The sequence below is a fragment of the Scyliorhinus torazame genome, chromosome 13 (assembly GCF_047496885.1).
Source record: "Scyliorhinus torazame isolate Kashiwa2021f chromosome 13, sScyTor2.1, whole genome shotgun sequence".
Lineage (NCBI taxonomy): Eukaryota > Metazoa > Chordata > Chondrichthyes > Carcharhiniformes > Scyliorhinidae > Scyliorhinus > Scyliorhinus torazame.
The window spans coordinates 189,983,322-190,055,410 of NC_092719.1; positions in this window are offsets into that span (position 1 = coordinate 189,983,322).

Sequence of the window (72,089 nt, forward strand, 5' to 3'; positions counted from 1 at the left end):
CTTTCGGCCAAACCGAGCTGAGGTTTCTGGGGGACCACATATCCCGGTCAGGGGTCCGTCCGGATACAGACAAGGTGAGCGCCATTACCGCCATGTCGCAGCCGGCAGACAAGAAAGCAGTGCTACGCTTCCTAGGCATGGTCAACTTCCTGGGGAAGTTCATTCCCAAACTTGCCTCCCACACGACGGCTCTTCGCCACCTAGTCAAGAAGTCCACAAGTTCCAGTCGCTGCCCGCACACCAGAAGGAATGGGAGGAGCTCAAAATTAAGCTCACCACAGCCCCGGTATTGGCGTTTTTCGACACATCTCGTGACACTAAAATGTTGACTGATGCCAGCCAGTCCGGCATTGGGGCGGTACTCCTACAGCGGGCTGACACTGCGTCATGGGCCCCGGTCGCCTATGCCTCGAGGGCCATGACCCCCACAGAACAGCGCTACGTGCAGATCGAAAAGGAGTGCCTGGGTTTGCTAACCGGAATAGACAAGTTGTATGACTACGTGTATGGTCTCCCCCAGTTTACCGTTGAGACTGACCATCGCCCCCTGGTCAGCATCATACATAAGGACCTGAACGAGATGCCTCCAGCGCATCCTACTCAAACTCAGGAGGTATGATTTCCAACTGATCTACACCCCGGGAAAGGACCTTGTCATTGCAGATGCCCTATCTAGAGCAGTGAGCACACCGCCCAACTCGGAGGGGTTCGTCTGTCAGGTCGAAGCCAGGTGGCCTTCACATCGGCAAATCTGCCAGCCGATGACTCCAGTCTGGCCCGTATTCGCCGGGAGACTGCGGCTGACCCCCTTCTACAACATGTGATGTGCCACATGACGGGAGGGTGGCTCAAAGGACAGTGTCCGCAGTTCTACAATGTCCGGGACGACTTGGCCGTCATTGATGGTGTCCTCCTAATGCTGGACCGGATTGTGATTCCACACAGCATGCACAAGCTGGTCCTCCACCAACTACATGAAGGCCATCTGGGGGTTGAGAAGTGCAGGCGGAGGGCCCGAGAGGCGGTATACTGGCCGGGCATCAGCGACGACATTGCCAATATGGTGCTCAACTGCCCCACCTGCCAAAGGTTTCAGCCAGCACAACCTCCTGAGACGCTTCAGCCCCATGAGCTGGTGATGTCCCCCTGGGCGAAGGTGGGTGTGGACCTTTTTCACGCGCTCGGCAGGGACTATGTAATCATCATAGATTACTTTTCAAGTATCCAGAAGTCATACGCCTGCACGATTTGACATCGTCCGCTGTCATAAGGGCCTGCAAAGACACCTTCGCTCGCCACGGCATTCCGATCACTGTCATGTCGGACAATGGGCCCTGTTTTGCCAGCCAGGAATGGTCTTCCTTTGCTGCTTTGTATGGCTTCACACATGTGACGTCCAGCCCTCTGCATCCCCAGTCCAATGGAAAGGCGGAGAAGGGCGTTCACATCGTCAAGCGGCTCCTCTGCAAGGCTGCTGCTGCCGGATCGGACTTCTGATTAGCCCTGCTAGCCTGGGGACGACGTCTGCATCCACCTACCAGAAGGTGGCTGCTCAGCACCTGCCGAAGTTCTCCGACGCGTGGCTCCCCGCTCGTTCCTGGTTCGCATGCCTGGTGGCTCCATTCGCAGGTGCAATCGCCGGGCTCTTCGCCTGCTTCCACGCTCGCTACGGGAACTTACACCGGTGCCACGCCCTCCTGTTGTTCCTGATGTCGACTTCGTGGAGCTTCCTGCCACCATGCCCATTCTGTTGTCGCCCGTGGCCAGGCCCATTCCTCAGCCGGTGAATCCTGACCCACCCTTGAGGCGGTCAACCCGAATTCATCGCCCACCTACTAGGCTGGACTTATGAGCCTGTTTGAACATTGAACTCACTGATGTATCATACCACTGTGTTAATATGTTTCTCTTTTTCCTTGTCGTTACAGGAGTTCGTTTTGACGTTTAACATTTCCACGTGTTTTGTTTATGGTACAACCTTGTTGCTATGTCACACCCGACATCGCCCCATGTATATAGTTTAGCCTCATGTACATGCTGTAGATATTGCACACACACACATTCAGCTGCACTCAGTACACAACTCTATTTATAACCACATAGGCACATGTTCTTGTAAAAAAGGGGGGATGTCATGATATTCAGGTAAACATCATGGTGCAAACGTACATACATACTGATGGACAGATCAACGGACCAATCAGTACACAACAACACCACAGCCAATCACAGACAAGAGCATACACACTATAAAACGGGGAACACGACACTTCCCACTGATTCCAGCAGGAGACAGCTCAGGGCCCAGAGCTCACAGCAAGCCACTCAGACATCCACCATGTGCTGAGTGCCACTCTAAGATAGTGTTCGGGGTAGGTCCACAGATTCAAGGGTAATGAACGAACCACAGTAACCAGTTTACCATTGTAAATATTGTTAGTAATAAAACTGAGTTGTACCATCCGCAACCGTGTTGGTTCGTCTGTGTAGCAGAGCATCCAACACGACACCAAGCTTTGGTGTCGTGTTGCTGAAAATATGCTGAAAATTGGTCCTTATCAAATCAGTGGATGGGATTTCCAACCCCTGGAGGCAGGGCCAGCCTGCCATTGGTTAGCGACAGGAACTTCCAGTCCTGCTGATGTCTACGAGGCTTTGCATGCCCGTGCCCTTCGCCACCGGGGAACCTGCCACAGAATGTCACCACTGCCTGGAACAGTTGGAAAGTTTCGGCAAGTGTCTTGCTCCAGGGCTCACCCCAGCTGGAAGGCAGAAAGCCCTGTGGTCTTCGTGGTGATGCCTAACCAGTAGTATTGGAGTTCAACCAATGCAACATCAGGCAGATCTTTGGGCAGGGCACCAGTCATCTACGAGATTATGACGATAGTAACACTACAGGATTTGATGGCGCTGATAGTTAATACCATGAATATTTATGGCAGGAGTGGATACGCATATCGATTTTGCATTAATCCAAAACTGCTTCTTTGAAACACTGTTTAAAAGTTAAAGTTGCCATCGTCCCAGATGACCATAGGCTGATGATGATTTAACCTGAGGATCACTACACCTCAGGCAAGGTTGAGAAGGCAGAGCTGTCATGAATAACCTCAGCCGGTATGGGAATGGAACCTGCGCTGCTGGCCTTGCTCTGCATCGCAAGCTAGCTATCTAGCCAAGTGATCTAAACCAGCCCAAACTTCGAATTTACGACAAAAAGTCTAAACACCGGCAGCTGAATGTGGCTTGCTGAGACTCACAAGTTAGCAGTAGGGAATCTCTAACTTGCCTGTTGCTATCCCAATGTGTTTTCCACAACAAATTGGATTAGTTTCATGATACATTAGCCCTTGTGACAGATATCTTGAAGAAAGCGCCATTACAATGTCACTGAAAAATACCTTAAAACATCTTTTCAATATCAGGCTGACAAATGGCTGCAGCTTTATAAAAGGAATTCATCACAAAAAATATTTACCTTGGAGATCAACATACCTTAACGTAAGATGCTTATTACACAATTATGAGATTTATCTTAAGACAGAGGAAATACCCAGCTCTAACTGGGATGGGCATGAAAGCTTTATCGTGATGATACTTTGTCAAAGATGGATAACGAGAGCTTTGGGGAATAAACACAGTGGTAGGTAAGAAATAAATTCCTTGCTGAATACTTGTAAAATCATGTTATAGTAAACATTACAGCTGAACTGTTGAGCTTTATAATCCATCTCTGTGCGTTGGAGGGGACTTTGCATTCTTACCTTTCTCGGAAAACATGTGCATTCACAGCCAACAGCCTCAGCAACAGATCCAATGTCATGTTGGTTTCGGGGTTCGAGAACCAACCCTGGCATTAGCCTAAAACAGGCGTTAAGTTCCTTGAATATACTAATAACTTTTGAACCCCTTTTCCAAATCGGTCAAAAACAAAGGTGAAGTTCCAACTAGTTATTCCAGTTGCATATTGGCTTTACCAAGGGCCCCCAAAGATCCAGTGTGTTTCAACTTTCAACTTATTAATAACACAGCTTAAGGAGGAACCAGGAGAGGCAGGATCACACCCCTAAACACTTAGCTCTCCACATACCTGAGGGCCATCGCCAGTGCTACACCAACCTGAAACGCACCTCTACTTTGCCTAGAGGAGTGTGGTCGACATCCTCAACTCTTTGGACCTAATAAAATGAAGTGTGATTGGGGCCTGTTATCAATGGAGTCTTGAATCGAACTGTTCTGATGCAGTGACTGATCCTTGCTTTTTGTTCATGCTGAACTAGAGACACAACTTCCACCACATTCTTCAAAACTGTTCAATTTGACCATGGGTGATACATGACTGTCAACCCAGGAAATTTGTTGAAGCTGTTCTCTCAATTCCTTTAAATTTAGCCCTTTTAAAATGATTCATTGACTTGTGGGTCCTTGCTATTCCTGAATCCCATATCTAATCAAACTTGGTCATTCCGTGGCCACTGTTCCTCAAGTGTACTACAACGTCTATGAATTGTATGTTAACTGGGTCGCCTACCCTTTAACCATTACTAAATCATGGATCATTTATCCATCGTGCATTACGTTTATTAACCTGTATTCCTAGATGACTACTATTCAATCTTATGGCCAACTAATGGGAGTGTTGGAAAAGACCTTCAGCAACGCTGTCCAATTATTTTTATCCTAAATTCTTCATCATGAATATGGAACCATAGAATCCCTACAGTGCAAAAGGAGGTCATTCGGCCCATCAAGTCTGCACCAACCCCCTGAAAGAGCACCCTGCCTAGGCCCATTTCCCCGCCCTATCCCCGTAACTCCATCTAACCTTTGGACACTTAAGAGCAACTGACCATGGCCAATCTACCTAACCTGCACATCTTTGGACTGTGGGAGGAAACCAGAACTCCTGGAGGAAACTCCACAAGGTGGGAATCAAACCCGGGTCCCTACGCTGTGAGGCAGCAGTGCCAACCTCGGTGCCATCGTGCCGCCCCCCCTATCTCGGCAATCCACCCAGTGCCATCTCAATTATGCATCTTATCCTTTCCATTACATTATTTAGATTTTGTTCATCGTATCTCCTACCTTTTTTAAAATACTCCTTATCGATGCTTCCAACTATCTATCCCCTGCTCCTCTCATGTCAATCATGATTGTTCAAAATTATATCAATGACAAAAAAATGTTATGTTTTGAAGAAGTGGCAACATTTTCTGAAGTATTGTACATTGATAACAACTCTTCACTGATTCAACGATTTTGGGTGGAATTTTCCACTCCCGCCAGTGGCTGGAATTATGGCGGGTGGCAGCACAAATTTTGGCGTGATGCCAAAAGTCCATTTCCTGCCAGCGGGAAATTAGTTTGGAATTGTGTTCTCCTTCTCCAGATTTTGATAGCGGTTTGAAGGAGGGTTAACTTTCCTGATGATCTATGTTGGAAACCACATTTGTATTCCTGTCCCTCTCCTGAATGCTCATTATAAGGCCAACTTGCTGGAATGATGTTCTGACCCAGGCTCAGGCCCAGAAAGTCAGAGTACATGTGGCCTCGAGAAGGGAAGGAGCCAGTTTGGCAAAGGGCATGGGAAGACATTAAAGGGTTCAGGGGAGAGGACACGAGTATCTACGTACACAATGACAGGTTTCAGGATAATGGGAAGGCCGGATAGTGATAGGAGGAATGGCAATTAGTAGGCAGAGACCATGGAGGAGGTTGATAGGACCTTGGTTGGGTGATAAGGGAAGGTTGGAAGTTTCTGGTGATCTGTTCTCACAAATCTAATGAGCGCTATATTCTCCCTCAGTGATCAATGACACAATTGGAAAAACAAGTTTGAAAAATACATTATGGGAGGGGTCTCAAGGTGCATGAGAGGAGCTGTGCACAACTATTTTGGACAATTGATGGGGCACCTTGTCTTGCTGAAACCATGGAGAATATGGCTCAGCTGAGCACTGGACTCAAGATTCTCAAGCACAGTGAATGAGCTTGGTTACTTTTCCAATGGTGAACACTCAGGCAACAATCCATTAGATCCAGCTGCTGCGGGCATATGGTCTTCATTGACATCTGACCCTCACAGGGACAGGTCAGAATGGATGCAGGCTACAAGAATCAATTGATATGTCTGTTATGCAGAGGCAGAATGGTCTCTACAAACCTCCATTTTTCCAGCAGTCATTTCATTCAAGGCACCGTGCTTGCAGTCAGGATAGAAGTGCAAGGATGGGTATCCATCATTGTTGTAATGGCCATTGGAGGACAGTGAAAGACAAAGTGTCTAGCAATGTGGTAGCCCATATTTACCACATTTGCCATGAGAAACCCTTGGTCGTCCAATCAGGTTGCTCTCTGCATTGAACTCTTTTGGCAGCAAATTTTTCCAAAGTCCCACTGGGATCTTTGCAGAATTTCACTATCGGTGACACACAAATGCATAAGGGAGGTTATCGATGCTCTTTTCAATAAAACTCACCATCATGTGAAGTTATGCATGGATAAAGCAAGCTGGGCTGCCACAGCTGTGGGATTCGCGGTGCTCTTAGGCTTCCTGCAAGTGCAGGACACCGTCGACCACAGACATGTGGACTTGAGAGCTCTCTAGCAATAGCCTCTGAAGCTCATAAATTAAAAAAAGGATTTCACCCTCTTAATGCCCAGCTTATCTGTGATCACAGAAAACAAATCATGCATGTTTGTGCTAGGTACTCACGACTCTTCATTTTGAGACACTCGTAGGGGCCACAGATTTTTGAGGACCCTCAGTGCAGAGAAGGTTGTTTCCTATATGATGCCCCGAAAGATGTGGCTAATGCCAGCCATTCATCATCCACAGAATGCATCTGTGGAAAGATACAATGCTACACATTCAGTCACAAGGTCTTTAATAGAGCAGACTATTGACCTGTTAACGATGTGTTTCTGATGTTTGGACTACTCAGACGGGGCTCTCCAATGCTCACCACAGAAGGTGTCCTGTATCATCATTGTTTGCTGTGCCCTGCACAACCCGTCGCTTCAAAGAGGAACATTGTCAGAGGAACATATGGAGGAGCTACACATCTCCTCGAATGAGGAGGGCATCAAAGGGGATGATTTTGCAGATAGCAAGGATTCAGATGAGCCACGCGAGGATGCCATTCCGGGGCACAATGTGGACGATATGTCCGTGACAACGTCATTGCTACAAAATGCTAGGAGGAATAAGGAAAAGACAAGCTGATACGAGCACAGTTCTCCTTGTGCTACGATGCATGGGAGACCAGAAAACCTTCATTGTCATCTTCAAGACCTCATCAGTCTGAAAATGATAATGGAGGAAGCATAATTCATCTTGAACCCTAGGAATGGGAGGGCCCTTGAAACCTGCAGGAGGCAAGGGAGCATGTGGCCACAATGTCAGGAGATAAGGGCTCCAATAGTGCACATGCTTTAGCAACTGCATAGAGTGCATCCTTTTCAACCGTGGAGGGCAAATGTCAGTGGCCATGGCAGACCTCAAGAGGCAGAAAACAGAAATGGTGTTGCGCACATCAATGCACTCAAGACAGGCATCGCAAAGAGGAAAAACATCCCTCAGTGGTTGTCACTTGAACATTTAAAGATGGAGCCACATCCGGACAGTAACATCTCTCCAAACACCAGCTCTCATGTATGATAATGAACCTCAGGATACCATCGGACATCAGGACACAATGATTCATAACACAATAACATTGACACAAAGCTGTGAGTAATTTTAGCATTCGCCTCACAGAGGCTCATTCAGGAGAACCATCGTGTGGCTATTGTATTATTCTGTGATTCTGTAAATGCTGGCTGAAAATCAGAGCTACTGTCCCATATGTTAGTGTGTGACATTACTGTAGTCTCTCACCCCTATACCGCCTGATACAATGGGTTTATATGAAAAGAAGATTCACTTACCTAAACGGAATGGATCACATCATTTGTCTTTTCCCTGTGATACAGGGCAGTCTTTCTTTGTGGCTTACAGGCGCTGACCTTTCTGGTGATCTGTTCTCAGGATGGCATGGTCAGCTTGGTGGACCTCCTGATCCCGTCCCTCAGAAAGAGGATGTCCTGCCTTTCCTGAGAGGTCTGAAAGAGAATTCCCCAGGGAAGCTTCGCTGAACTATGGAGCCGAAGGTTTATTCGTTTTGGCCACCATGTCAATTTACACCTTTAGCCCAGCCGTCCTTCAGGGTTGAATGTTTGTCTAGGTGCCGTTTAAACATGGTGCCAGCATCTTTGGCCACATGAAGTAACGGCGGGGGAGGGGGGTGGGGGGGGATGGACAAATCCCTTCCTGATCCAGCAAGGGATTAACCGAGCTTCTCACTGATGCATAATTAAAGAGCTGGAAAGTAGAAGATTGGGTAGAAAGATCCACAGCATCACCCATCACGTCAACATTCCAGCTTACCACTGCACTTAGTCTCTCGAACGGAAAATCCCACCCTTTGTCTCTTCAGTGTTTGCCAGCTTTCAAAGTCTTCCATTACTCCAGATTTCCCTGAAAACACAATTAGGGAAGCTGTATGAGAGGGAATTCAAATGATCTTAATTAGACAGTTAATAAACTGCATGAAAAAAATTAGGCAATTGAAGTTGTATAAAATACAAATTGCTTCTGAAAACAGAAAAATTAACAATTGTTTTCTGTGCTTTCATCTTGGTAATCATGTTAAGTAAAAAGGCACTCATGAATACCTAACTTGTCTGAGGTGCACACTTGAAGATGTTTCTATTCACCAATGTTCTTTATGTTGTAACATACACAGGCAAGAGGAACAGGGAATCACTTTAACATTGAGGAGAACAGATGAGATCTGACTGACTGTTCATTCTACATTTCACCTGCTCCAGCTTCACTTCAAAGTTAGTGAACAGGACAATGAGTGACCAAGGTGTATAACTGGTGGCTGATCCAAAACCACCTGTTTTACAGTCACCAAATTTTAAAATGACTCCTGTTTGTGTTTAAAAAGGGGGAATTAAAATTATCCCGACAAAACTTTGTACCAAGGTCTTGATTGAACTGTAGTAAGTGCTCAAGTGCTGAGTGCAGGGTGACTAAAATCATCAAATGTTCCAACAATAGCGAATGACACTGACTGTATCTTTGCTGTCGAGATTAATTCTGGTTCAGTTGTTGGATCACAATCTGGGTCGTGATGTGTAAAGTTCAAATGGGAATAGTTGTTACTGAGGCTCCAGAACATGTGTGAAATGACTCCATATGGCTCAGAAATCATTCTCATCCGAGCCAAGAAGCACATTGTATACTCATCAAAATGCTGCTGCTGCTTCTTACCATTCTCCTTATCGGGACAGATATTGCTCGAAAAGACTTGTTAAAAAAAAAACATTGCACCTACCTTTAACTTCTTCGCAGTGTAATGTAAGCCTACTTATGAAACTAATAAAGATTATTATTATATTATTATTAAGGAGATTGGGCGAGATTGTTCAAAAATGAAAGCAAGAAAGACCTGCATTTATGTCTCACCTTCCACAACATCCCCTCGTTCTTGACAGCCATCAAAATACTTTTGCATTATATTCCCTGTTGCAATGTAGCAACCAATTTGCACACAGTAAGCTTCCATTACCAGCATTATGATAATGACTGGATAATCTGTTACAGTGATGTTGGTTAAAGGATAAATATTGGCAAAAGATGCCAGGGGTAACTCTCGCAGTCTCACTCTTCTTTGACTAGTGCTGTGGTATTTTTATTATCCACCTGGGAAAGGAGACAGTGGGTGCGGTTTTTTGGATAAATTCGCTGCGGGCACAAATCCCGTTATGGTCACAAAGTCTCGCTAGAGGGCCACAACGGGATTCCTGCCGGGGAGAAGTCGGTCTGAGATCTTCCCCAATCCCCGCCGGTGACGTGCCCAGAACCTGGGGTGGGATTCTCCCCTACCCGGCGCCGAGGAGTGGTGTGAGCCACTCCGGCACGGGCCGCCCAAAGGTGCGGAATCCTCCTCACCTTCAGGGGCTAGGCCGGCGGCGGAGTGGTTTGTGCCCCGCTGGCTGGCGCGGAAGGGGCTTGGCGCCACGCCAACCGGCACCGAAGGACCTCCTGACGTCATCCCAGCGCATGTGCGGGGGGAAATCTTCTCCGCATCAGCCATGACGGAGGACCACAGCAGCCGACGCAAAGGAATAGAGTGCCCCCACGGCACAGACCACAGGTGTCCCCGATCACGGGCCAGGCCACCGGGGGGTCACCTCCCGGGGCCAGATCTCCCCGCGAGCCCCTAGGACGCCAGAGGCCTCCCGCACTGCCAGGTCCCGCCGGTAAGGACCTACTCTAATTTACGCCGGTGGGACCGGCAAAAAACAGGCCGCCACTCGGTCCATGGCGGGCCGTAGAATCGCCGGCACGGCACGACTCCGGCCCCCGCCAAAGCCCGGTGCCGGAGAATTCAGCAGCCGGCGGGGGCGGGATTCACGCCGCCCCCCCGGCGAATCTCCGACCCAGCTGGGGGTCGGAGAATGCCGCCCCTGATTTCCATGAATTTGTGTAGATTTTAATATCAGGAGCTGGCTTTACACCCTACGTTCCAGCCACGCGTAATGTTCCCCCCCGGCAGCATGATATCATGCCTGCACGATTCAGTACTTTTCAAAAAGGAGAAGCAATCGTGATGACCATGCCAGGGGTGCGGATGTGCCCTGGGGGCCCCAGGGTTAAGGCCAAGGCTGGGCATTTCCCCCGACACACCGACCCTCATTGGCGTTAGATTCCGGTAGCGGTCTCGCCAGGTTGGCAGTCGGGAACACCCGACAATTCCCGCTCGCTACTGCACTTAGACACTTTTCCGTTCGATCGCGCCCTTAACCTTTGGTTCCAGATGTGACAGAGCTACCATTGCACCACAACTGGCAAAAATGAATCGATGAAGGCCAGTAAGATGCATAATAGTGAAAAATTTTAAAAGTCGAAAAGAGGACAAATTAAAATAGAAAAGGAGAGTACCAACTGGCATTTTTGTTAACGGAGATGGTGAGAACAGAGACCACAGAAACAGGCGCCAGGTCAGCCTGGACCTGAGTATTATCTATGGATCAGTAAGTTTTAGGTAATAGGAAAAAATCTTTAGTTGCTGCTGCCCTTAGAGTTGTGAGCCCGCTCTACTCAGTTTTATTCCTCATTTCTCCAGCTCCCATTTCATTTTCAGCTTTTTAAGTGTTTTATTCTGTACCCTCACCCCAAGCCACACCTTTTCCTCTTCCAACTAATTTCTTGTTGCCTGCGCAGATTAGTGTAAACTTGTGATATAGATGGCAGATGTGGGACTGGCAGAATGACACACGCAGTGAACAGTGGGACACAGAGAGGAAGAAAGAGACAGAAAGTGAGCACAAGCCCTCAGATAGAGCGAGTGCAGCAACATGGGAACCGTTGCCAGGTTAATCTGGATCTGAGTACTGTCCGTGGACAAGTAATTTTGAGGTAAATGGAACGCAATCTTTAATCATTGTTGCTCTAAGGCCACTTTCAGCTGGTCTGCACATGATATTTTGAAAGAAAAGAGCAGAAATAAATGAGGTAGCAGTAAGGTTTGGGAATAAAAAATCCAGCAGAATACAAAAGTGAATATTTTTAATGCTATAATGTTTCCCTTTCATTGGAAAATGGAAGAGAATATGTGCTCACTCAACATTACTCTCCTCCATCAGTTTCATTAGGAGGTTGGCCAGGTGTTGATGAGGCACAAATGTTTGACCATTTTTCCTCTCCAGCAAAGCTAATCTCTTGGTTGCAAAAGTCAAGAAAAATGGGTGGGCAGCTGGTTTGCTGGATTTTGCCACCTTCATGTTGTTGTAAGATTTCTGGGAATTTTCAAAAGCAGGATGGTTACAATTGGGTCAGCACCTGCCAATATGTTAATGCAATTGGGAGAGTGGCTCCCATTGTGCGTCTCACACTTCAGTAGCTAAACTCTTGGACCACCTCCGGAGTCTAGTCACCAGTGTTGATGGATGGAGCATTTCTCGTATCCTGTCCCATGATGTTCGTTTTCTTGAGGCTCATGGGTTGGTGTAAATTTTCTGCTCAGACAGTGAATTTTGGACTAAGAGTGACTCTAACAGATGTATCCTTCAAAGACAATGGGTCAAGTGAGGACCAGTGCTCCACGGACTGCAGGAGCTGTTATTCTAAGCTGTCAAGACAACTGCAAAAGGACAGGTGGCCTCTAAATCCACATCTCGGACTGGCAACTCATGACCTTATGACTGGCGACTCATAACCTTATGTCCTTATGTAATCACGCGTGCAACATATTGATTGGGCGAATGTAACATACTGTGTAAAGAGTTGATAACTATATATGGAATTAACTTCGACACTAAGAGAATTGATTGGCTGTATGTAAATGAGAATGCAAACTAATTTTGCTTTTGAAAGTGTATATTAATCCAGTTTAAGCCACAGTTCAGCAGGAAAGTGTACCTGCAAGACTGAGGGCTCTAGGAATTTCTCCCCGCGCTCTGCAACAATAAATTGCTTCTTTTGCTCACATTAAGATCTACTTGTGAAGATTTTCATGCAACAAATGGTTACGCTGAATTTGTAACAAGCAGCCGCAAGCCTGTCAATAAGTCTCTGCCGATAGCCTTCCATGTGAGATGCTAATGCAGGATCGTCAGCATAGAGGAATTCCCTGATGATAAATTTCCATACTTTTTTGTCTTTGCTGTAAAATGGGCAAAGTTGAAGAGGCAACCATCTGATCATGTGTGAAGGAAAATTCCTTCTCCTGGAGACTTGAGCACATGTGAGAACAGCAGTGAGAAGAACATCCCAAACAGTGTGGGTGCAAGGACACAGCCCTGTTTCATGCCACTCAAGGTGGGGAAGGGGGCTGATGAGGTGCCATTGTCCTGGACTGTGCCTTTCACATTGTTCTGGAACATAATGATGATGCGTAGTAGCTTTGGTGGGCTGGATTCCGGGGCTGGATTCTCCGATTCTGCGGGCTATGTCCGCAAGATCCGTCTGGTCTTACGACGAGAAAGTTGACGCTGCCCCCACACCGATTCTCTGCCCGGTGGGGGGCTAGCAGCCGTGCAGCGTAAAGCGGCTTTACCTGTGGATATGGCTGCAAAATGGCCGGGTCCTTGGCCACGCATGCGGACAGCGGCGGACCACGGCGGCTGCGCCGTATAACATGGCGACGGCCGCACACGGACCCGGCCTGCCAAAAACTGCCAACCTGTAGCCAGCCTCGCCACCCCTGAACCACCCCTCACCAGCGCCCCCAGCCCCCGTCGAAGCCCCCCCCCCTACTAGCGGAACGGCTCCCCCCCACGGCTGTGGCGATGGTGGACGCAGTCCGGAGCCCCCACACGAGATTCCCGAACGGTGTAAGCACAAATGTCCCACGCCATTGGGGACTTGGTCCATTGGGGGCGGAGCATTGGAGGAGGACCTCAGGTAACGTCCTGAGGCCGTCCTGACGGCGTCTGGCGTACTCCCCAACTCTGCCATTTTTGAGGGAGTGGAGCACCCCAAAAACGGCGCCTGCCCGATTCCGGCATAAAGGGGGCTTCTCCGGCCGATCGCCGAGCACGATTTCAGCATCGGCAATCGGAGAATCCAGCCCCTGATCTTTTGCTAATAAATTGAAGAGACCACATCTGCTGACGAGGTCAAAGACTTTGGTAAGATCTATGAAAGCGATGCAGAGGGGCATCCGTTGTTCAAAGCATTTCTCCAGTAGCTGGCAAAGGAGGGACATCATGGCGATATTGGCTCTCTGCACGAATATCACACTGTGCCTCAGGGTAAACACGATCATCCAGCTTCTGAAGTCTGTTAAAAATGGCTCGGGCAGAAGTTTTCCTGACTACTCCCTTGTTGCAGTCACCGCGGTCACCCTTGGTCTTACAGAGGATGATGATGCTGGCATCGCGCAGGTCCTGTGGTACTGCTCCCTCATCCCAGCACTGGCAAAGCAGTTCATGAAGTTTTGCAAGTATAGCCGACTTGATACAATTGATTATTTCAGCTCTCATGCCTTCTGTGATGATGGCATAAGCAATCATGTAAATAGTAATGAATATGACCTCCAACCAGCAGATGGCAATAGAGAACAACCACCTAACTCTGCTAACTTGGGGAGTCTGGAAATGAAATTAAATGAAAATCGCAGTGTTGTCGTAGTGGATAATCATATTTGTAGTAGCTCTTGGATAATTTGTAACAGTAGTTTTTGATAATTCTCTCATGTTTATCTAACCCATGCAATTATTTAATAATAAATATTTAACTAGTCAAGAACTAGATGTTCTCTTGTGCATGATTCCTACCGGCCAAGCACCAGACCGTAACACCTTCCTTTCCAAGCGACATTCTGCTTGCTAGAGAATCAATGATGTTGCTGAACTCGGGTTTCATTAGCTCATCCATGACTGACAAAGGCAAAACTGTATTAAGGGTGGCATCAGTGACAATGTTTTCCCTGGAGTACAGTTCTCGGTAGTGCTCCACCCAATGGTTCATTTGCTTTAGTCAGTGATTGTTTCCCCTGATTTAGACTTAAGGGAAGCTAGTAATTCCAAATAAACCTGGTGGACTTTAACCTGGTGTTGTAAGACTTCTAAATGGGAAAGACTTCGAACAGATCCAGCAACTCAAGCCCGGGCATCCACGAGGCGCTGTGGGCCATCAGCAGCAGCAGAATTGCATTCAACCACAATTTGCAATCTCATGGCTGGGCGTATCCCCCACTCGACCATTCCCACCAAGCCAGGGGATCAGCCCTGGTTCAATGAAGAGTGCAGGAAAGCATGGCAGGAGCAACACCAGGCATACCGAAAAATGAGGATTCAACCTGGTGAAGCTACAACACAGGACGACTTGTGTGCCAAAAAACACAAGCAGCAAGTAATAGACCGAGCTGAGCAATCTACAATGAACGCATCAGATCTAAGGCCTGCATTCCTGCCACATCCAGCCATGAATCATGGTGAACAATTGAACAACTCACTGTAGGAGGAGGCTCCACAAATATCCCCATCCTCAATGATGGAGGAATCCAGCACATTTGTGCTAAAGACAAAACTGGGACAGTCGCAACAATCATCAGCCAGAAGTGCCGAGTGGATGATCCATCTCGGTCTCCTCCAGAGGTCTCCAGCATCATTGGAGACTCCATAGTTAGGGGGATAGATAGGAGATTCTGTGGGAACGAGAGAGACTCGCGGTTGGTGTGTTGCCTCCCAGGTGGCAGGGTGTGTGATGTATGGGATCGTGTTTTTGGGATCCTTAAGAGGGAGGGGGAGCAGCCCCAAGTCGTGGTACACATAGGTACCAACGACATAGGTAGGAAAAGGGATAGGGATATAAGGCAGGAATTCAGGGAGCTAGGGTGGAAACTTAGATCTAGGACAAACAGTTATTATCTCTGGGTTGTTACCCGTGCCACGTGATAGCGAGATGAGGAATAGGGAGAGAGAGGAGTTGAACACGTGGCTACAGGGATGGTGCAGGAGGGGGGTTTCAGATTTCTGGATAATTGGGGCTCATTCTGGGGTCGGTGGGACCTCTACAAACGGGATGGTCTACACCTGGACCAGAGGGGTACCAATATCCTTGGGGGGGGCGGGGGGGGGGGGTGGGGGGGGGGGGGGGAATTTTCGGGAGGGTTTAAACTAGTTCAGCAGGGGCTTGGGAACCTGAACTGTAGCTCCAGTATACAGGAGGTTGAGAGTAGTGAGCTCATGAGTAAGGTTTCAAAGTTGCAGGAGTGTACTGGCAGGCAGGAAGGTGGTTTAAAGTGTGTCTTCTTCAATGCCAGGAGCATCCGGAATAAGGTGGGTGAACTTACGGCATGGGTTGGTACCTGGGACTTCGATGTTGTGGCCATTTTGGAGACATGGATAGAGCAGGGACAGGAATGGTTGTTGCAGGTGCCGGGGTTTAGATATTTCAGTAAGCTCAGGGAAGGTGGTAAAAGAGGGGGAGGGGTGGCATTGTTAGTCAAGGACAGTATTACGGTGGCAGAAAGGACGTTTGATGAGGACTCATCTACTGAGGTAGTATGGGCTGAGGTTAGAAATAGGAAAGGAGAGGTCACCCTGTTAGGGGTTTTCTATAGGCCTCCGAAAAGTTCCAGAGATGTGGAGGAAAGGATTGCAAAGATGATTCTGGATAGGAGCAAAAGCAACAGGGTAGTTGTTATGGGGGGCTTTAACTTTCCAATTATTGACTGGCAGCGCTATAGTTCCAGTACTTTAGATGGGCCCGTTTTTGTCCATTGTGTGCAGGAGGGTTTCCTGACACAGTACGTAGATAGGCCAACGAGAGGCGAGGCCATATTGGATTTGGTACTGGGTAATGAACCAGGACAGGTGTTAGATTTGGAGGTAGGTGAGCACTTTGGTGAAAGTGACCACAATTTGATTACGTTTACTTTAGTGATGGAAAGGGATAGGTATATACCGCAGGGCAAGAGTTATATCTGGGGGAAAGGCAATTATGATGCGATGAGGCAAGACTTAGGATGCATTGGATGGAGAGGAAAACTGCAGGGGATGGGCACAATGGAAATGTGGACCTTGTTCAAGGAACAGCTACTGCGTGTCCTTGATAAGAATGTACCTGTCAGGCAGGGAGGAAGTGGTCGGGCAAGGGACCCGTGGTTTACTAAAGCAGTCGAAACACTTGTCAAGAGGAAGAAGGAGGCTTATGTAAAGATGAGACATGAAGGTTCAGTTAGGGCGCTCGAGAGTTACAAGTTAGCTAGGAAGGACCTAAAGAGAGAGATAAGAAGAGACAGGAGGGGACATGAGAAGTCTTTGGCAGGTGGGATTTATCCTAGGATTCTCTGGGAAGCTAGGGAGGAGATTGCTGAGCCTTTGGTTTTGATCTTTAAGTCATCTTTGTCTACAGGAATAGTGCCAGAAGACTGGAGGATAGCAAATGTTGTCCCCTTGTTCAAGAAGGGGAGTAGAGACAACCCCGGTAACTATAGACCAGTGAGCCTTACTTCTGTTGTGGGCAAAATCTTGGAAAGGTTTATAAGAGATAGGATGTATAATAATCTGGAAAGGAATAATTTGATTAGAGATAGTCAACACGGTTTTGTGAAGGGTAGGTCGTGCCTCACAAACCTTATAAAGTTCTTTGAGAAGGTGACCAAACAGGTGGATGAGGGTAAAGCAGTTGATGTGGTGTATATGGATTTTAGTAAAGCGCTTGATAAGGGTCCCCATGGCAGGCGACTGCAGAAAATACGGAGACATGGGATTCGGGGTGATTTAGCAGTTTGGATCAGAAATTGGCTAGCTGGAAGAAGACAAAGGGTGGTGGTTGATGGGAAATGTTCAGACTCTAGTCCAGTTACTAGTGGTGTACCACAAGGATCTGTTTTGGGGCCACTGCTGTTTGTCATTTTTATAAATGACCTGGAGGAGGACGTAGAAGGACGGGTGAGTAAATTTGCAGATGACACTAAAGTCGGTGGAGTTGTGGACAGTGCGGAAGGATGTTACAAGTTACAGAGGGACATAGATAAGCTGCAGCGCTGGGCTGAGAGGTGGCAAATGGAGTTGAATGCAGAAAAGTGTGAGGTGATTCATTTTGGAAGGAATAACAGGAAGACAGAGTACTGGGCTAATGGTAAGATTCTTGGCAGTGTGGATGAGCAGAGAGATCTCGGTGTCCATGTACAAAGATCCCTGAAAGTTGCCACCCAGGTTGAGAGGGTTGTTAAGAAGGCGTACTGTGTGTTAGCTTTTATTGGTAGAGGGATTGAGTTTCGGAGCCCATGAGGTCATGTTGCAGCTGTACAAAACTCTGGTGCGGCCGCATTTGGTGTATTGTGTGCAATTCTGGTCGCCGCATTATAGGAAGGATGTGGAAGCATTGGAAAGGGTGCAGAGGAGATTTACCAGAATGTTGCCTGGTATGGAGGGAAGATCTTATGAGGAAAGGCTGAGGGACTTGAGGCTGTTTTCGTTAGAGAGAAGAAGGTTAAGAGGTGACTTAATTGAGGCATACAAGATGATCAGAGGATTGGATAGGGTGGACAGTGAGAGCCTTTTTCTTCGGATGGTGATGTCTAGCACGAGGGGACATAGCTTTAAATTGAGGGGAGATAGATATAGGACAGATGTCAGAGGTAGGTTCTTTACTCAGAGAGTAGTAAGGGCGTGGAATGCCCTGCCTGCAACAGTAGTGGACTCGCCAACACTAAGGGCATTCAAATGGTCACTGGATAGACATATGGACGATAAGGGAATAGTGTAGATGGGCTTTAGAGTGGTTTCACAGGTCGGTGCAACAGCGAGCGCCGAAGGGCCTGTACTGCGCTGTAATGTTCTATGTTCTATCACAGATTTCAGTCTTCAGGTAATGAATTAATCCATTACCAAATGCAGCAAGACCTGGACAAGATCCAGGCTCAGGCTGACAAGTGGCAAGTTACATTTGCACCACACAAGTGCAAAGGCAATTACCATCTCCTACAAGAGAGGATCTGATCATCGCCCCTTGACATTCAATGGCACTGCCATCGCTGAATCCCCTACAATCAACATCCTGGAGGTTACCATTGATCAGAAACTGAGCTGGACAAGCCATATTAATGCTGTGGTTACCAGGGAAGGTCAAAGGCTAGGGATCCTATGGCGAGGAACTCACCTTCTGACCCCCAAAGCCTGTCCACCGTCTACACAAGTCAGGAGTGTGATGGAATACTCTCCGCTTGCCTGGATGAGTGCAGCTCCAGCAACACTCAAGAATACTGACACCATCCAAGACAAAGCAGGCCGCTTTATTGCTCCTCCTTCCACAAACATTCAAACCCTCCATCACCGACGAACAGTGGCAGCCGTGTGTACCATCCACAAGATGCACTGCAGTAACTCGGCAAGGTTCCTTCGACAGCACCTTCCAAACCCACGACCACTACCATCTAGAATGACGAGAACAGCAGGTATCTGGGAACCGCACCATCTGGAGGTTCCCCTCCAAGTGACTCACCACCCTGACTTTGAAATATATCGCCGTTCCTTCACTGTCGCTGGGGTCAAATTCTGGAACTCCCTCCCTAACAACACAGTGGGTGCACCTGCACCTCATGGACTGCAGTGGTTCATGAAGGCAACACACCACCACTTTGTGAAGGGCAATAGGGATGGGTAATAAACGCTGGCCTAATCAGCCATGCCCACATCCCGGAAATTAATTTTTTAAACATTGAGAAATTCCTGCAACAGTGACATGTGAGAAGTTCTGGTTGTGTTGATACACGGATGACCATTTTGCTTGGAATTATGTATTTTCTTTGGTTGGAGTCTAACTTGGCTGCACACCAGGGAATGGTTGGTGTCACAGTCCCCGCTGTGGAAACTGCGAGACCACGCGAGGTCCACTGGTGCCACTGGCATGATCTTGGATGTCTTCATGAAACCTGGCGACAGGGTTTGCTTTGAAAGAATAAGTTGGCAATTCAGAGGCTGTGGTAAACACACAACTCGAGCAGTCTCTGTCCATTCTCGTTCATCTTTCCAATATCGCCCGAGACAGGAAGGCTATGAGTCATGGTCGGCCCCAACCCTGGCGTTAAAGTCCCCCAGCAAGAACACGTTCGGTGTGAGGAATGCTGCCGATGATATTGTGGAGTTCCTCATATATCTGGTCTCTAACTTCAGATGAGGGACAGCGTGTTGGGGCATAACTGCTGAGCAGGTGTACTGGTCTACGAGCAGCGGACAGCTGGATGCACAGTATGCATTCTGAGCCATGAGTGGGTGGCTATCATACTGAACAAGGAGTTTTTAATGCTGTCTTGCCTCTTTTGGGGCTCTATTTTGCCAGTAAAAAGTGTAGTCTTGCTCGCTGAGTGACCTGCTTGCAGGGCAGGGTGTCTCCTGAAGTACTGCAATGTCTACATTAAGTCTATTCAGCTAGTTGTTGATAGTGGTCTTCCGAGAGTCGACAATCTGTGAGAGATCTTCTGGCAGACCAGGACACATGGTTCTGACGTTCCAACTTGCAAAGTGAAGGGCTGCTGTCTTCTTTCCTTTCTTCATCATGGTTGCTTGGTGCAGTGTTACAGTCCACTTGTCGGGCAACAACCCTAAACTCTAAGCACCCAGTGGAGCAGGTGGATTGTGGCGGGACAGCACCTTACTGACCGGAGGCTGCCCGGTTTGAGGTAGGCAGTAGCTGTACAATGCTGATCTCTCCCACCATTGAAGGCAACGCATGGCACTCATTCTGTACATCTATCGAACTGGGCTTATATCCCCTAACTGCTGCCTACCATATTGTTTTGGTCGCTGTGAGGCGGCTATGGAGTGACCTCTCCATGGCGCATGCCTGGGCTGAATGTGTGGGGCTTTGGGCTGCCCAAGCATGAGAACCCCCTTCTCTCCCTTGCTGGTGGGGTGCGAAGGAGTGGAGAGCATGACGTGTGGCACCGGATTGGCTGCAGGTGCCAGAACATGCTGAAAATAACACATGATCGCCGTATGGGGCTCCACTCCGGACTTTCTATTAGCATTTACTCTCTTAGCCTTATTCCCTCCCAAGACATCCACAAGGCTGTGGGGCTCATATCCCTGAGCATTGCCCCTGACTGGGTGCTGTCAGCTGAAGGAAGGGTGAACGGTCCTTGAAGTAGCTCCACTTTCCAGGCGCGGCCTGCTACGTCGGGTAGTTCCCTGAGAAACATTTTCCCTTAGAGGGGCTGGTTTAGCACACTGGGCTAAATCGCTGGCTTTTAAAGCAGACCAAGGCAGGCCAGCAGCACGGTTCAATTCCCATACCAGCCTCCCCGAACAGGCGCCGGAATGTGGCGACTAGGGGCTTTTCACAATAACTCCATTTGAAGCCTACTTGTGACAATAAGCGATTTTCATTTCATTAGTAGATGGGCCAGTAACTAGGGATTTAAGGAAAGAAGGAGGGGATTTGAGGAAAAGCTTTCACCCAGAAGGAGGTGGGAATCCGGGACTCACTGCCTGAAAGGGTGGTGGAGGTGGGAACCCTCAGAACCATTAAGTATATAGATGAGCACTTGGAATATCACAGCATACAAGGCAACGGACCAAGTGCTGGGAAATGGAATTGGAATAAATAGGTGTTGAGTGGCTGGCGCAGACAAGGTGGGCCAAAGGGCTTCGTTCTGTGCTGCAAATGACTGTAACTATAACTCAATGGCTTGTTTTACTGCTCTCCAGCAGTAGCCAACTAGGGTAAACTGGCCCGATAGAAAATCAGCAAATTTTTCAAGCACGCCCAAGTATGAATGGATACATAATGCAATATTATTGGTCTCCCTCGGAAAATCTAAAAACGTGCATGCCCTTTCAGGTCCTTGCTCCTAGTAGTCAGAATGCCCTTGTACCAGTGCCTCTTTTCTCTAATGTTTGGACCAGGTTCGGGCAGCAGGGTAGCATAGTGGTTAGCACAGTTGCTTCACCGCTCCAGGCTCCCAGGTTCGATTCCTGGCTGGGTCACTGTCTGTGCGGAGTTTGCACGTTATCCCCGTGTGTGCATGGGTTTCCTCCGGGTGCGCCGGTTTCCTCCCACAGTCCAAAGATGTGCGGGTTAGGTGGATTGGCCATGCTAAATTGCCCTCAGTGTACAAAAAATGTTAAGTGGGGGGTTACTGGGTTACGGGGATAGGGTATCATAGAATTTACAGTGCAGAAGGAGGCCATTCGGCCCATCGAGTCTGTACCGGCTCTTGGAAAGAGCACCCTACCCAAGGTCAACACCTCCACCCTATCCCCATAACCCAGTAACCCCACCCAACACTAAGGGGAATTTTGGACACTAAGGGCAATTTATCATGGCCAATCCACCTAACCTGCACATCTTTGGACTGTGGGAGGAAACCGGAGCACCCGGAGGAAACCCACGCACACACGGGGAGGATGTGCAGACTCCGCACAGACAGTGACCCAAGCCGGAATCGAACCTGGGACCTTGGAGCTGTGAAGCAATTGTGCTATCCACAATGCTACCATGCTGCCCCAATACGTGGGTAGATACGTGGGCCTCGGTAGCGTGCTCTTTGTAAGGGCCGGTGCAGACTCGATGGGTCGAATGACCTTCTTCTGCACTGTAAATTCTTGATTCTATGATTCTCTGAGGTCAATTCAGACGAGACGCTGAGAAGCAGTGAACCGATGCTTTAATAAGCTAAATATGTGCCGACCTGTAGCTCCTCCCGCACTGCAGGGCTGACCCAGGTCAACAGGCTTTATATCGCCACAGCTGGGCGGAGCCAACAGCAGCACCAATAATAACATTCCAACAGCAACAACCAATAACAGAACAGCAATAACAATAAGTATATACAACAGTGGAGATAACAATACTAATAGAACAGTAGAACACATATACAACAGCCTTACATTTAGCATTGTACTTCAGATATGCTGCTCCTGTCCAGTCCCAGGTCAGAGGGAAGCCAAGAAAATTAGCCCTTAAAGTTCTGTTGCCCTTCACATGTATTATTCTCCTCTCCCAACTTCATTTTTGTCAGTGGCTTGACCTACTATTCTTTATTAGTTTGAGGAAGGGTATCTATCTGAAGCACTAACCTATTTTTTCCTTCTCGGCTCCTGATATGTTCCCAACATTTTTTTAAAAAGACTTTCATCATTTGTGGCTTCATTCTTACTCCAGCAGAAAATAAAACAGCCTTTCAGAATATCCAATTTAAACCTTGAAATAGGACAAGACACTGCCCTCATTATCAAACCCTTTGAGTATCTCAGCACATCTCTGTGCTACTTAAACTGTATCACTTCACTCCATTATCGAATACAAAGGCGGCGATTCTCTGGCCACATTGTGCCAGCCGCTTATTCCGCTTTGTCGGGAGAATACCGGGAGAGCGACAAAACGGGATTTGCGCCGGGAGCCAAACAGTTTGCCATTCTCCCGGTCCGCTCCAGCTGGCATGATCAGGATCTCTCCCTGTAATGGCGACATTAAAGTCGCATGCAGCGACCCTCCGGGAGTCTCTCATCCCCCCACCCCCCCACACACAGTAGGAACTGCACCAAGTGGCCTTTGGTACAGGTCCTGACAAACATGGGCCTGGTGCACTGGACCCCGAGAGGGGTTCAAGGAGGTAAGTCCAGTCCCCATGCGCCCTTCTGCCATGGTCAGGCTGCAGAGGCAGGCTCCCTCAAGGCTCCTGGGGGTTGGGTGGGCTTGAGCTGGGGGAAAGTAGTTGACCTCGAGACTCTCCTCCATGATGGGGGTCTCGTGGCTGGACTTCCTCTTCTAGCCCTGGGAAACCTGAAGATCACTCATAGCATAAAGATTTCAGGCAGCTCTCCGATCAAAATCTTCATTCTTGCCTGCGTACTGTGAAAACTTTGAAGTGGCCCGGCCACTTTAATCCCGAAGCCCACGGGGCATCTGGAAGGCTTCTAAATCACAGCAGCGCTCGATTCTACAGAAGGGATTCCCCTTTCTCTCTCTCAGAAGCTCCTGGTGTGAGAAGACTCCTTGAACTGACAGGAGAAGTCAGTTTCACTAAGGGGGATTTCCATTTTGGAGCCTTTATGAGCAGCAGGTGCAGCATGGCCACTTTGAACTCCTCTGCTTGGCAGCTACAGAGCAGATCAATCAATTCATTGTTGAAACAAGCCAGGAAGCCTCAAATGCTTTCTTTTTCCTCACACCTGTTCACTCAGCGCCATAATTTTAACACTGCAGCTTTTTGATGTTTCTGAGCCTTGCCAGAAAGCTGACAACACTTGAAAAGCTGTGAAATCCCCTGAGATCCTTTGAAATGCCCTTTATTCTTTCAGTTTAACAGTGCATTATCTTTAACTAGCTTTTGATTGACAACTTAATGTTTTCAACACAATAGGCAGGAGGTTTGTTTATTTATCTTTCCCTTCATGCTTGAATGCATCTGAAGTATCCCCCATTGTCCCGAACCCCAATGTTTACATCACTTCCTCTTTTCTAACCGCAGAATGCACATGGCTTTTTTGAAATGGCCAGCAGTTGTCAATCAGAACACATCCAGCCGATGGGAATCACCCTGTGGTTCCCGCCCGAAACGACATTTTGGGCTGGATTCTCCGATTGCGAGACTGTTCTCCCACCTGATTTGAATCAGAGGAAATCCGCACTCCCACTAGGAGCGGCGGGAAGGTGAAATTCAGCACATTGCCCACGTGCATCGGATGCAATTCCTGGCCCTGTTGTGTCTGATTTGCTGGGGTCGGGATTAACGTCAAAAGCCTGACAAGCTGGAGCAGCTTTTAAGCGCTCCATTCACCCCAGACTGTCATTCCAGCCAAGAAGATGGCTGCACACAGACCAGCCCCCAGGTTACGTGAGTCCGGGATCGACCAAATGCTGGGTGCCATTGAGGAGAGGAGGGACACCTCGGGCCGGACTCTCCCCTACCCGGCGGGGCGGGTGTTCCCGGCGCCGAGGAGTGGCGTGAACTACTCCGGCATCGGGCCGCCCGGAAGGTGCGGAATCTACTGCAACTTCAGGGGCTAGGCCGGCGCCGGCGGGGTTGGCGCCGTGCAAGCCGCGTCAAAGGGCTTGCCGCCGTGCCAACCACTGCCGAAGGGCCTACACAGACCGGCGCGAGTTGGCGCATTCGTGGGAGCACCAGCGTGTGCTGGTGTCATCGCAGCGCATATGCAGGGGCTTCGTCTCCGCGCCGGCCATGGCCGAGGTTCACAGCAGCCGGTGCGGAGGGAAAGACTGCCCCCAACGGCACAGGCCCGCCCGCAGATTGGTGGGCCCCAATCGCGGGCCAGGCCACCGTGGGGGCACCCCCCCGGGCCCAGATCCCCCCGCTCTTCCCCTGAGGACCCCAGAGGCCGCCCGCAGAGCCAGGTCCTGTTGGTAAGTAACTGGTCTAATTTACGCCGGCGGGACCGGTATAAAACTGGTGGCCGCTCGGCCCATCGCAGGCCGAAAAATTGCCGGGGGTGCCGCTCCCAGCAGCCGCTGACCGGCGCGGCGCGATTTCCGCCCCCCGGCAAAACCCCAGCACCGGCGAATTCGGCAGCCGGTGGGGGCGGGTTTCACGCCGCCCCCCCCCCCCCCCCAGCGATTCTCCGGCCCGCCAGGTGGGGTTCGGATAATCCCACCTCTCCTTCCCCAGGTTGGGATTGAGAATCATCCTTGCCCTTCTCAACAGTGCCTGGCATGAGGTAGTAGTGACTCAGTGTTGGCAACCTCACCAAGAAGACCCGCGCGCAATGCTTCCTGCAGGGCAGTGTTTCTTTAAGTGGGCGTTGCCACAGTTCGAGCACGTCACGACGTCGCTGTCCTGACGCTCCGCGCGTCATCGCACATGCGCAGTGCGGGTGCCGGCCGCTTCGTTATCCCGTTCGCATCGCGCATGCGTGGGGTCCCGGGAAAAGCGTGCAAAATGGCCGCTTTCATCAATGCTGAGGTGCTGCATCCGGGAGATGGCCTCCACATTCTCTGCCTCATGGGAGGCAAATTTCTCATTTTCAGCCGATTTGGACTGGGCATAGCGATTTTTGGCGTGCTCATGCACTGTGCATGTTTCAATCGTGACTGGCAGGGTCATATGCTTGATTTTCAGTAGCTACTCTCTCAGAGGATCAGAGTGAACTCCAAAAACGATTTGGTCTCTGATCATTGAGTCAGCAATATCACCAAAGTTGCAGGACAGCGCTAGCAGGCGGAGGTTAGTTAAGAAGGAGTTGAAAGATTCATCTTTACCTTGTAGACGCTGTTTGAATATGTAGCGCTCGAAGATTTCATTGGTGTCCACTTCACAGCGACTGTCAAATCTGTCCATGGTCTGAAACTTTGTCTTGTCCTGGCCTTCGGTGAAGTGAAAAGAGTTGACGAGTTTGATGGCTTGATCACCCACTGTTGAGAGGAGAAGCGCGATCTTCCTTGCATCAGACGCACCCACGATGTCTGAAGCTTTGATGTACAGCAGAAACCTTTGCTTGAATGTCCGCCAGTTGGCACTGAGATTGCCGGAGGTCCTGAGCTGGTGAGGATCCTGAATCTTCTCCATGGTGCCGGGATACATTCGCTGGTCGTCACAGAACAGATTGAGGTAAACCACCTAGATTAAGCAGTCGCCTGGTAGCATGATGTGTTATGTACTCTGGGATAACACAGGCTGCAACTGGATGCAGCTTTAACCAAAAGATACTCCAGACCTTGAAGTTAGTTCAATCTGATTTATTGAACCAGTAGCACAGTTAGCACAGTTCTCTATGAGTTCGACTCTCTGCTAACCTAAGAGTGGTTACTCTGTCTGACTGAACCAGACTAGCTCTTAGCCACGTGCTGGAGGTGTGATACTGTACATACACCGTGACTCACTCTGTAGATGTTCATCAGTGGAAAGAGGTGGCATATGAGTGCCTTGTGCCTTTTATAGTGAGATACCACCCCTGAGTGTCCTGCCTGCTCATTGGTCATGTCCTGTTCTTTGTGTTCATTAGCTGCCTGTCTGTGCCTGTCTGTATATCGTTATCCGCATGTCGGCATAGCATGACACAACCCACCCTTTTCCAAACCCCAACCCATGCATTGTCCTCTTTGGCCAGGAGCTTTGCACAAGCATGCCACCAGTTACAGATCCCCCATAGAACATGTCTCCCAGCATCTCACTATGTCCTTTCTGTGTCCCCAAGGATAAGGAGGCCCATAATCAGTGGCAGCACCAAAAGATGGGAGGAGACATCCCACACTTGTCCACACCCCCTCTAGGAAGAGGTCTCTGCAACTCGTGGGGGAGGCCGAAAGAGAGGGCAAAGGTTGCGGTGAAGGTTGGCATGCAGCAAACAAGTGAGATGCAACAATGCAATGCAGATGCATGTGAGTCACCCCTCTCCCACCGACCATCCTTCCCAGGATCACACTGATGCACGACCAATTGCACAGAGACGAGAGTTGAATACAACTAAGGCTTTATTACTCTAAGATGTGTGGCCTCCTACATCAGCTGGCAAAATGGCTGCTGTATAGAGAGCACACATATTTATACCCCGCCTACTGGGCGGAGCCAGCAGGCAGGGACTACCCCCGTACCTGTAGTACAGGGCCTTACCACACATCTCCTAATATATACAACAGTGGCGATTACCACATTCACCCCCTGTTAAAATTGATTCCGGCGGGAGTGGTGGAGAACTATATACAGAGCAAGTTTAATATACAGAAGCGAAAAAATATATTTCTTTCTGAAGTCCAGTACAAGGTGGTTTGATAGTCCCGAAGCAATTATAGATTTAGCCGGTCCGGGGCCTTGATGTGGCGTTGGGAGCGACGCAGTAGTGGCGGTGATTCCGGTATTGGTCTGGTCCTCGGTGACTCTGGGAGCATGCCGAAATCCTCTTCATCCTTGGGCGTGGGCAGGGGAAAGACGGATGGTCCTGGGGGGGGTTGCTGCTGGGTGCGCCGGGGGAAGGGGGGTGGAGCGGGCCGGAGGGGTGTGTGTATGTGCAACCTGCTGGTGCCAGGTCCCTGAGGGAGACAGTATCATGGCGGCCATCGGGGTACATTACGTAGGCATACTGGGGGTTAGCGTGGAGTAACTGCACCCTTTCAACCAACGGGTCCGCATTGTGCCTACGGAGCAGTATGGTTCCCGGAGCTGCAAGCCAAGTCGGAGTGACACCCTGGATGTGGACTTCCTGGGGAAGGCAAAGAGTCGTTCATGGGGTGTGTCGTTAGTGGCGGTGCATAGTAGCGACCAAATGTAGTGCAGCGCATGGGGGAGGACCTCCTGCCAGCGGGAGGCTGGGAGATTTCTGGACCATAGGGCCAGTTGGACAGCCCTCCAGACAGTCCCGTTCTCCCTCTCCACCTGCCCATTTCCCCGGGGGTTATAGCTGGTCGTCCTGCTTGTTAAGTAATGGGTTAAGAGACATTGCAATTAGTTGTCTCATTTATGTTAAGTATCCATTAATTGACACTGATATGTAAAGGGGCTTCAGGTGGCCTCTGGCAGGTGATGTAAAGTGAGAGTTTTGTGCAAAGGCTGTTGGAATGAAATAAATGGGTAAAGGAACAAGAACTTTAGACTCTTCATATCACAGCATCTAAAACTAAAACTAAAACTAACAATTGGTAGCAGAGGATGGTTGCTGTGTAAATGTGAAGGGTTGAAAGATACAACTTTTCCAAATCAAACCAAGGGGTGAGTGAGAAAAGAAGGAAAAAAAAAAGGGATATATGGCTGAACCGAGGATAAAGATGGCTGGATATGACTATCCTCCCTTATTTTCTGAAAGGGAATCGTACTACCAATGGAGGAGTGCAGTAGTTATGTGGACTAAAGTAACTGCTTTGGGAAAGAGAAAGCAAGGTATGGCAGTGGCTCTTTCTCTACCATATGGCAGTAAAATCCGAAACAAAGTGCTTTCTGAGCTGGAATTGGAAGAGTTAGACTCAGAAGAAGGTCTGGAGACATTATTACATTATATGGATAACTTTTATACGAAAGATGACTTGTTAAGTGCATATGAAGCATGGTTGGATTTTGATAAGCTCCGGAAAATGGAGGATATCTCCATGGAAGACTATATAATGGAATTTGGCAGACTATATAAAAGGCTGCAGAAACACAACCTGGAATTTCCACAGTCTGTGTTGGCCTTTAAATTACTTGACTGTGCTAGAGTGAGCAACATGGATAGGCTCCTGGTTTTGACAGGAGTTCAGTTTACTGATAAGGATACCTTATTTGAACAGATGACAAAAGCTTTACAAAAGTTTCTGGGGAAACATTCGATTCCGATGGCTCTGATGACCCAAATAGGTCAGCCTGCAATAAGGCAGAATATGGAAGATACACTACTAACAGGATGGTGAAATCGTATGGCTACGAACAGGGTTCAAGACAAGAGAAGGAGACCGAGACAAGGAAATTATGAAGACAGAAACCCAGTTAGAACCTACTATAGGAAGTTGAACCCCAGAATTGCAAGGGCCATGATAAATCGATGTTTTCGATGTGACTCTCAATACCGTTATGCTTTCAACTGTCCAACTCGTTATGATAGAGTGTTTGAAGCGACACATGACACGGAAGAGTCAGAAATGGAAAAGGATAGTGACCAGAAAGAAGGCATTGTCCTATTGACAAGCAGTTTTACGCCGGTAATGAGGGTGTTGGTTGCAGAATCCTTCAACTGTGCTGTATTGGACAGTGGCTGTACATCTACTGTGTGTGGGATTGAATGGTTAAAATGTTACCTGGACTCTTTGAATGCTGAAAATCGTAACAAGGTTAAGGAATTTGAAAGTTCCACAAGTTTCAGGTTTGGGGATAATAATACTCTGAAGTCGCTGAAAAGAGTGGTGATCCCTTGCAATATTGCTGGAGTGAATCATTTCATTAGCACGGATGTTGTATCAAGTGAGATACCTTTGCTTCTGAGCAGACCGTCGATGAAGAAAACACACATGAAACTGGATATGGAACAGGATAAGGCAACAGTTTTTGGAAAGACGGTGGACTTACAATTTACACAATTTACACAGTCGGGACACTATTGTATTCCATTCCTGACAAATAATATTTCAAGTAGAGTGGTTAAGGATGTGTTAATCGCAGTTGAAAATGGGACTTTAGCTGATAAAGTGGTTGATTTGAATTTGATTTTCAAATTTGTGGTATTAAAACTGCATAGGCAATTTGCACATCCGTCTCCTCGGAGGCTGAAAAATGTATTCAAGGATGCAGGGGTAAGGGATGACGACTATACTAAACTGATAGAATAGGTTAGTGACCGCTGTGAAGTTTGTAGGAAGTACAGAAGGACACCAGCACGACCGATAGTAACCCTACCTTTGGCCAGGGAATTAACAACATTGTGACCATGGACCTTAAGATCTGGGATAAAGCAAATAATATATTTATTTTGCATTTTGTAGATTTAGCAACCAGATTTAGTCAATCAACGATTGTACGAAGTAAAGAAAAGAGAATAATTCTGGATCAAATCATGGAAAAATGGATAGGGACAGGAATGGGTCCACCGGCAAATTCCTTACGGACAATGGGGGAGTATTTGCTGATGGTGAGTTTAGGGATATGTGTGAAAACATGAATATCAGAGTTATGAATACGGCTGCAGAAAGCCCATTTAGTAATGGTGTCTGTGAAATAAATCATGCTGTCATCGATGACATGCTTCGGAAAATTTTGGCAGATCGACCAAATTGCAGGCTAAATTCAGCTTTAGCATGGGCAGTACATGCAAATAATTCATTGCAGATGATTGGGGGCTATAATCCTTATCAATTAGTGTTTGGTAGAAATCCTAAAATTCCATCCATTTTGGATGACCAGCCTCCAGCTTGGGAGGGGACTACAATTAGCTCTGGTTTTGCTGAACATTTAAATGCATTACATAGAAGTATAAAAGCTTTTTTGGAAGCAGGCGTCTCTGAAAGAATTCATAGAGCTTTAAGACATAACGTACGGCCATCAGATGCTGTTTTTCAGCAAGGAGGCATGGCATACTAGAAGAGAGACAATTCTAATGAATGGAAAGGCCCAGGGAAGATCATAGGCATAGATGGCAAAACAATTATTTTGCAACATGGTAATCAAACTGTTAGGGTACATTCATCAAGGATAATGGGTACAGATTACAAATTTTCAAAGTTAGACAGAGTGGACAGACATGACGAGGAACCAGAGTCATCTGGTACGCATGTGTTACAGAACTATGAGGACCAATTAACTGATATAGACAGGGTTTCTGTGGAGGAGCACAACACTTCTGATGAAGGAGTCAAGACAATGGATTAGGAAAACAAAGTTCAAAAATGGAGGGCACAGAAACGCAGTGCCAGTTCAGATAGTACATTAGATAGTGAACAGGTCTGCAGGAAAAGGTCAAGAACTATTGAAAGGACATCCCACAGCAGAAGGGAAAGATCAAGCAGTAGCAGTACAGAACATGATACCAGGCGGGAGAGGGGACGTAGTTTATCAAGATCACGGAACATGAGTAAGACTCCGAATACTAATAGGAGTAGAAGCCCACATGCACGTGAGACTTTGGTGGCTTCAAATAAATTAAATGAAAAAGTTATCAAAGAAGCTAAACAGCAAGAATTGCATAGTTGGAGTGAATTTGGGGTATACACGGAAGTACCAGATAGGGGACAAAGAGCTCTATTCCACAGATGGATTTGCATGGAAAAGGTTCTTCCGGATGGAACTTATAAGGCAAAGGCCAGGCTTGTGGCAAGGGGATCTGAAGGAAACTTAGAAGATAAGGATTTAAGGGCAGATTCACCGACAGCAGGAAAGGTTATTTTAAAGATCTTCTTGGCTCTATTAGCCACAAAGGCATGGGAATGCAAATCTATAGATATAAAAGCTGCCTTTTTGCAGGGGCATCAGCTCCAGAGAGACATTTTTCTCTGTCCTCTTAAAGAAGCAGCAAACACAGAAGGGGTACTCTGGAAGTTGAACAAATGTGTATATGGATTAAATGATGCATCTAGAGTCTGGTATTTTTTGGTAAGGTCAGTTTTGTTAAAGTTAGGCTGTGACCAGTTGAAAGCAGATCCTGCAATGTTTAACTGGCACTATAAAGGAAATCTTTCTGGCATTTTTATGATGCATGTCGATGATTTTCTGTGGGGTAGAACTAGTGATTTTGAAGCTATTGTAATCTTTGGTTTGAGGAAAGAATTCAGGGTTGGAAGTCAACTTCCGGTGCATTTAAATATATTGGACTGGAAATTGGACAGACTAAGTTAGGGGCAACTTTACGTCAGCAATCTTATTTGGAAAGCATCAGCCCAATAGCAATTAGTCATGGCCGAGTTTCACAAAAAGATGCAATGGTTTCAAAGATAGAAAAAGAGCAACTGCGAAATTTAATTGGGCAACTGAACTGGCTAGGTAGACAGACTAGACCGGACGTGAGTTTTGATGTCTTAGAGTTGAGTACAAAAATGATTGATCCCAAAGTGGAAGATATAATAAGAGCAAATAAAGCGTTGGCCAAACTAAAAATGCAGGAGTGTGTTAGAAGTTCCTGGTTGCACTTGAAACTCATAGTTTATAGTGATGCGTCCTACGCAAATTTATGTGATGGGGTTTCAAGCACAGGAGGTTTTATAATTTTCCTTTTGGGGAACAATGGTAAATGTTGCCCACTTGTGTGAAAACAAAGAAAATAAGGAGAGTGGGATAAAGCACTTTGGCTGCTGAGACGTTAAGCCTTGTAGAGGCAGTGGATATGGCCTTTTATATAAGTATGATATTGACAGAAATTTGGGGATTAGGGGATTTGGGTAATATACCTATTGACTGTCACATTAACAATAAATCCCTGTGGGAAAATGTGCACTCTACAAAAAGTGTCAATGAAAAGAGGTTACGGATAGACATCGCAAGTTTGAAGCAGATGTTGGACAGAGGGGAAATAACAAAAATTAAATGGGTCGACAGGAGCTATCAACTGTCAGACTATTTTACGAAAAGAGGGGCGAGTTCACAGAAACTTTTGGATATTGTTAATGAAGGGCGCTTGTTTCTGTGACTGTTTTTTGTTTCTTTCTCGTTCAAACAAAAAAAAAGGGGGGAAATCATGTGTGTGTTTTTGAGTTTCTTGAAATTTTATTTTCACCTAATTAATTTGTTTTCTCCCAGGAAGGGGAGACTGTTAAGTAATGGGTTAAGAGACATTGCAATTAGTTGTCTCATTTATGTTAAGTATCCATTAATTGGCACTGATATGTAAAGGGGCTTCAGGTGGCCTCTGGCAGGTGATGTATCGTGAGAGTTTTGTGCAAAGGCTGTTGGAATGAAATAAATGGGTGTTTGTGAAAAAGGAACAGAACTTTAGACTCTTCATATCACAGCAACTAAAATGTCTAACACTGCTGGAGGCGATACCACTGCTGAGCAGGAACTGATGCAGCTCATCATTCATGAACGAGGATCCCCTGTCACTGTGGATGTAGGCGGGGAAGCCGAACAGCGCGAAGATTGTGTTCAGGGCTTTGATGACGGTGGCAGAAGTCATATCGGCGCATGGGATGGCGAAGGGGAATCTGGAGTATTCATCGACCACAATGAGGAAATATGTGTTACAGTCAGTGGAGGGTAGGGGCCCTTTGAAATCCACACTGAGGCGTTCAAAGGGGGGGGAGGTATTCACCAGGCGCGCGCGGTCCGGCTGGTAGAAGTGTGGTTTGCACTCTGCACAGACCTGGCAGTCCCTGGTGATTGCCCTGACTTCCTCGACGGAGTAGGGCAGATTGCGGGCCTTTATGAAATGGTACAACCGTGTGACTCCCGGGTGACAAAGGTTATCGTGCACGGTCCAGAGTCGGGCCACCTGTGCGCTGGCACATGTACCTCGGGATAGGGCGCCTGGGGGCTCGTTGAGCTTGCCGGGGCGATACAAAATCTCGTAGTTGTAAGTGGAGAGTTTGCTCCTCCACCTCACAATTTTATCGTTTTTGATCTTACCCCGCTGTGTGTCATTGAACATGAAGGCTACCGACCGTTGGTTAGTGAGGGGAGTGAATCTCCTGTCGGCCAGGTAATGCCTCCAATGCCGCACAGCTTCAGCGATGGCTTGGGCCTCTTTTTTGACGGAGGAGTGGCGAATTTAGGAGGCATGAAGGGTGCGGGAAAAGAATGCCACGGGCCTGCCTGCCTGATTGAGCGTGGAGGCTAGGGCAATGTCTGATGCGTCGCTCTCCACTTGAAAGGGTAGCGTGTCGTCTACTGCGTGCATCGCGGCCTCGGCGATATCGGCTCTAATACGGTTGAAGGCATGTTGAGCCTTGGCCATCAGGGGGAAAGGATGGACTGGATGAGTGGGCGGGCCTTGTCCACGTAGTTCGGGACCCACTGGGCGTAGTATGAAAAGAACCCCAGGCAGCATTTGAGGGCCTTGGGGCAGTGGGGGAGGGGAAGCTCCATGAGGGGACGCATGCGGCCGGGATCGGGCCCCAGAACTCCGTTCTGGACCACATAGCCGATGTTGGCTAAGCGGTTTGTGCTGAATACGCACTTCTCCTTGTTATAGGTGAGGTTTAGGAGAGTGGCGGTGTGGAGAAATTTGGCAAGGTTGGTATCGTCGTCCTGCTGATCGTGGCCGCAGATGGTGACGTTGTCTAGGTACGGGAAGGTGGCCCGCAACCCGTACCGGTCGACAATTCGGTCCATCTCCCTTTGGAAGACCGAGACCCCGTTGGTGACGCCGAAGGGAACCCTGAGAAAATGGTAGAGGTGGCCATCTGCCTCGAAGGCAGTGTATGGGCGGTCTGCCTTACGGATGGGGAGCTGGTGGTTGGCGGATTTGAGGTCTACAGTTGAGAAGACCCGGTACTGTGCAATCTGATTGACCATATCTTTTGCGTGGGAGAGGGTACGCGTCTGATGCATGATCAATTGTACAAAGACTAAAGTTGGGTACAACTGTGGCTTTATTACAGTCAGATGTGTGGACTCCTGCTGCAGCTGGCGAAATGGCAGGGCACTGGATGTCATACATATTTAGCAGGAGCTACCGGCGAACCTGTAGTGCAGGTCCTACCTTACATGTCCTACTACAGTGTATCACCACATTCACCCCTTGTTAAAAATGAGTCCAGCGGGGGTGACATGAAACTATATACAATTAATGTAATTATGTACAGTGGTAGGGAAAGAAAAGTCCATGTTGACGGTCCGGAGTCCGTCAAAGGTTCAGCCGGTCCGGTGCTTTGGTGCTTCGTTGGGAGCGGCGTAACGGTGGCGGCGAAGTCGGTGCTGGCGGTGGTGGAGGTGGCACCGATGGCGGTGGTACCGATGGCGGTGGTGGCGGTGCTGATGCTGGCCAGTCATCGGGGAACTCTGGGAGCATGCCAAAGTCTTCTTCGTCCTCTTGTGTGGAAAAGGGGAGGGGGGTGTCTGGTGGGGTCAATATTGGCGGCGCGGTGGGAGGTGGGGGGGGCGCATTGTTGGGGTGGAGCCTGACGGTGCCAGGTCCCTGAGTGAGACAGTATCTTGGCGGCCATCGGGGAACTCAACGTAGGCATATTGAGGGTTGGCGTGGAGCAGGTGAACCCTGTCCACCAAGGGGTCCGCCTTGTGGAGTCGGACGTGCCTACAGAGAAGGACTGGTCCTGGAGCAGCGAGCCAAGTCGGGAGCGACACCCCGGATGTGGACTTCCTGGGGAAGGTAAAAACACGTTCATGGGGTGTGTTATTAGTGGTGGTGCACAATAGTGACCGGATGGAGTGCAGAGCGTCAGGGAGGACCTCTTGCCAGTGAGAAGCTGGGAGATTCCTGGACCGTAGGGCGAGCTGGACGGCCCTCCAAACCGTCCCATTCTCCCGTTCTACTTGCCCATTTCCCCGGGGGTTGTAGCTGGTCGTCCTGCTGGAGGCGATACGCCTGCTGAGCAGGAACTGACGCAGCTCATCGCTCATGAATGAGGATCTCCTGTCACTGTGGATGTAGGCGGGAAAACCGAACAGAGCGAAGATGGTGCTGAGGGCCTTGATAACGGTGGCAGACGTCATATCGGGGCAAGGGATGGCGAAGGGGAATCTGGAGTACTCATCGACCACACTGAGAATGTACGTGTTAAGGTCGGTGGAGGGGAGGGGCCATTTGAAATCCACGCTGAGGCGTTCAAAGGGGTGGGAAGCCTTCACCAGGCGCGCATGATCCGGCCGGTAGAAGTGCGGTTTGCAGTCCGCACAGACCTGGCAGTCCCTGGTGACTGTCCTTACTTCCTCAATGGAGTAGGGCAGATTGCGAGCTTTGACCAGATGGTACAATCGAGTGACCCCCGGGTGACAAAGGCTGTCGTGTCGGGCCTGGAGTTGGTCCACTTGTGCGCTGGCACATGTACCTCGGGAGAAGGCGTCTGGGGGCTCGTTGAGTTTACCGGGGCGATACAAGATCTCATAATTATAGGTGGAGAGCTCGATTCTCCACCGCAAGATTTTATCACTTTTGATTTTATCATTATTGAACATGAAGGCATTATTGACCGTTGGTCTGTAAGGAGGGTGAATCTCTTACCGGCCAGGTAATGCCTCCAATGCCGCACAGCTTCAACGATAGCTTGGGCCTCCTTCTTGACGGATGAGTGTCGAATTTCAGAGGCATGAAGGGTGCGGGAAAAGAATGCCACAGGTCTGCCTGCCTGGTTTAGAGTGACGGCAAGGGCGACGTCTGAAGCGTCGCTTTCTACTTGGAAAGGCAGTGGCTCGTCCACTGCGCGCATCCCGGCCTTGGCGATGTCTGCTCTGATGCGGGCGAAAGCATGTTGTGCCTTGGCCACAAGGGGGAATTGGATGGACTGAATGAGTGGGCGGGCCTTGTCCGCATAGTTTGGGACCCACTGAGCATAGTAGGAAAAGAACCACAGGCAGCGTTTGAGGGCCTTGGGGCAGCGGGGGAGGGGAATTTCCATGAGGGGGTGCATGCGCTCGGGGTCGGGCCCGAGAAGTCCATTTTGGACTATATAGCCGAGAATGGCTAACCGGGTTGTGCTGAACACACACTTCTCTTTGTTGTAGGTCAGGTTGAGAAGAGTGGCAGTGCGGAGGAATTTATCGAGGTTGGCATCGTGGTCCTGCTGGTCATGGCCGCAGATGGTGACATTATCTAAGTACGGAAAGGTGGCCCGCAAACCGTACTGGTCGACCATTCGGTCCATCTCTCTTTGGAAGACCGAGACCCCATTTGTGACACCGAAAGGGACCCTAAGGAAGTGGTAGAGGCGACCGTCCGCCTCGAAGGCAGTGTATGGCCGGTCCGACTTCCGGATGAAGACCTGGTGGTAGGCGGATTTCAGGTCAATTGTTGAGAAGACCCGGTACTGCGCAATCTGATTGACCATATCAGATATGCGTGGGAGGGGGTACGCGTTGAGCTGCGTGTACCGATTGATGGTCTGACTGTAGTCCATGACCATCCTGTGTTTCTCCCCAGTTTTAACCACTACCACATAGACTCTCCAGGGGCTGTTGCTGGTCTCGATAATACCCTCCTTAAGCAGCCGCTGGACTTCGGACCTGATGAAGGTCTTGTCCTGCGTGCTGTACCGTCTGCTCCTAGTGGCAATGGGCTTGCAATCCACAGTTAGATTGGCGAAAAGGGAGGGGTGATCGACCTTGAGGGTCGCGAGGCCACAAACGGTAAGGGGGGGTAAGGGCCCGCCGAATTTGAGGGCTCTGGAGGTTGCACTGGAAGTCCAGGCCCAACAGGAGTGCAGCGCAGAGATTAGGAAGGACATAGAGGCGGAAGTTACTAAATTCTACGCCCTGGACCGTGAGGGTGACTGTACAAAAGCCTCGGATCGGGACGGAGTGGGATCCGGAGGCTAGGGAGATCCTTTGATTGGCAGGGTGGACCGCGAGGGAGCAGCGCCTGACCGTATCTGGGTGAACAAAGCTTTCGGTGCTCCCGGAGTCCAGCAGGCACGAGGTTGCGTGGCCGTTGATTTTAACCGTCGTCGACGTGGTGGCCAGGTTGTGCGGGCGAGATTGGTCCAGCATCATTGAAGTGAGCTGCGGGTAGCCATCGGATGATTCGGGTGGCGAGCGTGTGCGGTTCCGATGTTGGGATGTCTGGAGACCCTGTGGCGGACAAGATGGCGGCGCCCATGGTGCGCACATTGTGATGTCGGGACAAGATGGCGGCGCCCATTGGTCGCACATGGACCCGGGAGGAGAAGATGGCGGCTCCCATTGTGCTTCTGGCGTGGGGGAGGGGGCGATAGCGGGCACGATCGCAGCGACTGGGCGGACCTGGCACACAGCCGCTAAGTGGCCCTTTTTACTGCAGGCTTTACAAATGGCAGTGCGAGCCGGGCAGTGTTGGCGGAGGTGCTTCTGCTGACCGCAGAAGTAGCAACGGGGACCCCCGGGGTGCGCGGATCGGCGTGCGGCGCAGGTGTATTGTGAAGGCAGGACCCCGGCTGAGGAAGTCGTCGGTGGTGTCCAGGAGGGGTAGGAAGGAGCAGAAGGGTGGGCAACGCGGCGGGAGAGGCACGATTGTACGTTACGAGATGCGACCGTCATGGAGAGCGGCAAGGAGAACCTATTTGCAGCCGGACATGTACCAGGCCCACATGGACATTGACGTGGTGCTCCAGAGCTTGGCTTATTCCCAAAGGGTCATGGCTGAGGGCATTGAAAGCATTGGCCTTGGCTAGTCACACTGGGACATGTCACAGGCACAGAGGGACATGACCGAGGTTATGGGGGACATGGCTAATTTACATAGAATTACATAGAATTTACAGTGCAGAAGGAGGCCATTCGGCCCATCGAGTGCACCGGCTCTTGGAAAGAGCACCGTACCCAAGTCCACACCTCCACCCTATCCCGGTAACCCAGTAACCCCACCCAGCACTAAGGGCAATTTTGGACACTAAGGGCAATTTAGCTTGGCAAATCCACCTAACCTGCCCATCTTTGGACTGTGGGAGGAAACCGGAGCACCCGGAGGAAACGTATGCACACACGGGGAGGATGTGCAGACTCCGCACAGACAGTGACCCAGCGGGGAATCGAACCTGGGACCCTGGAGCTGTGAAGCAATTGTGCTAACCACCATGCTACCGTGCTGTCCCACTTGTTGCGGGACATGCCCCAGTGACAATGTGTCGTGGCTGAGGGCATCGACATCATGTTTCAGACGAGGGATGGTTTCCAGGATTGGCAATGCCAAATGATGGTGGCGCCTCAGGTGCCCACTCTGGCCTCACCTCCATTCTGTGGAGTAACCTGGGACCAGTGAGCATTCCCAGGGAGATGGAAGTGAAGCGGCACATGCTGACGCCTTCCACAGCACTTCTGAATTTCCCCCCATCGGACACTGGCACATCTCATGGGCAGCGGGCAGTGGGCAGAACAGGCTGACATGTCGTCATCTGTGACGCCCGAAGATTGGCCGGGCCATCGAGATCGATGCCCTCCAGAGGATGACAGCCAAAGACATCACAGAGCAGAGGGCGATACACACAGCAGGCTGCACCCAGTGCTGATGTGCTGTCTGGGGTAAAACGTGGAAGGGACGGTACAGCACAAAGGTTAGGAAGATAGGTGTCACTTAAGTTGGACCGAGTGTAGTAGATAGAAGACAGTAAAAGGGGATGACCACACTCAGAGTAAATACACAATTAAATACTTTAGTGCACTTCCAGTCCAAGCTGCCTCTAACCTCCCTCCACAGGTGTAAAGGGTGGGCTGAGTTGGGTGGCGTGTGTTGTCTGGGTGAGCTGTGGGCGGGGGGGGGGGGGGGGTAAGGCACCCATGACACATGGTTACATCCTCAACGAGATGTGGCTGGGCATGTGGGCACCCGTGTGGGCTCACCTTGTATGGCAGCAGCTCCAGATTGAGCCAAAGCATTCACCTCCCCCCCCCCCCCAAGATATTCAGGCCTATGAGAAGGATTTGCCAGCACACATGCAGGGATCAGCCAGGTGGACTCTGGTATGTTAGCTTGAAGGCAGGAGTCAGACTTTGTCAGACAATGAGGAGCAACAGAGCTCATCCCACAGCGAGTCATCATCCTCCTCTGCCCCGTAGACAAGACCCGCTGATGCTGCCAACCCAGGGCTACCCTGTGGTGATGCTGGTCGGACCCTCAGAGGGGGGAGGGGGAGCTGTGGTAGCGGGAAGACTGCACTTCTGGTGCAGCTGGTGAGCCGGCGATTGAGCATGGCCATGTTCATCCTCTTGATGATACCGCTGGAGTGTGATGGTTTCTAGAGGCACGGCCGGGGTGGCTTCCACAAGAACAGAAACCCTCTGAGTTTACACAGGATACAGTGAGCAATCAGCAGTATCAACGTCAGGACCTTGTTGCTGCTAAGGGATGGGTTTAAATGAAATAAAGCAGCAAACAGGGTCTGAACCAGGCCACGCCAATCCTGAGGGGACACCCCGGGCGGGATTCTCTAATAATGGGGCTATGTCCCCACGCCGGCGTGAAAACTGCCAACCACTCCGGCGTCAACGGCCCCTGAAAGTGAGGAATTCTTACCATCCTAGGGGGCTAGGTCGCGCTGGAGTTGTCCCTGTAGCTCCAGCAGGCGCGGAACGACCGACGTATTTCCACGCATGCGCAGAACGGCCGGTGTATTTCCACGCATGCGCAGAACGGCCGGTGTATTTCCACGCATGCGTGGGGGTTCCCTTCTCCGTGCTGGCCCCCGGGCAATATGGCGGAGCCCGACACGGGCCCGGCGCGGAGTGAAGTAGGAGTGAAATGGAACCAGCCTGCCCGCTGATCGGTAGGCCCCGATCGCGAGCCAGGCCACCGTGCCCCCCCCACTGGGGTCAGATCCCCCCGTCCCCCCTCCAGGACAGCCCCCGCAAACTCACCTTCCAGGTCCCGCAGTGTGGAGGTGAGTAATCCACGCCAAACCCGGCGGCCACTCGGCCATCGGGGCCCAGAGAATCGCCGGGGGGGGGGGCTGTAAACGGGCCCCGACCGGCATGGCGATGATTCCGCCGACGCCCAAAAATGGCGGCGGAGAATGGTAAAGCTGGCATCGGGGCACGATTCTCGCACCCCCCCCCCCCCCCCCCCCCCCCCCCCGGGGGATTCTCCGTCCCGGCCCCGGGTCCAAGCATTTGCCACCGAGTCGTTCCCCGCTATTTCCTGAGGTCCAGGCAGACACCCCCCAACAAGCCCAAAAGGTTAAGAGAGTTTTTTTACCTCCTTGCTCCCCCTCAGCGATCATGGCGCCTGGGCTGCGCTTGTAAATACTTGCACCAATTCATGTCAGTGTGACTCTCACCTGAGAGGATTGGAGCAGGACGGAGGGGTGGAGTATTGAGGGTCCAGCCCGTTACTCCTATATAAATACATGCAAATCGCGGTTTTGCATCGGGCCGCCAGCACGGGCGTGTACCTCGCTGCCGCCGCCCGCCATTCCTGTCTTCAGCCCAACGCTCAATTATCCGCCCGATCGCGAATCCCTCTGCCGGTGTGGGCAGCGGAGAATCCGAATGTCACTTTTTTTGAGAATCGCTCCCAAAGACGTTTTGGACAAATATTGGAAAAACAAATCCCGTGCTTTCTGTTTACATTTCTATTTTAACCCAGGACAATTCAGCACTGATTTCCGGAGTATCTCCCCATTATTGTAACACGTTCATGACACCAAACTTTTACATATGATGTGGAAGCTTGGCTAAATGTTCATTAACTAAAACGTGAGATTAGCTTGAGTACAGCTCAGAGACAGAGCCTGCCCTCCTGAAGGAATAATTAAGAAAGACTCTCATTTATATGGCGCTGTTCACTATCGCAGGAATTTCCAAAGCATTTTACAATCAGTGAGGTGCATTTAAAGAGCAGTCGCTGTTGTAATGTATGAAATGTGGCAGCCAATATGCACACAGCAAGCTCCCACTGACAGCAATCTGATAATCGCGAGAATCTGTTTGTATGATGTTGATTGAGGTATAAATACTGGCCAAGATACCGGGGATAACTCCCGGCTCCTCTTGGGAATAATGACTTATACGGGATGCAAGTAATCTTTTACATCCATTTAAGAGAATAATTAGGGCCTTGGTTTAAATAGCTCATCTGAAAGACAGCACCTCCAATGGTGCAGAGCTTTTGCAGTGCCTCTCAGCAGTGTCAGTGTCAAATTTCTTTGTGCTAAAATCTTTGGAGTTGGACTTGAACCCATGATCTTCTGACTCAGAAATCAGTGCCTCTGTGCCACAGTCCACACTGAAAAAAACAACCTGGTTGCGATATTCATTGGCATTACTTTTGCTGAATTCCCCACGACCAACATCCTGGAGGTTACCATTGACCGTAAACTGAACTGAACTATCCATATAAATATTGCTACAATAACAGGTCAGAGGCTAGGAATCCTGCGGCGAGAAACTCACCTCCATCTCCTCAAAGCCTGTCCAGAATCTATAATGAATGAAAATCGCTTATTGTCACAAGTAGGCTTCAATGAAGTTACTGTGAAAAGCCCCTAGTCGCCACATTCCGGCGCCTGTTCGGGGAGGCTGGTACGGGAATTGAACCGTGCTGCTGGCCTGCCTCGGTCTGCTTTAAAAGCCAGCGATTTAGCCCCTGACATACAAGTCAGGAGTGTGGTGGAAAGCTTTCCAGGAATCTGGGCAGTACATTCATCTTGATCGTCCGCACTCTCCTCGCCAGGGAGAGAGGGAGTGAGTACCACCTCCGCAGGTCCCTTTTTACCTGCTCCACCAGACTCATCAGGTTCCACTTGTGGATCAGTGTCCAGTTGTGGGTATTTGGACCCCCATGTATCAGAATTCGGCAGCCGGCGGGGGCGGGATTCATGCCACCCCCTGGCGATTCTCCGACCCGGCGGGGGGGCCAGAGAATCCCGCCCCTGATGTTCGCTGTTAATTGTCTGCCCTTGATAAAGCCCTTCTGTTCTTCCGCGACTACCTCTAGCATGGAACTCTCCAGTCGCCTCGCCAGGGTCTTCGCCAGAATCTTACCGTCAGTATTAAGGAGTGAAATGGATCTGTATGACTCCCACTCTATCGCGTCTTTGTACTTTTTGGGGATCAATGCTTTGATGCTTGTGCCAGCATCAGTGACAGAGTTCCCCTTGATAGCGAATAAACGAACATCTCCCACAGGTGCGGGGCCAGTGCTGGCACAAATTCTTTGTAGAACTCTGCTGAAAATCCATCTAGCCTTGCCGCCTTCCCCGCCTGCATGGAGTTGATAATCACCATGACTTCCCCCAGTTCTAGTGGTGTTTCCAGGCCCCATCTCTTTACCTCCCCCACCACCAGCATGTCCAGTCCATCGAGAACCCGTTTTATCTTTGAGTCCTTCTCCCAGGGCTCGGAGGTGTAGAGCTCTTGGTAAAAATTCACAAAGGTCTCATTAATCTAGTCTGTAAGCTCATAACCATGTAGTGTGGAGAATGGTTGGAGATTACTATTGCGGAGTATTCCGCTCCTACCACTCCTGGAAGCACCGATTTCCCCACTACAAAGACGTTGATTCTGGTGTAGATCTTGTGGACGTGGGAGAAGAAGGAGAACTCCTTCTCCCTTGGGTATGTGAACATCAATGGGGCCACTATCCACATCTGCTCCATAAAGGTGCTCAGCTCGCTTGCTATGTTCGACTGCTTTCCAGATTTCAGGCTGGATCTGCCAGTCCGTGGGTGCTGTAGCCAGTTAAAGTCCCCCTCACAATTTGTTGGTGGAAGTCTATGTCGTGGATTTCTGCCGTGGTTTTCTTTATAAAGTCAGCGTCATCCTAGTTGGGAGCATACACATTTACCAGCACCACCAGTGCCCCTTCCAGGACACCACTCACCATGACATACTGTCCCCCCCGGGTCCATAGCCATCTTTGTCACAGTGAATGCCATCCTCTCGTTTAGCAGTATGACTAGCCCTCGTTCCACAACACGCACGGTACGTTTGTCCCACCCATCTCTTTCTCAGTCGGTCCTTCTCCCTCAGATACGTCTCTTGGAGGAAGATTACGTCGGCCCCCAGACGTTTCAGATGGGCAAAGACTCTGGATCTTTTCACCGGGCTGGTCGGCCCCCTGACATTCCAGGTTACTGGGGGGCTTCTGGCACTGCCCCACCTCCTGCGGGGTCAACCATATTCACCGTGTGGATGTGCCCCTGCCCTCCGGAGCTTCCCTTTGTTTGGGAGCCACCCGAGATGGCCATCGTTACCATGTTCGGCATGTGGATGAGCCCCTGCGCTCCAGGGTTCCCCTTTATTGGGGGGCCATCCAAGGTGGCAGTTTTCAAAATCCCCCCCCCTCCCTTTGTGCTCCACTAGATCCGGGAAGAGAATTGGAATAAATGCTGGACTTGCCAGCGACGCCTCCATCTCATAAATTTTTTTTTTTTTAAATCCCTCTAAAAGTAAAGATTATTGCCCAGTTGGAGAAGAATGCGTCTTTCATCGCTCCGAGTTTTTCCTCTTTTCTCTCTTATGAAGCTCGTGATTCCTATTTGGATGCAGTTCCACAGATGGCATCCAGTTGCTCATCCAAATGATAATTGTTTGTGTGTGAATTTACATAGTGAGTGTTAGCAAGCTGTGCAAATGTGTTCGCGAGTGTAAAGTATTACAACTGAACTTGGTTTGATCATCACCGAATGTTCGCGACCAAATAATGTCCAGCAAAAGTTGGTGAATTATTATAAGAGGAATTACCACCATAGTTTCCATCTCACGAGGAATCAAAACTTGGGTTCCGATGAAGGAGGACCAGAAGCGTTAACTCTGTTTCTCTCCCCATAGGCGCTGCCAGACCTGCTGAGTTTTTCCAACACTTTCTGTTTTTATTTCAGATTTCCAGCATCTGCACTATTTTGCTTTTATCAAAACTAGGACCTTCTGGTCCATGTGGCGCAGTTCCTTTGACTACTGAGCCATTAAGTAAACTCAAAAGGCTGTAGATGACTCCCTGCAGTTCTATGCGACCTTCAAAGTACAAGAGTGATTACACCGCAGAGGCCCACAAAATAAAATGCGACAAGCAAGTCCCTGCCAATTGAAGGTCAAAGTCACCTTTATTTCAAGTGTAGCAGGAGGCCTTAATGGTCAACGAGGTAAAGGTCAGCAATCGTGCATGTTTTACTTTCACATGAATGAAGCCAAATGTTGGCAAAACATATCTGTCTTATCCATTGTAAAAGTTAATCAATAATGCATTTCTTAATGCATTTAGCGACATAAACCTAGTTGGAAATTCCATTAAGCTACATAGTAAAAGGGCAATTCCATCAAGTCAATAATACAATCAATGTTAATGAAAACATTAAACACATCAGGCCATATAATTGGAACTTACATTAAAAATGAGAGAATATTATTAAATATGGAAAATCCAATATGACATAAAACCCTAAGACAAGAATGTACAATTAGGTTTCGATGAGGTCAAGTGGTTGAGATCAGTGATGAAAATTCAAGGTCCACTAGTGTTCCACATGACAGTTTTGTCACAGAACCATTTATTATTCAGTTCCTTCAAACACAACACAGCACACAATTCAGAAATCAAAATATATTACCCGTCCATTCTGCATCGGTCGTAAAAACATGTCAGTGTTGTACCATGGCCTCAGGCTTGGCTGTTAAGTAGCTCCTGCGAGGGGTCAGAGAGGAAATAAGATCTCCTGTTGCTCAGAGGATAAGATGGTGGTTTCTTGGATCAGCTCAGGGTCTTTTCAATCTGACTGACAACTACCAGGTCCCTCAACCCCATCTGACCGCTCTCAATTTGATTGACAGCCTCTTTGTTCATCATTCTAAGTATTTGTGGCTGGGATTGGTAAATCGAACATGTGAGTTAATGAGAAAAATAATTGAAGTCCATCTAAAATTTATTCAGAATCGGGATCTAACTAATTCTTTTGGGGAGAATAGAAAATGCATAAAGTTGAAGTGATTAGTGCTTTACACCACAAATTGTTAGTTTTAAAGTAACTTGTTGCTGTCATTGAGAAAGTCCCCGGGATTGAGATATTGAGGGGGGCTCAATGCGTGGACCAAGGAGATTTTCCTTCCTCCATGATCCCAAAGGAACCCTTCCAATCAATCGCTATTCTTCTGGACCCTTTCCCAAAACGCTGATTGGGATCAGATGGTCAGATGAGTGCAATGAGCACCGTGAACGACATGGACACTAAACCACACACCCTGCAGTGCAGTCTGCAATCAATAAAAAAAAGACTCTTGTTTCTTCAAATGCAGAACCACAGAGGCAAAGAGCATTCTTCAGCAATGTGCTGTTTCCCTTTAAACAGTGTCATTTCCATTAAGACCAGGGGCAAAATTCTCCGTTATCGGTGCAAAATCCGCCGATCGGCGCAAAAAACGGCGCAAATCCGACTTGCGTCACGTCGGAAAAATGGGTCGAAAGTCTCCGGCCCGAAATGGGCTAGCAGCGACGTAACGGGATCCGCGCTTGCGCACGTGGTTCACGCCGTGCAGCGTCATACGCGCCGCACGGTGTGACGGCTCATAAGGCCGCGCTGCTCCCCCCCACCCGACCGGAACACCCGACCGGAACACCCGACTGGATGGCTGGCCGCCGCTCAGCCCCGAGGTTCGAGTCACGGGATGTGGAGGCGCTCCTGGACGCAGTGGAGCAGAGGAGGGACGCCCTGTATCCCGGGCACTGCCGCAGAGTTGCCCCACGCCACAGCCGGCGTCTGTGGAGGGAAGTGGCAGAGGCCGTCACCGCTGCGGCCCTGACACCACGGACAGGCACCCAGTGCCACAAGAAGGTGAACAACCTCGTCAGAGCAGGCAGGATGAGCTTCCCCATATCCCCCCTCCCCCATATGCCCCCCTCCCCCATATCCCCCCTCCCCCATATCCACCCTTCCCCATATCGCCCCACCCCATATCCCCCCTCCCCCATATCCCCCGTCCCCCATATCCCCCCTCCCCCATATCCCCCATATCCCCCCTCCCCCATATCCCCCCTCCCCATATCCCCCCTCCCCCATATCCCCCCTCCCCCATATCCCCCTCCCCATATCCCCCCTCCCCCATATCCCCCTCCCCCATATCCCCCCTCCCCCATATCCCCCCTCCCCGATATCCCCATATTCCCCCCTCCCCATATCCCCCTCCCCCATATCCCCCTCCCCCATATCCCCCTTCCCCCATATCCCCCTCCCCCATATCCCCCTCCCGCATCCCCCATATCCCCCCTCCCCCATATCCCCCCTCCCCATATCCCCCCTCCCCCATAACCCCCCTCCCCCATATCCCCCTCCCCCATATCCCCCATATCTCCCCCTCCCCCATATCCCCCATATCCCTAAGTGAATCCAGCCCTAACCTTAACCTCTGCAATGCACGCGCAACCGATGGCGTGCATTCATATACCTGCCTAACACTGTTGCCTTTTACCCCTGCCACCACCCCCACCCACCCACCCACCCCCACAGGAGAAGCATGCACACAACAATAGGGAGCATGTGAGGACTGGAGGAGGCCCCGCTGATGAGAGGCCACTGACCGAACACGAGGAAAGGGCCCTGGAACTGGCTGGCGGACCTGACGACCGGGAGGTTGCTGATGCAGAGGTCGGGGGCGTACTAGCAAGTGAGCCAACGACAGCCCGTCCCCATATCCCCCCTCCCCTATATCCCCCTCCCCCATATCACCTGCTCACTGCCTGCGTGTCTAACCATGCATGCTTCATTGTGTATCGCAGGACCAAACGTCCAGGCACCCATCCCCGCAGGTGCAGACCGCCCGCAGGTGCCCCTCGGAGGCCACGGGAGACAGAGAGTCCCGGACCCTCTGGCATGCGACGCCCGCAGGATGCCCCTCGCACACCACGGGAGTCGGAGAGACCTGGAGCTACAGGGAGACGGCACCCCCGTCACGTGCGGGAGTGACCACCCAGCGACGAGGGGGGCAGCCACAGGCCCCCGTCACATCCGAGCCAGGACACCACTACCCAGGACACCACTACCCAGGACACCACTACCCAGGTCACCACTACCCAGGACACCACTACCCGGGACAGCACTGCCCAGGACACCCCTACCCGGGACAGCACTACCCAGGAAGACGAAATACCGGACAGTGACTCAGAGTGGATGGGTGGAGACGAACCCCCACCCCAAAGTGCTATGGACTCAGAGTGGGACGAAGAGCACGACACAACGCCACTGCTGTCACCAACACCCTCCACCATCGCAGAAACACTCACCTCGGTTGGGCACTTTAGTGATGAGGCGTCTGGTACACTCACTGGTGCGCACAACACAGCCGTCCCGGTACAGCAGGTGGAGGTAGAAGCAGCAGAGGGGCCGGGCGGTCGGAGGGCAGCCCAGCCCAAGCGAACATCTGCCGCCCAGATGGATCCCGGGTTCCTGGAGTTACCACACCCACACATAGATCCGATGCAACCACCGACCCGGAGACGAGCGAAGAGGGTGACGGCCGGCTTGCGGCGGCTGCACTCGCAGGTGGAGGAGTCCACCCGCGTCCAGGAGCTGGAAGTGGTGCCGGTCATACGTGCCACCCAGGCCGACACCGCACGGGTGGCGTCCGCGGTGGAGGCAATGGGTGCGACGGTGTCAGACATGGGGAACGGTTTGCGAAGCCTGGGGCTTTCCGTGCAGGCGGCGTCTGTGGCCCAGGACATGGCTGCCCTCTCACAGGAGGCCATGAGCCAGTGCCAGCGCCAGATGGCAGAGGCGCTCAACACCATAGCCCAGTCTCAGCACGCCATATCCCAGTCTCAGCAGGCCATGGCCCAGTCTCTGCAGGCCATGGCCCAGTCTCTGCAGGCCATCGCTGAGGGCATCGGCGCCAGTGGCCATGTGCGAGCCGGCGTCGCACTGTCACAGACAGGGTTTGCCAACCCCCTGGGCTCCATGGCTGCAAACCTGCAGACACCTGTCGATACCAGCACGGGCCTCCAGGGCTGGCAGCGCCAGATGCCGGGGGGGCGTCGGATGGCCAGTCCGTTCGCATCCCCCACCCATGTAGAGGCCTGGGGGCCATCGGGCACCCCGAGGGAGGAGGAGGTGGTGTGGTCCGTCCCGGGTCCCCCTGTAGGGGAGGTCCGGGAACACCGCGACACCTCGGACTCCCCCCCTTCCGTCCCAGGTGCATCGGGTGGGCAACGGGCAGGACAGGCTGGCAGCTCGCCATCCCAGTCGCCCGGGCCGCAGCCTGGCCCATCTAGGCCAGGACGCCCCAGGAAACAGCCGCCAAAGGGATCCAGTGTCAGAGGGCAGGAATCACAGGAGTCCACTTCCAGTTCTGCTGTACCATCTGGGGAACCACGTAGACGTAGTCAAAGGGCCCGTAAGGCCAAACAATTAGACACTGAGTAAGTTGGCACGGGTGCAGGGCACAGATGAGTTTTAGGGGCTAGGGCACGTGCATGAACTCCTTTGGTTATTAAAGTCAATGTTACACCTACAGAAGCTGCCTTTGTGCTCTGTCCAAAGCGTGCGGGGGTGTCATGTACGTTGAGCGCAAGTGTGTGTGTGAGGGGTGGTCTAACCTCAGCCCTAGGTGAGTCTGCCCCGTTCCCCCTGGGCCGCCATCAACATCCCCCCGGGCAGAGGACGGGACCGTGCGCTGCAGTGTCACAGCCGCATGCAGGGATGGTCCGGGTGGATGGTGGTACTGTGGCCATGGGTCAGACATAGTCCAACAATGTGGAGCCAGGAGCTCACCGCAGGGCGGGTTGTCATCATCCTCCATGGCCTGCAATAGACACGCGTCCACCCGCAACTGTGTGAGCCCGGCCCGTTGTGCCGCAGGTGGATCGGCAATGGGGGGGGGGGGTGGTGTGCATGCAGGTGGGGTGGGTGGGGTTGGGGAGGGGGGTGAGGGTGCTGGGTGGGTGGGGGGTGTGGGTGGTCGGCTGTTGCCATGGTGTGCGATCTGTGGCCATACTACCCGATTCCCACGCCCATCTAGTCAGTGAAGCGGGCGGCTATCAGTCTGTCCCGTGCCCGCTGGGCCAGCCGGTAACGGTGGACAGCCACCCGCCTGTGTCTACCCCATCTGCCCTGACCATTACCCCCATCCCCCTCACCTGGGGAGGACTGCGCCTCTTCCTGCTGCTCCTCCACTCCGCCCTCCTCTGCCTGCGACACATCGCCCCCTCTGCTGGGCTATGTTGTGCAGGACGCAGCACACCACAATGATGCGGCCGACCCTATCTGACCGATACTGGAGGGCGCCCCCAGAGAGGTCCAGGCACCTGAAACGCATCTTCAGCACGCCAAAGCACCTCTCTATCACTCCCCTTGTCGCTACATGGGCATCATTGTAGCGGTTCTCCACCTCATTGCGTGGCCTCCGTATAGGCGTCATCAGCCACGATCGCAATGGGTAGCCCCTGTCGCGGAGCAACCAGCCCCTCAGCCGGGGATGGCGTCCCTCGTACATGCCGGGGATGGATGACCGCGACAACACGTATGAGTCATGTACACTGCCTGGGTAACGGGCGCAGACGTTCAGGATCATCATGCGGTGGTCGCAGACCACCTGTATGTTCATCGAATAGGTCCCCTTCCTATTGGTGAACACAGCCCTGTTATCTGCAGGTGGCCACACGGCGACGTGCATCCCATCAATCGCGCCCTGGACCATGGGGAACCCGGCCACGGCAGAGAAGCCCACGGCCCGGGCAACTTGGCTGGCCCGGTCCACAGGGAAGCGGATGTAGCGGTGCGCCATGGCATATAGGGCATCTGTCACTGCCCGGATGCACCGATGCACCGATGTCTGCGATATGCCGGACAGGTCCCCACTCGGTGCCTGGAATGACACCGTTGCATAAAAGTTCAGGGCCACCGTAACCTTGACGGACACGGGGAGAGGGTGTCCCCCGCCAGTGCCACGCGGTGACAGGTGTGCCAGCAGGTGGCAGATGTGTGCCACGGTTTCCCACCTCAACCGGAGTCTCCTCCTGCATTCCCGGTCCATGAGGTCCTGGTATGACTGCCGGGGCCGGTACACACGGGGCGCCCTCGGGTGCCTCCGTTGCCGTGGGGCCGCGACGTCCTCCTCCCCCTCCTCGTCCTGTCAGTCAGGTGTCCCTCCAGCCTGGGCGGCTGCCACCTGTCCCTCTGTGGCAGCCTGCGCCGCCTCTCTGGCACGCTCCTCCTCCTCCTCCTCATCCAGGGCAACATAGACATTAGCGGCTGCCGCCACGGCGGCCAACATCGCTGGATGATCGGAAAACATGACGGCCTGGTGGGGGGGGAGGGGAACGACGACATGTCATCATTGCCCATATCCCCTCCTCCCCCCAGCCAGGTGGCATGGACCGCATGGGTCCAACTGTTGGAGGCTGGCACCTGGCCAGGTGGACCAACTCACTTGCCCTTGCATCCCCCTCCCCGGCACGGACCCCATCCCCCTCCCCGGCACGGACCCCACAACCTCCTCCCCGGCACGGACCTCCCATCCTCCTCCCCGGCATGGACCCCCCAACCTCCTCCCTGGCACGGACCCCCCAACCTCCTCCCCGGCATGGACCCCCCAACCTCCTCCCCGGCACGGACCCCCCTCCCGGCACTCCCCCGGAGCCCAGCCCACTCTAACCACCCCCCCCCCGCCGCACACACACACACACATCCCGAGACACACCTCTCCCCACACATTCAGACTGCGGCCACGCCATCGCCTGCCCAGAGCCAACCCCCCAGGTCGTCACTCACCTCCACGCTGGTCGGCATGAACCTGGAGCACAGGGTCACGCCGATGAAAAGGAGGTTTAATTTACGTCGACGTGAACGGTCATCACGTCGACGGGACTTCGGCCCATCCGGAAGGGAGAATATCGGCAGGCCGAAAATCAGCTGCCTTGCGCAAACCCGTGCCATTCTCCGACGGCAGCGGCGCCTCTGGGGGGTCGGAGAATGATGCCCCAGGCGTCAGCTGGAGACACTGACTCCAGGCATTTGCTCCAAACCAAACAGGAAAAACAAAATAGCACACTGAACATATTTTGATCTGACGTACACCCGTCACGATTGTACTCAAAAGCTCAAAGCACCAAGGCCAGGGAGAGAAATAATGGGCCTGACTGCTTCTCCTGCCTCTGGTCCCCTTATCCCACACCCCTTTTACCCTCCTCCTCACATCCTTTGGGTGACCAGTATTGCAATATGATTTTAAGGGATAGCAGCATGACTTCGGTGGAAGGGAAGTGCATCATGCAATCCAGTCTTAGTTTCACTTTTGCTTTTGAGCAGAGGACACAGACATGCAGCTCTGCTGCTGATGCCTTCAAGCTTTCTACTGACGTGTAAATGTTCTCATGTGCCTCTTCTAAATAGGTGCACGCACAATATGTTTACACAAACTATGTGTGATTTGTGCCTATATCATGATAGCAATACCAGACCGAGAATAGCGAACCACAGTCACAGGGGGATCAAACTGTTTTCTGTAGTCTTTGTCTTTGTACTCTGTTCCTCTATTTATAAAGCCTATTGAAAGCTGTGGGGCGTCATTCTCCGACCCCCCCCCGCCGGGTCGGAGAATGGCCGTTGGCCACCGTGAATCCCGCCCCCGCCCCCGCCGAAGTCTCCGCTCCCGGAGATTGGGCTGGGGCGGGAATCGGGCAGCGCCGGTTGGCGGGACCCCCCGCTGGATTCTCCGGCCCGGATGGGCCGAAGTCCCGCCCAGGAATTGCCTGTCCCGCCGACGTAAATCAAACCTGGTATTTACCGGCGGGACCAGGCGGCGTGGGCGGGCTCCGGGGTCCTGGGGGGGGGCGCGGGGCGATCTGACCCAGGGGGGTGCCCCCACGGTGGCCTGGCCCGCGATCGGGGCCCACCGATCCGCGGGCGGGCCTGTGCCGTGGGGGCACTCTTTCCCTTCCGCCTCCGCTACGGCCTCCACCATGGCGGAGGCGGAAGAGACTCTCCCCACTGCGCATGCGCGGGAAACTGACAGCAGCCGCTGACGCTCCCGCGCATGCGCTGGGAAACTGACAGCGGCCGCTGACGCTCCCGCGCATGCGCCGCATTTCCGCGCCAGCTGGCGGGGCAACAAACGCCATTTCCGCCAGCTGGCAGGCGTAAATCCCTCCGGCGTCGGCCTAGCCCCTCAATGTCGGGGCTAGGCCGCCAAAGATGCGGAGACTTCCGCACCTTTGGGCCGGCGCGATGCCCGTCTGATTGGCGCCGGCTTTGGCGCCAGTCGGCTGGCATCCCGCCGTTGGGGGAGAATTTCGCCCGTGATTTCAGTATGATACATTTCATAACCATGGGTGGAATTCTCCGGTATCGGCGCCGCCCCAAAGGTGTGGAATGCTCCGCATCTTTGGGGGCCGAGCCCCAACCTTAAGGGGCTAGGCCCGCGCCGACTAATTTCCGCCCCGCCAGCGGGCGGAAAAGGCCTTTGGTGCCCCGCCAGCTGGCCCGGAAATGACATCGCCGGGCGGCGCAAGCGCGGGAGCGTCAGCGGCCACTGACGGCATTCCCGCGCATGCGCAGTGGAGGGAGTCTCTTCCGCCTCCGACATGGTGGAGACCGTGGCGAAGGCAGAAGGAAAAGAGTGCCCCCACAGCACAGGCCCGCCCGCAGATCGGTGGGCCTCGATCGCGGGCCAGGCCACCATGGGGGCACCCCCCGGGGCCAGATCGCCCTGCGCCCCCCCCCCAGGACCCCAGAGCCCGCCTGCGGCATCTTGTCCCGTCGGTAAGGTAGGTGGTTTAATCTACGCCGGCGAGACAGGCATTTCGGCCCATCTGGGCCGGAGAATCGCGGGGGGGGGGGGCGCCAACCGGCGCGGCGTAATTCCCGCCCCCGCCGAATATCCGGTGCCAGAGAATTCGGCAACCGGCGGGGGCGGGATTCACGCCAGCCCCCGCCGATTCTCCGACCAGGCGGGGGGTCGGAGAATCTCGCCCCATGTGTCATGCAAGAGTGCCTTTAAGAAATGGATGTGTAAGTAATGTACCTTTAAGAAAACAGTGATGTCAGAGAGTGGGTAGAGCCCAGCTCAGTTCAGCCATTTTGAAGTTACAGTTTTGAAAAGTGCCTAGCTGGTTTTGCTGCGAGCAGTTTAAAAGTGCCTGGCTGTTTTGCAGTTTTAAAAACAGCTTGTGTGTGTCTGTGTTTTGCAGTGAGCTGTGATCTCTGCCATAAAAGACCATCTCTGGATCATTTGGGTGATTTAAACTCATAATTGTAAAGCCTTTAACCTGATGTCATTTTGTTTAAAGGTGTTAAGTCTCTTAGAAGTTTGAAGAAACGTTTTAAGGAATTATTTACTGTTGCAATATTTTCTGAGTTATCTTTGAAGTAAGGGGTGTTAAGAGATCCAATGTTTATTTGAGATGTTAAATTGAGTTCATGGAATAAACAGTGTTTTGTGTTTAAAAACCCACCTGTCCATAATTGTAATCCCACACCTCGGGAACAAGCCGTGTGCTAGGAAAAGCAACAAATACATTAAAGGGAGAGGTTGGTTGAACTCCATGATACATTTTGGGGTTCTGAAAACGCCTCGCCCATAGCAATTGGGGGCTCGAGGGGGATAAAAGTCTGTCTATTGGATTGGCTTTTGTGAACTTAAAGACAGTGAAGGATTGTTGCTATTCCGGTGCGGCATTTTAGTTTAAGTGGGGAGAGTGTTGTGAACAATGGCTCTTTCAGAGGCTCAGAAGATTTTGGGGGTGGAGAATGTTACACGTAGTACTTTACAGACAGAAACGAAAAGCAGACTGTTAGATTTGGCACGAACATTGCAGTTAACATTACCTGACAAAATGCGAAAAGATGAGGTAATTATGGCGGTGGTTAAGCATTTAAAGTTGCCTGAGATAGAGTTTGACTCATTGGAAATGGCAAAAGTTCAGTTGCAAATTAAACAAATGGAATATGAGAAAGAACTAAAGTGGCTGGAATACGAGAGTGAGAGAGAGGAAAGCGAGAGAGAGGAAAAAGAAAAGGAGAGAGAAGAAAGGAGAAAAGAAAGAATAGCCCTAGCAGAACAAAAAAGAAAAGAAAGGGAGATACAGATCAGGGAAAAAGATAAAGAGAGGGAGTTTGAACTTCAGAAAATGGCCACAAAACATGACAATCAGTTAAAATTGGCAGACGTAAAGGGAAACGTACAGTTGGATGATAGTGATGAGGATAGTGAGAAAGAGCGTCATAGTCGAAGGCTTGGTGGGGATCTATTTCAATATGTCCAAGCATTGCCAAGGTTTGACGAGAAGGAAGTGGAAGCCTTTTTCATTTCATTTGAGAAGGTAGCTAAACAAATGAAATGACCACAGGACATGTGGGTGTTACTGATTCAAACAAAGCTGGTAGGTAGAGCTAGTGAAGTGTTTGCATCACTACCGGAGGAGGTATCTGGAACGTATGAGGAGGTGAAGAAATCCATCTTAAGTGCATATGAGCTAGTGCCTGAAGCTTACAGACAAAGGTTTAGAAATTTAAGGAAAGAATTTGGTCAAACATACATAGATTTTGAAAGTCTCAAACAGAGTAATTTTGATAGGTGGATAAGGGCTTTGAAAATAGACCAAACGTATGAAACTCTCAGAGAAATTATACTTTTGGAGGAGTTTAAAAATTCAATTCCTGATGTAGTGAGAACTCATGTGGGAGAACACAGGGTTAAAATTGCGAGATTAGCAGCGGAAATGGCAGATGATTATGAATTAGTTCATAAATCAAAGATTAGTTTCCGACATCAGTTTCAGCCGGTGAGGGATCGAAACTGGGGACATGAGAAATACTCAAGTGGTAAAGGTAAAGGTGATCTGATGGGAGACAATAAAGAGCGTGTACCTCAGATTAAAAAAGAAATCCAGGAGGGTGGAAAAAAAATGAAAAGTTTCAAATGTTTTCACTGTAATAAACCAGGCCATGTAAAATCACAGTGTTGGTGGTTGAAGGAAAGCACTGGAAAGGCTGATGTGGTAAAACAGGATAAGACAGTGGGGTTTGTTCGAGCGGTAAAGGAAAGCCCAAGGGAAGTGAAGGAGGTGCAAATGATTGTACAGCCTGTTCAAGAAGTAATTGTTAAGAAGGTGCCAGATGTCTTTAAAGAATTTACTTGTGTGGGTAAAGTTTACTCATGTGTATCAGGAGGAGCAGGTAAAGAAGTCACAATTTTAAGAGATACAGGGGCTAGTCAATCTTTAATGGTAAGAGATGAGGAATTATGTAGTTTAGGAAGAATGTTGCCAGAAAAGGTGGTGATATGTGGAATTCAGGGTGAGAGGAGTAGCGTTCCATTATGTAAGGTAAGGTTGGAAAGTCCAGTGAAGAGTGGTGAAGTGGTAGTAGGAGTAATAGAGAAACTATCTTGTCCAGGAATACAGTTTATCTTGGGTAATGATATAGCTGGATCGCAAGTGGGAGTGATGCCTACTGTGGTTGATAAGCCAGTGGACAATCAGACAACTGAAGCGTTGAAGGACGAATATCCTGGGATTTCTTCGGCATGTGTAGTAACAAGGTTGCAAAGTCACAGGTTAAGGCAAGAAGAGAATTCAAAGAGTGAAGATGAAGTTGAAGTGCAATTATCAGAAATGATTTTTGATCAGATGGTTGAAAAAGAACAAGAACAGGTGGAGGATGAGGCAGATATTTTTAGTTCAGGAAAATTGGTGGAGTTACAACAGAAATAAAACGGATATATCAGAAAGCATATACGGAAGAGGAATCTGAGAGTACACCAGAGTGTTATTATTGTAAAAATGATGTCTTGATGAGAAAATGGAGACCTGTACATATGCAGACGGATGAAAAGTGGGCAGAAGTTCATCAAGTAGTATTGCCGGTAGGGTATAGAAAGGAGGTGTTGCGAGTTGCACATGAGGTACCAGTGGGAGGTTATTTGGGAATAAGGAAAACTCAAGCTAAAATCCAGAAACATTTTTATTGGCCTGGACTACATAAAGATGTAGTCAAATTTTGTCAATCGTGTCACACATGTCAAGTGATAGGGAAACCTCAAGCAGTGATAAAACCAACGCCCTTAATACCCATTCCAGCATTTGAGGAACCTTTTACAAGGGTCCTAATCGATTGTGTAGGACCGCTTCCTAAAACAAAAAGTGGGAATCAATATCTTTTGACTGTAATGAATGTGTCTACTAGGTTTCCAGAGGCCATTCCAGTATGTAATATTACAGCTAAAAGGATTGTGGAGGAGTTACTTAAATTCTTTACTAGATATGGACTACCCACAGAAATTCAATCGGATCAAGGAACAAATTTTACTTCAAAGTTATTCAAAGAAGTTATGGATAGCTTCGGAATAAAACAATTTAAATCAACTGCATACCATCCAGAATCGCAGGGAGCGTTAGAAAGGTGGCATCAGACATTAAAGACAATGTTGAGGATGTATTGTCAAGATTATCCAGAGGATTGGGATAAAGGAATCCCATTCGTATTGTTTGCAATTAGGGATGCACCTAATGAGTCAACCAAATTTAGTCCTTTTGAACTAATTTTTGGTCATGAGGTAAGAGGACCACTTAAATTGATTAAGGAACAATTACGTACATCTTGATCGTTCATGTTACTCAACCAGCTCCGCTTCTTTGAACATGGCCCTATGCAATATCCAGACAGCAACGTCCATCAGACTTGAACATCAAGCACCACAAGCAGCAATCTTGTGATGGAGAACATCTTGGACGAAAAGTGGCATTTTCTATTTTCTGACTCCTGGCTTCACTTCCAAGTTTAATAATGGCTATATCTTCCAGTAGATTAACACCAACCAATTCACCTACAGAAATGTGCTATTTTTATCCACAAGTAGGTATTGTTAACATAAAATTACACTTCGCATTTACTGATAAATATTTTCTCATTTTAAATTGAAATTAACCACATTTACAAATGCCCAGCATGGAGCATATAATAGGAGAGCAAAGTACTGCAGATGCTGGAAATCTGAGCATAAACAGGAAATGTTGGAAATCTCAGCAGGTCGGCCAGCATCTCTGGAAAGAGAAACAGAGTTGATGCTTCAGGTCCATGATCTGCACTCGATCTGATGAAGGGTCACTAACCCCTGCTTCCCTCTGTACGGATGCTGCCAGACATGCTGAGCATTTTCAATACTTCCCGTTTTTATTGGAGCAAAATTGACCCCGTTTGCCAGCCCTCCGAAAAACAATCAGTCTTCTTGTGAGCCCATCGCTCCCCTTTGACAAGAAACCCTGAGGTCAGGGTTTGACACAACATTAAACATGAATTTAATTTAATTTTTAAAAAGCTAAGGGCCGGGATTCTCCCCGACCCGGCGGGGTGGGAGGTCCCGGCGGGATGGAGTGGTGGGAACCACTCCGGCGTCGGGCCGCCCCAGAGATACGGATTTCTCCGCACCTTTAGGGGCCAAGCCCTCACCGTGAGGTGCTAGGCCTGCGCCGGAGTGGTTTCCGCTCCACCGGCTGGCGGGAAAGGCCTTTGGCACCACGCCAGCCAGGGCCGAAAGGACTTCGCTGGGGGGCGGAAGTCCGCGCATGCGCGGGAGCATCAGCGGCCGCTGACACCATCCCCACCCATGTACGGGGTGGGGTGTCTCTTACGCGTCGGCCATCACGGAGGCTGTGGCCGAGGCGGAGGGAAAAGAGCGCCCCACGGCACAGGCCTGCCCGCGGATCGGTGGGCCCCGATCACGGGCCAGGCCACCGTGGGGGCACCCCCGCGGGGCCAGATCGCCCCCCAGGACCCCGGAGCCCACCCGCGCCGCCAGTCCTGCCGGGAAGGTAGGTGGTTTGATTCACGCCGGTGGAACTGGCATGACAGCAGTGGGACTTCGGCCCATCGTGGGTCGGAGAATCGCCGGGCAGGGGGGGGCCCGCCGACTGGCGCGGCGCAATTCCCGCCCCCGCCGAATATCCAGTGCCGGTGAATTCGGCGGCCGGCAGGAGCAGGATTCACTCCAGCCAACCGCGATTCTCCGACCCGGCGGGGGTTCGGAGAATCCCACCCAAGGTATGAAGAAAACGTAAACAACAAAGTCAAAACAATAAATTGCTAATTTAAAAAAAAATTAGTGAGCAATAAAAATGACCATTTAAAAGTGCCAAGAGCAGAGCTAATGAATAAAATCATTTTTGCCTTTCCCTTAAGAAACAACATGTGAACCTTCTCCTAAGACTTGTGGTACACCACATACTATAAATGTATGTGAGACAACATAATGCCAATAAGCTGATGCAAAAATAGATTTATGTTCGCATGGATGATATTTCCTGCCACATACAGAAGGTGAAAAGCTTCATACAAGTCATCTAATGTGGGGAATAAATGAGTTTTAAATTATAGGATAAAATCACAGAATAATACAGCACAGAATGAGGTCAATCACCCCTTCAATCATGTGCTGGTTTTTCTGTGGAGTAATCCAGTTAATCCCACTCCCTTCTCTTTCATGATATCCCAACAATTTTCTTTTGTTTTCAAGTAATTATCTAATTCCCTTTGAAAGCTGGTATTAAAGCAGCATATACCATCCTACTGGACAATGCATTCCAAATTTGAACTATTTGTTGCAGACAGAGGTTTTTCCTCATGTCAATTCTAGTTCCTTTGCCACTGCCTAAATCTGTGCCTCTGATTATTGACCACAGTGGAATCAGTTTCACTTTATTTACTCAATCTAAACCCTTCATGATTTTGAAAACTTCTATCAAATCTTCCTAAGCATTGTCTGCTCTAATTGATCCAATCTCTCGATGTAACTGTAATCGTTGGTAGGATTCAAGTAAATCTCTTTGGTAGCCTTGCCATCCTTCCTAAAATAGGTCCTATTTTCATGCTGCCTGTTAACTCACATTCATTTGAATAGGATTCATGGTAATTTTAGAATCTAGCTCTTCCACAGTGACAAACATGTCATGGAAAAGGGCAGGGAAGTTCAAGCACATCCAATAGCATTTAAAACATGGCCCTTGAGTCAATTAGACACGGGCCTTTCTCGGACCGCAGTACAGTTTCAACCCCCATTCAGCAGATCAAGACCTCACCTTTTCCCTGGCTGTATCCACGCTATATTCACTTTCTAGTGGACTGTGGCTTGTAGGACTGGGCCTAATTTAATCACTGAATTGGCAATTCCACTCAGAGATAAGTGGTAAAAGAAAAATGTCAACCTTGTCCTTTTCTGAAATTGGAATTTTGACGCAATGTAGAGTAGAAGATAGGAACTGTGCTCGGCATTTAACCATACCTTATTTGACTTGGAGGGTACAGTTTTAACCAAAGGTGCCCATCAAGAAATTGTGTGCACAGCTGGCACCCAGCGGGGCAATTTTCATTTGGTGCCATCCCACACACTGACAGAGTCTTTTTTTTTAAAGCCTCAATTTCACAATTTGCTATCTGGGATTTGTATTCACAATATCTAGATCAGTAGAATCTTTATTATTGTCACAAGTAGGCTTACATAAACACTGCAATGAAGTTACTGTGAAAAGCCTCTAGTCGTCACACTCCGGCGCCTGTTTGGGTACAAAGAGGGAGAAGCCAGAATGTCCAATTCACCTAATAAGCACGTCTTTTAGGACTCGTGGGAGGAAACCGGAGCACCCGGAGGAAACCCACGCAGACACGGGGATAATGTGCAGACTCAGCAGAAACAGTGACCTAACCGGGAATCAAACCTGGGACCCTGGTGCTGTGAAGCAACAGTGCTAACCACTGTGCTACCATAGACATTCGTCTATTGTACCATTTGAAGCCACTGCGGCATTAAACGTAAGGCAAACATCTCTTGCTCTCTGTGGCTGATTTTATTTCAGCTTTCAGAAGGCTGTTTCTCATTTGTGGGTTAGAAGAGACCCACCCCCATGGCCCGCCTGCTGCTTGCCAATTGTTCCAGGAATTTGTCTTTTGGACTGTCAATCAAATCTGCCTCGGTCCTCCAAGGACTGGACTCCACACAGCTGACTTTCTCATAGTTCAGATGAATGAAGTCATTCTGAAAAATCACTTATGTAGTAGAGTATCTTTAACCAACCTCCATTATCTCTATCTTAAACAGGAAGCGTCATTCCCAATTGACAATGCATGTGAATCTACTCTCCATTCCTGGAAGCTGTGGATTATGCATTTTACTTCTCTCAGGCAAACTTAACTGAATTGCATCATCTTAATGCAATTCCTTCCAAACCACCCACTCAGCCAAATCATCAAAAATCCCAAAAGTCACAGCGTCTAAATTGAAAATGAGTGCCATCTTCCAATGATCAGCATCTTTGATGAGCATAACATTAAAAAAAAAATCCTATCTCCTCAAATGGCACCTGTGATCTTATGTAATACAATACTGTATGGCACAAGGGCGGAATTTTAATGCAGATGGTCAGGACCCCGATGCTGAGGCCAACTGGGGGACGGGAGCTTGCACCTGCCAGGAGCCAGAATGGCAAAGCTGCTTTCCCGGAAGTGGTCTCCTACTTAGCTGCCTCAGAGCTCAGCATTACCTGGCTGCTGCTGGCCCAATTCACAGGACCAGCAGCTTCAAAGCCTCTGCAGCCCCACCTGCAGAGGCGGACACTGCTGAGGTAGGCCAGGAATCAGTAGGAGCCCATGGAGAGGCAAATAGAAAATAAACACTCAGAGGAGCTAATTAAGGGAGGGCCCTCCAATAGAGTGGAAGCCCCTCCAGATGGAGTGCTGGAGTCATGTTTGGAGGGGGTCGAGAGGCCTTCCCTGGCCACGGTAACCCCACCCCCCCCCTTCATTGGGGAATGGAGCCTCTGGCCCGTTTGCCCTCACGGAATGCCGCTGGGAGGCTGCCTCCATGAGGTTAGCAGGCTCCAAAGGAGCAAGGGGCCACTCAGCTGCTGGCAAAATGAAATCATAGAACCAAAAAGCGTTTAAAGCACAGAAAGAGGCCACTTGACCTAGCGTGCCCGTGTCGGCTGAAAAACAAGCAACCCAGCCTCATCCCACTTTCCAGCAATTGAGCAGTAGCCCTGGAGGTTACAGCACTTGAGTTTCAAATCCACACACCTTCTAAATGAGTTGAGGGTTTCTGCCCCGACTACCCTTTCAGGCAGTACATTCCAGAGCCGCACAACCCTCCTGGTGAAAAAATATTTCTAGGTGAAACGGTGAAAAATCACTGGTGAGCATGAGAAATTGGCCCTAATTTAGGGGCCTTTATGACTTGAATTGATTGCTTTACTCTGTTGAGTGGCCAGCCGATCCCATTCTCGGGAAATATCCTTGGCTGCAGGAATGCATCTGGGAGTCATCCCAAAGCATCTCCCTGCTCCTCTCCAGGGACCCTCATTCACTGCTACCTGGGAATATCCCACCCACGATGTAATATCATTATTTTGGTAGAGTATTCTCCATGAAGTCAATAGCAGCATGGGTCAATTCAGTTTGTATTTAAAAGAATAATTTGCATTCAATTCTGAGCATTTTTATTTGAATAGCGACTGCTGGCATAAACATGCACTGTAGAATGTCGAAAATGACTGACCATAATTTATTCCTGTCACTGATGAATTATCATTCAACGAATTTAGTTACATCTCAAAAATTCCTTTACCATCTATTTTCTGTTTTTACCTCAGAAAGTTAAAAAAAAAAACATGGACTTATGGTCGTCTAAAAAAAATCTTTAAATGCTTTGGTTATAGATTTTCTTATTCATATGAGAGGCGTTAATTATCTCCATGTACCACCAGTGCAAGCTGCAATGTAACTTAAATCTGGCATGCACAGTTTGTGGAGATAATTCCCCAGTTACACTGGAATCAGGATATACAATGCCGGAAATTTAAGGGGCCATTTCCTTTCTGTTCGCTGAAAATAAGGGAAAAAATGTTCAATTGTGGGTCAAAAGCCAATTGGAATGTGGCCCATTTGTGGTTGGGGCCTGCAAGAACAGAGGCATGTTAGCAGTGGCTCAGAGCTCAGATGCTTGTTCAGGGGCGGAACTACTTTATTTTTAAAGTCAGTTGAAGCTTGAAGGATTATATTAATAGTGACAGTGGAACTGAGAGGAAATCCTATGTGGGTGCAACTGCGGAATTTAATTCCAGTGTTCTTTCAGTGTACTGTTATATAATGCGTGTTATTTTTTTACCATCGGCACGTTAAAAAGATGCCAGAAGGTTCAGGGGGCACCTCTGAGGTGCGAATGCAGGCTACCACACAGGTCTTTCATCTGTGGAAGGTCCACTGCAAAAAATCTGATGCCACCAGCATTGACGGGTAATTTCTTCATATGCCATCAATGAAATGCAGTGGGGCCTCTGGCGTAATTTGATGATACGTTTGTTAAATAAAGAGAAGTTTTCAGTTAAAAAAGAAATCTATTTCAGTTTTCCTTCTGCTCCCTATTAAATTGAAAACGTATGACACATTTGTGGCTCATGGTTGTGCGTGGGTTTGTGCTTTCATCCCAGTGGTGAGTAAGATCCACGTAACTCACAGTGACTGCTAAGTACATTGCATGTGGTTGATTTCATTTTGGTCCAAGATTTCATACCTAACTATCAAGTGGGGCGACAATCAAGCTTATTCATTGCTCTACTCTGTCCGCTGACCATAATGTTACCCTCACAGCCATGTTAAATGCCCATATTCCAGGAATTTTGCCATCAGGATGCAGATTGACTGCAGCATCGAGAAATCAATAATTTAATGAAAAGCATAACCAATCCCACATTTGACTGGATACAAGACATGATTTGCGTTCCCATTGCCACGGGAGAGTGACTCTTAGTCATTTTTATGTGGCTTTGGCACTGCAATTGGAAAACAGCTGTTTGTTAACAGTGGATGAGTGAGGCTCCATCATTAAACTCTACGGATTATTCTTCCTCTGAGACTGCCTTGCATTGTGTAGAATCATAGAATCCCTACAGTGCAGAAGGAGGCAATTCGGCCCATTGAGTCTGCACCGGCCCTCTGAAAGAACGCCCAAATGCCCTACCTAGGCCCCAAGCCCACACTATCCCTGTAACCCCCACCTTGGGCCAATTTAGCATGCCAATTTATCTGTACATCTTCGGGATGTGGGAGGAAACCGGAGCACCTGGAGGAAACCCGCACAGACATGGGAAGGATGTCCCAACTCCACACAGATAGTGACCCGAGGTAGGAATCAAACCCGAGTCCATGGTGCTGTGAGGCAGCAGTGCTAACCACTGTGTCATTGTGCCGCAGTAATGTGGAAATTGTTGAGTGCGATTGGTTTCATGTGAGGTTGCTTGGAAGTCATCATTTTCTGCTTATAGTCAAACTGTATCCTTCCAACAGAAAAGCCTCCATGAATACATTCCACCATTATGCTGATCGCAAAGCCAGGCCTGTGTACAAAGGTACACCTAATGCTAAAATGGTTATAAAATTGACACTTTTCAGGCTCAGCCAAAAAGAGTGCAGCCATTTTGATATTCATCACAGCTGACTTTTTGTTGGTTAATCTTAAAATGTTTGTGGAGTGAGAATAGATATCATTCGTGCAGAGTTAGTAGCAGCAGGAGGAGTCGACCTTGAACAAGGTTTCTCAGAACAATCAGACCTGTTCGCTAACCATGACCCCATGAATAAGATTAAATACATGCCAAATATTTCATAACAAGTTGTAGAAAATGCCGAATCATTTGTAGATTAATAAAATTAACTATCATCAACTTCAAAAATGTGAGAACAAAATAAATATTTACACTTCGAATGCAGAAGGAGTGCACACCCTCGCAGCCAATGCTGTGGGCAATCAGTATGCACCTCACTTCACTTGCCCTTGCTTTACATACATATCACTTCAGTCATCCCAATCGGGAAAAAATCTACATAGACGGAAATCAGCAGAACGTGACAAGCCTGCGCTTGGGCAATGGTCAACAAAATGTCTCGTGGGCCCCCCTCACAAACCAGATGGGTCGCATGTGGCCCCCGGGCTGGAATTGGCTCCCTATTGCCCTACACTGATTCATTGCTGCCTCATTAAACAGTTAGTGTTTGATACAGATAAATGGGGAGCTTGACAGCGAGAAAATACCAGGGTAGATGCATGTCGCCTGAACTAAATCAAGTTAAATATTAGGATTTTCACAATTTCTGTTCCTGTACTTTTCCATGGCGCCCATTGTTTAGGAGGCAACAAGGTTACAGACTCTCATTGAATAAAAATGTCACTGACTCAAAGGCAGCGATTATCATTTATGTTGAAACATGCTCCACCTTGAACATGATTGCAAAAACAACCAAGGATGTCGGTCATAGATGATAATTAAATCTTTTAAATTCCTACTCATACTGTGTGACTCAATGCAGGCTTGTAATTCTGCAGTTGTATGATGTATGTGCAAGTCTGAACTGAGCCAAAATTCAAACTGTAAGTCATTACGCCTTTTATTGGAGGCCAGAGAGAGCGGTTTGGGATTAGAAACAAAAGGCTTAAGGATCAAGAGGAGTCTTTCCTGGTGTCTGTCAGTTGAGGTGCAGGCTCCAGGCTTCAGGCATCACTTGCTGGCTGTCACACAGTCTGCTTAGCTGATATTGAGCTGCACGATTGGCTTTCAGTTAGAACAAATGTACAGGACATCACCTGCCGTGAGATGTCATGCAGCGATCAAGAGATTACCTTCTATCATTATATTTTAGCAGTTAAATGCTGCCAACAGGATATCAACAGCTTGCCTGTACACAAAGTAACTATAATTTGAAGGGCGGTGCTGGGGGGGGCGAGGGGAAGGGGTGTGGAGCGGAGATTAAGCGCCTGCCCTCTCAGGTTACAGAACATTCTCTGATTACAATATTTTCTTCCTTGGCCGCCTCCTATTTGTCATTTACATGTTGACCTTAGGTGACATCATCCAGCAACATCAAGTCAGGTTTCACATGCGTTATGCCGATGAATCTCACCACCAGTACTCTTGAGCCCCCATCACTGCTGTACTGCCTCCCCCACATCCCACTGACAACTATCTCTAATTTGACATCCTGCCTGTCTGATATGCAGCACGGACTGAGTAAAAATGTCCCCCAACTAAATATTGGGAAGACTGAAACCACTGTGTTTGTTTGGTCCCCACCACGAACTCTGACTCCGAGGCAACTGCCTGAGGTTCAACCAGACTGTTTGCAACAAATGTGTCGTTTTGGACCTTGAGCTTAACTTTTTCTCCCAAGTGCCAGGGTCCGTGATGTCTCGGATCGTGTTTTCAGGATCCTTAAGGGGGAGGGGGAGCAGCCCCAAGTCGTGGTCCACATAGGTACCAACGACATAGGTAGGAAAAGGGATAGGGATGTAAGGCAGGAATTCAGGGAGCTAGGGTGGAAACTTAGATTTAGGACAAACAGAGTTATTATCTCTGGGTTGTTACCTGTCCCACGTGCTAGCGAGACGAGGAATAGAGAGAGAGAAGAGTTGAACACGTGGCTACAGGGATGGTGCAGGAGGGAGGGTTTCAGATTTCGGATAATTGGGGCTCATTCTGGGGTCGGTGGGACCTCTACAAATGGGATGGTCTACATCTGGAACAGAGGTGTACCAATATCCTGGGGGGGGGGCGAAATTTGCTAATGCTCTTCTGGAGGGTTTAAACTAGTTCAGCAGGGGATTGTGAACATGAATTGTAGCTCCAGTATACAGGAGGTTGAGAGTAGTGAGGTCATGAGTAAGGTTTCAAAGTTGCAGGAGTGTACTGGCAGGCAGGAAGGTGGTTTAAAGTGTGTCTTTGTCAATGCCAGGAGAATCCGGAATAAGGTGGGTGAACTTGCGGCATGGGTTGGTACCTGGGACTTCGATGTTGTGGCCATTTCGGAGACATGGATAGAGCAGGGACAGGAATGGTTGTTGCAGGTGCCGGGGTTTAGCTATTTCAGTAAGCTCAGGGAAGGTGGTAAAAGAGGGGGAGGGTTGGCATTATTAATCAAGGACAGTATCACGGTGGCAGAAAGGACGTTTGATGAGGACTCGTCTACTGAGGTAGTATGGGCTGAGGTTAGAAACAGGAAAGGAGAGGTCACCCTGTTAGGGGTTTTCTATAGACCTCCGAAAAGTTCCAGAGATGTAGAGGAAAGGATTGCAAAGATTATTCTGGATAGGAGCGAAAGCAACAGGGTAGTTGTTATGGGGGACTTTAACTTTCCAAATATTGACTGGAAATGCTATAGTTCGAGTACTTTAGATGGGCCCGTTTTTGTCCAATGTGTGCAGGAGGGTTTCCTGACACAGTATGTGGATAGGCCAACGAGATGCGAGGCCATATTGGATTTGGTACTGGGTAATGAACCAGGTCAGGTGTTAGATTTGGAGGTAGGTGAGAACTTTGGTGATAGTGACCACAATTCGATTACGTTTACTTTAGTGATGGAAAGGGATAGGTATATACCGCAGGGCAAGAGTTACAGCTGAGGGGAAAGGCAATTATGATGCGTTGAGGCAAGACTTAGGATGCATTGGATGGAGAGGAGAACTGCAGGGGATGGGCACAATGGAAATGTGGAGCTTGTTCAAGGAACAGCTACTGAGTGTCCTTGATAAGTATGTACCTGTCAGGCAGGGAGGAAGTGGTCGAGCAAGGGAACCGTGGTTTACTAAAGCAGTCAAAACACTTGTCAAGAGGAAGAAGGAGGCTTATGTAAAGATGAGACATGAAGGTTCAGTTAGGGCGCTCGAGAGTTACAAAGTAGCTAGGAAGGACCTAAAGAGAGAGCTAAGAAGAGCCAGGAGGGGACATGAGAAGTCTTTGGCAGGTAGGATCAAGGATGACCCGAAAGCTTTCTACAGATATGTCAGGAATAAAAGAATGACTAGGGGAAGAGTAGGGCCAGTCAAGGACAGTAGTGGGAAGTTGTGCGTGGAGTCCGTGGAGATAGGAGAGGTGCTAAATGAATATTTTTCGTCAGTATTCACACAGGAAAAAGACAATGTTGTCGAGGAGAATACTGAGATTCAGGCTACTAGACTAGAAGGGCTTGAGGTTCATAAGGAGGAGTTGTTAGCAATTCTGGAAAGTGTGAAAATAGATAAGTCCCCTGGGCCGGATGGGATTTATCCTAGGATTCTCTGGGAAGCTAGGGAGGAGATTGCTGGGCCTTTGGCTTTGATCTTTAAGTCATCTTTGTCTACAGGAATAGTGCCAGAAGACTGGAGGGTAGCAAATGTTGTCCCCTTGTTCAAGAAGGGGAGTGGAGACAACCCCGGTAACTATAGATCAGTGAGCCTTACTTCTGTTGTGGGCAAAGTCTTGGAAAGGTTTATAAGAGATAGGATGTATAATCATCTGGAAAGGAATAATTTGATTAGAGATAGTCAACGTGGTTTTGTGAAGGGTAGGTCGTGCCTCACAAACCTTATTGAGTTCTTTGAGAATATGACCAAACAGGTGGATGAGGGTAAAGCAGTTGATGTGGTGTATATGGATTTCAGTAAAGTGTTTGATAAGGTTCCCCACGGTAGGCTACTGCAGAAAATACGGAGGCATGGGATTCAGGGTGATTTAGCAATTTGGATCAGAAATTGGCTAGCTGGAACAAAGAAGACAAAGGGTGGTGGTTGATGGGAAATGATCAGACTGGAGTCCAGTTACTAGTGGTGTACCACAAGGATCTGTTTTGGGGCCACTGCTGTTTGTCATGTTTATAAATGACCTGGAGGAGGGCGTAGAAGGATGGGTGAGTAAATTTGCAGATGACACTAAAGTCGGTGGAGTTGTGGACAGTGCGGAAGGATGTTACAAGTTACAGAGGGACATAGATAAGCTGCAGCGCTGGGCTGAGAGGTGGAAAATGGAGTTTAATGCAGAAAAGTGTGAGGTGATTCATTTTGGAAGGAATAACAGGAAGACCGAGTACTGGGCTAATGGTAAGATTCTTGGCAGTGTGGATGAGCAGAAAGTTCTCGGTGTCCATGTACATAGATCCCTGAAAGTTGACACCCAGGTTGAGAGAGTTGTTAAGAAGGCGTACGGTGTGTTAGCTTTTATTGGTAGAGGGATTGAGTTTCGGAGCCATGAGGTCATGTTGCAGCTGTACAAAACTCTGGTGCGGCCGCATTTGGAGTATTGCGTGCAATTCTGGTCGCCGCATTATAGAAAGAATGTGGAGGCATTGGAAAGGGTGCAGAGGAGATTTACCAGAATGTTGCCTGGTATGGAGGGAAGATCTTATGAGGGAAGGCTGAGGGACTTGAGGCTGTTTTCGTTAGAGAGAAGAAGGTTAAGAGGTGACTTAATTGAGGAATACAAGATGATCAGAGGATTAGATAGGGTGGACAGTGAGAGCCTTTTTCATCGGATGGTGATGTCTAACATGAGGGGACATAGCTTTAAATTGAGGGGAGATAGATATAGGACAGATGTCAGAGGTAGGTTCTTTACTCAGATTCTTTACTCAGGGCGTGGAATGCCCTGCCTGCAACAGTAGTGGACTCGCCAACACTAAGGGCATTCAAATGGTCATTGGATAGACATATGGACGATAAAGGAATAGTGTAGATGGGCTTTAGAGTGGTTTCACAGGTCGGCGCAACATCGAGGGCCAAAGGGCCTGTACTGCGCTGTAATGTTCTATGTTCCCTCAACTTACCTGCTGCTGAATCTCTCCTCCATGTCTGAACCAACTCGAACCTTGACTCGTCCAATGCCTCTCTAGTTGGCCTCCCCTCGAGTCATTTTCACTGCAGAGAATAAGGCCATCTTCCATCTTTAAGTTTAAGCAGATCAAAAATATTGCTGCCATTAGACATTTTTAATCGCTCTTCCATTGGTGGTCTTCAGCTGTTTGAGACCTCCAGTCTGAAATTCCTTCGCCACACCTCTCTACCTCTCCACACCTCTCCCCTCCTTCAAGACACTCCTTGAAGCCTGCCTGATTGACAAAGCTTTTCCTGATCTGTCCTATTGTCTTCTTATAATTGGCTTGTTGTCAAATTCTGTGGAGTGCCTTGAGATATTTGATGATGCTAAAGGGGCTATACCATATGGATGTATTGCTGCTGTGTGATCCTCTGTGAAATGTGCGCTGTCTATTTTTATTTCTGCCCGCGGAGTAATGGTGTTTCAATGTATCAGTTTTGAAATTAATTTTTGGTTTTCATGATACCGAAGGAAGGTGCTTTGTCAGTTCATACGGCCACCTGTGACTTCTAGGATCTTGCTTTTGCAATACACGGTGACAGTACCATCGCACCAGTATATTGTGAAATTCCAATTGTCATTTGTGTCAATGGAAAGAGAAGTTAATTGAAAACCTTTAAATATCAGAATTCCCACTGGTATTTAACATTTCAAAGATTGAAAATAATTGGAGGTTTCATTGCCTCGTCAACAATTTTCTTTCATTCTGATGTTCAGCATGTACAGCATGTACATATTTTGCCAAGCAGTTGTCCACAATCAAAGAGGCCAATTTTTGCACTGAGGCAGCCAATCAGTAGAACACACCAGCTATCCAGCCATCAAGCGATTGAGGAAGCTGGGCCATTTTGAACTTGGGCCTCATTTAAATCCTGCCGGCATACTCCATGCCTCAAACCAGCTTCCTGCTGCAGCTCAATCCAGTACAACAGCAAATGGTTCAAACAGTGCGCCAGCCTGTGGGTAGGGAATGGAGAGACAAATGCAAGGGTGAGGGTTGATGGCAATCAAGACTGGCAGTGCACTACGGCACTTATTGCGGCACATTGCTGCTCCTCCTGGTTCCAGAAAAATATAACCCTGGCGATGTTTGCAGCGATTAGGTCAATTACTAGGGGGCATAGGTTTAAGGTGAGAGGGGCAAGGTTTAGAGTAGATGTACGAGGCAAGTTTTTTACGCAGAGGGTAGTGGGTGCCTGGAACTCACTACCGGAGGAGGTAGTGGAAGCAGGGACGATAGGGACATTTAAGGGGCATCTTGACAAATATATGAATAGGATGGGAATAGAAGGATACGGACCCAGGAAGTGTAGAAGATTGTAGTTTAGTCGGGCAGTATGGTCGGCACGGGCTTGGAGGGCCGAAGGGCCTGTTCCTGTGCTGTACATTTCTTTGTTCTTTGTTCTTTGACCAACAGCGGCCATTTTAAGGACGGTTGATTAGGCCACTTATTGCCAAAACACAGGGGAGTGAGTGTCCTGCTCATTCTTAATTTTTGAGTATATATTGCTTCTCATTTGAAAGTTGTAATGAATCCTACCAGGAAACCTCTAGTGTAACTGCAGGAGGAAAAGGAAATTGGACATGGTGTAAAATCAGTTGATAATGAGATTTTCAGCCACTTTCACATGACAGGCACAGACCAAATTCTCTCATTGAAACTTGCGTCATTTTAATTGGAATAAAATCTTGGAGATGTCCTGCAGTTGCACACAGATTGCATTATCAGTGGTACTTTCCATAGATATCGTATTAAAATCGGTCTGATGAACCACTAGAACTATATGGAACTGGTATCAGTCTGTTACAAGCCTAAACATGTCTAAGCAGCTTTCTGTGGAATAGTGTCACATGTGAAGAGAAAGTTTGTGACAGTCTGCTCAATGAATTCATGTGACATTAGAAAATCCAAATTCAATTATGTTCTAATGCTGGCCACATCCCAGCCCATTAGCATCTATGGGTTATTAAACTCAAATAAGCAAAACAGTAATGGCAATTGGTGTTGTTAAAACACTAGCTGAGAGGCCTGAACCCATTCCAAGTTTGGACTTATTGGAATGTCACAGGTGAGCCACAGATACCAAATGGACATCTTGCTGGTGTGCATTGTGGTGTTGGGTGCTCTGAGGTACAGATGAACCAACACGGTTGCAATTGGTACAACGCTGTTTTATTCCAACGTGCTATTTACAGATTTGTCTTGATACTCTGCACGTGGTGACTCCCTGAGTGTGTTGTTAATCAAGTCCTGTCCTTGTCCTGCTCTCTAGATGGACTGGCCACCAGGTGTCGTGTTCCTTGTCTTATACTGTCTCTGTCCTTGTCTGTGATTGGCTGTCGTGTTATGTGTGCTAATTTGTCTGTTGATCTGTCTATCATGATGTGTGTGTTTGAATATCATGACATGCATGAAATGACAGTTCCCAGTGAGCATGCTTGCTTCCTATCAATAGAGGGGTCACCAATCCCAGAGCCAGATAATCAGCCAACAGAGACCCAGAATCATTTTACAATATCAAGACTTGGCTTGGCTCTACTAATGCTCTCCTGAAAAGATTTTCAGCACCTTTTCCTGAGCGGTCATCAGTAGCCCTTTAAGGACAACTCACATTTAAGATAAATGGGCAGAGCTTGCAAAATACATGCTCAAGCTTCTTTTTGTGTATTTACATTTGTTCCTAGTTGAAACAAGGTCACTTTAAGAGTCCAATCACATGATGAATTGATGACTCCATCCACCATTTATGTGGGCAAACAGGTAGTCTATCCTAACAGCCTGTAGAGTAAACACCTTTCCAATAAAGCTGTTCTTTGTTTGTACCTTTGTGGCCTGCAAGCCTATCCTTTGAAAATACCTCAAAGAAAATGAGCAATGAGGAGATCTGAACCACGCTGGCAGAACTCCCGGAGAAGCAAAAAACGATAGAAAAATCGTCGATCAGTACGCAACCATCCAAAAAGGATTAAGAGTCCAAACGTTTTGCTGCACGCAAGCTCGCAAAGGAAGGGTGCCAAATATTGGT